We start from the raw sequence: 72,089 nt of genomic DNA, 5'->3' as shown, positions 1-72,089 counted from the left end.
TATTGAAGTTCCAGTTTTGTTCCATTATTTTGTAGTGCCCATTTGTTCCATTATATAGAAGTGCCAGTTTTGTTCCGCTTTATTGAAGTGCCAGTTTTGTCTCACTATATTGAAGTGCCAGTTTTGTCTCACTATATTGACGTGCCAGTTTTGTTCCATTATATTGAAGTGCCAGTTTTGTTCCATTATATTGAAGTGCCAGTTTTATTCCGCTGTATTGAAGTGCCACTGTTGTCCCGCTGTATTGCAGTGCCAGTTTTGTTCCATTATATTGACGTGCCAGTTTTGTTCCATTATATTGACGTGCCAGTTTTGTTCCATTATATTGACGTGCCAGTTTTGTTCCATTATATTGAAGTGCCAGTTTTGTCCCATCATATTGAGGTGCCAATTTTGACCCATTATATTGCACTGCCAGTTTTGTCCCACTATATTGATTGCACTGCCAGTTTTGTCCCATCATATTGAGGTGCCAATTTTGACCCATTATATTGCACTGCCAGTTTTGTTCCATTATATTGACGTGCCAGTTTTGTTCCATTATATTGACGTGCCAGTTTTGTTCCATTATATTGACGTGCCAGTTTTGTTCCATTATATTGAAGTGCCAGTTTTGTCCCATCATATTGAGGTGCCAATTTTGACCCATTATATTGCACTGCCAGTTTTGTCCCACTATATTGATTGCACTGCCAGTTTTGTTCCATTATATTGAAGTGCCAGTTTTATCCCGCTATATTGATGTGCCAGTTTTATTCCGCTATATTGATGTGCCAGTTTTGTTCCGTTATATTGAAGTGCCAGTTTTGTCCCACTGCATTGAAGTGCCAGTTTTGTCCCACTGCATTGCAGTGCCAGTCATATTCCATTATTTAGAAGTGCCAGTTTTGTTCCATTATATTGAAGTGCCAGTTTTGTTCTGTTATACAGAAGTGCCAGTTTTGTTTCGCTTTATTGAAGTGCCACTTCTGTCCCGCAGTATTGAAGTGCAAGTTTTGTTCCATTATATTGAAGTGCCAGTGTTGTTCCATTATATTGAAGTGTCAGTTTTTTTCCATTATATTGAAGTGCCAGTTTTGTCCCATTATATTGAAGTGCCAGTTTTGTCCCATTATATTGAAGTGCCAGTTTTGTTCCACTATATTGAAGTTCCAGTTTTGTACCATTATATTGAAGTGCCAGTTTTGTTTCATTATATTGAAGTGCCAGTTTTGTCCCATTATATTGAAGTGCCAGTTTTGTCCCATTATATTGAAGTGCCAGTTTTTTCCCACTATATTGAAGTGCCAGTTTTGTTCCACTATATTGAAGTTCCAGCTTTGTTCCATTATTTTGTAGTGCCCATTTGTTCCATTATATAGAAGTTCCAGTTTTGTACCATTATATTGAAGTGCCAGTTTTGTTTCACTATATTGAAGTGCCTGTTTTTTCCCACTATATTGAAGTGCCAGTTTTGTTCTGTTATATTGAAGTGCCAGTTTTGTTTCACTGTATTGAAGTTCCAGTTTTGTTCCATTATTTTGTAGTGCCCATTTGTTCCATGATATAGAAGTTCCAGTTTTGTACCATTATATTGAAGTGCCAGTTTTGTTTCACTATATTGAAGTGCCTGTTTTTTCCCACTATATTGAAGTGCCAGTTTTGTTCCACTATATTGAAGTGCCAGTTTTGTCCCATTATATTGAAGTGCCAGTTTTGTCCCATTGTACTGAAGTGCCAGTTTTGTCCCATTATACTGAAGTGCCAGTTTTGTCCCATTATATTGAAGTGCCTGTTTTTTCCCACTGTATTGAAGTGCCAGTTTTGTCCCATTATATTGAAGTGCCAGTTTTGTCCCATTATACTGAAGTGCCAGTTTTGTCCCATTATATTGAAGTGCCTGTTTTTTCCCACTATATTGAAGTGCCAGTTTTGTTTCACTATATTGAAGTGCCAGTTTTGTCCCATTATATTGAAGTTCCAGTTTTGTACCATTATATTGAAGTGCCAGTTTTGTTTCACTATATTGAAGTGCCAGTTTTGTCCCATTATATTGAAGTGCCAGTTTTGTTTCACTATATTGAAGTTCCAGTTTTGTACCATTATATTGAAGTGCCAGTTTTGTTTCACTATATTGAAGTGCCTGTTTTTTCCCACTATATTGAAGTTCCAGCTTTGTTCCATTATTTTGTAGTGCCAGTTTTGTTCTGTTATATTGAAGTGCCAGTTTTGTTTCACTGTATTGAAGTTCCAGTTTTGTTCCATTATTTTGTAGTGCCCATTTGTTCCATTATATAGAAGTGCCAGTTTTGTTCCGTTTTATTGAAGTGCCAGTTTTGTCTCACTATATTGAAGTGCCAGTTTTGTCTCACTATATTGAAGTGCCAGTTTTGTCTCACTATATTGAAGTGCCAGTTTTGTCTCACTGTATTGAAGTGCCAATTTTGTTCCATAATATTGAAGTGCCAGTTTTGTCCCGTTATATTGAAGTGCCAGTTTTGTCCCGTTATATTGAAGTGCCAGTTTTGTTCCATTATATTGAAGTGCCAGTTTTGTTCCATTATATTCAATTGCCAGTTTTGTCTCACTATATTGAAGTGCCAGTTTTGTTCCATTATATTCAATTGCCAGTTTGGTCCCACTATATTGAAGTGCCAGTTTTATCCCGTTACTTTGATGTGCCAATTTTGTCCCACTATATTGAAGTGCCAGTTTTATCCTGTTACATTGATGTGCCAGTCTTGTCCCACTATATTGAAGTGACAGTTTGGTCCAACTACACTGAACTGCCAATTCTGTGCCTGTTTATTGAAGTGCCAGTTTTGTCCCACTTTATTGCAGTGCCAGTTTTGAACCATTATATTGAAGTGCCAATTTTGTTCTAATATATTGAAGTGCCATTTTTGTCCCATTATATTGAAGTGCATTTTTGTCCCATTATATTGAAGTGCATTTTTGTCCCATTATATTGAAGTGCATTTTTGTCCCAATGAATTGAAATGCCAGTTTTGTTCCATTATATTTAAATGCCAGTTTTGTTCCATTATATTGAAGTGCCAGTTTTGTCCCACAATATTGAAGTGCCCTTTAAGTCCCACTACGTTGATCTGCCAGTTTTATCCTATTATATTGAAGTGCCCGTCTTGTCCCAATTTATTGTAGTGACAGTTTTGTCCCACTACATTGAAGTGCCAGTTTTGTTCCATTATATTGAACTGCCAGTTGTGTTCCACTACATTGCAGTGCAATTTTTTCCCATTATATTGAAGTGCCAATTCTGTCCCTGTTTATTGAAGTGCCAGTATTATCCCACGATATTGAACTGCCAGTTTGATCCCACTATATGGCAGTGCCAGTTTTGTCCCCCTATATGGCAGTGCCATATAGGGGGACAGTTTTGTTCCATTTTATTGAAGTGCATTTTTGTCCCAATGAATTGAAATGCCAGTTTTGTTCCATTATATTTAAATGCCAGTTTTGTTCCATTATATTGAAGTGCCAGTTTTGTCCCACAATATTGAAGTGCCCTTTAAGTCCCACTACGTTGATCTGCCAGTTTTATCCTATTATATTGAAGTGCCCGTCTTGTCCCAATTTATTGTAGTGACAGTTTTGTCCCACTACATTGAAGTGCCAGTTTTGTTCCATTATATTGAACTGCCAGTTGTGTTCCACTACATTGCAGTGCAATTTTTTCCCATTATATTGAAGTGCCAATTCTGTCCCTGTTTATTGAAGTGCCAGTATTATCCCATGATATTGAACTGCCAGTTTGATCCCACTATATGGCAGTGCCAGTTTTGTCCCCCTATATGGCAGTGCCAGTTTTGTTCCATTTTATTGCAGTGCCAGTTTTGTTCCATTTTATTGCAGTGCCAGTTTTGTTCCATTTTATTGCAGTGCCAGTTTTGTTCCATTTTATTGCAGTACCAGTTTTGTTCCACTGTATTGAAGTGCCTGTTTTGTCCCACTACATTGCAGTGCCAGTTTTGTTTCACTATATTGAAGTGCCAGTTTTGTCCCAATTCATGGAAGTGCCAGTTTTGTTCCACTATATTGAAGTGCCTTTATTGTTCCATTATATTGAAGGGCCAGTTTTGTCCCTCTGTATTGAAGAGCCAATCTTGTCGCACTATATTGAAGTGACAGTTTGGTCCAACTACACTGAAGTGCCAATTCTGTCCCTGCTTATTGCAGTGCTAATTTTGTCCCACTTCATTGAAGTGCCAGTTTTGTTCCATTATATTGAAGTTCCAGTTTTGTCCCACGATATTGAAGTTCCAGTTTTGTCCCACGGTTTTGAAGTTCCAGTTTTGTCCCACGATATTGAAGTGCCAGTTTTGTCCCACGATATTGAAGTGCCAGTTTTGTCCCACGATATTGAAGTGCCAGTTTTGTCCCACGATATTGAAGTGCCAGTTTTGTCCCACGATATTGAAGTGCCAGTTTTGTCCCACGATATTGAAGTGCCAGTTTTGTCCCACTACATTGAAGTGCCAGTTTTGTTCCATTATATTGCAGTGCCCGTTTTGTCCCACTACATTGAAGTGCCAGTTTTCTCCTACTATAGTGAAGTGCCAGTTTTGTCCCACGATAGTGAAGTGCCATTTTGTCCCACTGGATTGAAGTGCCAGTTTTGTCCCAATTTATTGAAGTGCCAATTTTGTTCCATTATAATGAATTTCCAGTTTTGTTCCATTATATTGAATTTCCAGTTTTGTTCCATTATATTGAAGTGCCATTTTGTTCCATTATATTGAAGTGCCAATTCTGTCCCTGTTTATTGAAGTGCCAGTATTGTCCCACCATATTGAAGTGCCAGTTTTGTTCCATTATATTGAAGTGCCAGTTTTGTTCCATTATATTGAAGTGCCAGTTTTGTTCCATTATATTGAAGTGCCAGTTTTGTCCCACTATAGTGAAGTCCCAATTTTTGCCACTAAATTGAAGTGCCAGTTTAATCCCACTAAATTGAAGTGCCAGTTTTGTCCCTCTGCATTGAAGTGTTAGTTTTGTTCCACTGCATTGAAGTCCCAGTTTTGTCCCATTACATTGAAGTGCCAGTTTTGTCCCATTACATTGAAGTGCCAGTTTTGTCCCTCTGCATTGAAGTGTTAGTTTTGTTCCACTGCATTGAAGTGCCAGTTTTGTCCCATTACATTGAAGTGCCAGTTTTGTCCCATTACATTGAAGTGCCAGTTTTGTCCCATTACATTGAAGTGCCAGTTTTGTCCCATTACATTGAAGTGCCAGTTTTGTCCCATTACATTGAAGTGCCAGTTTTGTCCCATTACATTGAAGTGCCAGTTTTGTCCCATTACATTGAAGTGCAAGTTTTGTCCCATTACATTGAAGTGCCAGTTTTGTCCCATTACATTGAAGTGCCAGTTTTGTCCCATTACATTGAAGTGCCAGTTTTGTCCCATTACATTGAAGTGCCAGTTTTGTCCCATTACATTGAAGTGCCAGTTTTGTCCCATTACATTGAAGTGCCAGTTTTGTCCCATTACATTGAAGTGCAAGTTTTGTCCCATTACATTGAAGTGCCAGTTTTGTTCCATTACATTGAAGTGCCAGTTTTGTTCCATTACATTGAAGTGCCAGTTTTGTCCCATTACATTGAAGTGCCAGTTTTGTCCCATTACATTGAAGTGCCAGTTTTGTCCCATTACATTGAAGTGCCAGTTTTGTCCCATTACATTGAAGTGCCAGTTTTGTCCCATTACATTGAAGTGCCAGTTTTGTCCCATTACATTGAAGTGCCTGTTTTGTCCCATTACATTGAAGTGCAAGTTTTGTCCCATTATATTGAAGTGCCAGTTTTGTCTCACTATATTGAAGTGCCAGTTTTTCCCACTATATTGAAGTTCCAGTTTTATTCCATTATTTTGTAGTGCCAGTTTTGTTCTATTATATTGAAGTGCCAGTTTTGTTTCACTGTATTGAAGTTCCAGTTTTGTTCCATTATTTTGTAGTGCCCATTTGTTCCACTATATTGAAGTGCCAGTTTTATCTCGCTATATTGAAGTGCCAGTTTTGTTTCACTGTATTGAAGTTCCAGTTTTGTTCCATTATTTTGTAGTGCCCATTTGTTTCACTATATTGAAGTGCCAGTTTTGTCTCACTATATTGAAGTGCCAGTTTTGTCTCACTATATTGAAGTGCCAGTTTTGTCTCACTATATTGAAGTGCCAGTTTTGTCTCACTATATTGAAGTGCCAGTTTTGTTCCATTATATTCAATTGCCAGTTTTGTCTCACTATTCTGAAGTGCCAGTTTTATCCCGTTACATTGATGTGCCAGTTTTGTTCCACTATATTGATGTGCCAGTCTTATCCCACTATATTGAAGTGACAGTTTGGTCCAACTGCACTGAACTGCCAGTTTTGTTCCATTATATTTAAATGCCAGTTTTGCTCCATTATATTGAAGTGCCAGTTTTGTCCCACAATACTGAAGTGACAGTTTGGTCCCATTATTATGAAGTGGCAGTTTTGTCCCACAATATTGAAGTGCCCGTTAAGTCCCACTACGTTGATCTGCCAGTTTTATCCTATTATATTGAAGTGCCAGTTTTGTCCCAATTTATTGTAGTGACAGTTTGGTCCCACTACATTGAAGTGCCAGTTTTGTTCCATTATATTGAACTGCCAGTTGTGTTCCACTACATTGCAGTGCAATTTTCCCCCCATTATATTGAAGTGCCAATTCTGTCCCTGTTTATTGAAGTGCCAGTATTATCCCACGATATTGAACTGCCAGTTTGATCCCACTATATGGCAGTGCCAGTTTTGTCCCACTATATGGCAGTGCCAGTTTTGTCCCACTATATGGCAGTGCCAGTTTTGTTCCATTTTATTGCAGTGCCAGTTTTGTTCCATTTTATTGCAGTGCCATTTTTGTTCCATTATATTGCAGTGCCAGTTTTGTCCCACTATAGTGAAGTGCCGATATTTGTCCCACTGTATTGAAGTGCCTGTTTTGTCCCACTACATTGCAGTGCCAGTTTTGTCCCAATTTATCGAAGTGCCAGTTTTGTTCCATTATATTGAAGTGCCAGATTTGTTCCATTATTTGGAAGTGCCTTTTTTGTTCCATTATATTGAAGTGCCAGATTTGTTCCATTATTTGGAAGTGCCTTTTTTGTTCCATTATATTGAAGTGCCAGTTTTGTCCCTCTGTATTGAAGTGACAGTTTGGTCCAACTACACTGAAGTGCCAATTCTGTCGCTGTTTATTGCAGTGCCAATGTTGTCCCACTTCATTGAAATGCCAGTTTTGTTCCATTATATTGAAGTTCCAGTTTTGTCCCACGATATTGAAGTGCCAGTTTTGTCCCACGATATTGAAGTGCCCTTTAAGTCCCACTACGTTGATCTGCCAGTTTTATCCTATTATATTGAAGTGCCCGTCTTGTCCCAATTTATTGTAGTGACAGTTTTGTCCCACTACATTGAAGTGCCAGTTTTGTTCCATTATATTGAACTGCCAGTTGTGTTCCACTACATTGCAGTGCAATTTTTTCCCATTATATTGAAGTGCCAATTCTGTCCCTGTTTATTGAAGTGCCAGTATTATCCCATGATATTGAACTGCCAGTTTGATCCCACTATATGGCAGTGCCAGTTTTGTCCCCCAATATGGCAGTGCCAGTTTTGTTCCATTTTATTGCAGTGCCAGTTTTGTTCCATTTTATTGCAGTGCCAGTTTTGTTCCATTTTATTGCAGTACCAGTTTTGTTCCACTGTATTGAAGTGCCTGTTTTGTCCCACTACATTGCAGTGCCAGTTTTGTTTCACTATATTGAAGTGCCAGTTTTGTCCCAATTCATGGAAGTGCCAGTTTTGTTCCACTATATTGAAGTGCCTTTATTGTTCCATTATATTGAAGGGCCAGTTTTGTCCCTCTGTATTGAAGAGCCAATCTTGTCGCACTATATTGAAGTGACAGTTTGGTCCAACTACACTGAAGTGCCAATTCTGTCCCTGCTCATTGCAGTGCTAATTTTGTCCCACTTCATTGAAGTGCCAGTTTTGTCCCAATGAATTGAAATGCCAGTTTTGTTCCATTATATTGAAGTTCCAGTTTTGTCCCACGATATTGAAGTTCCAGTTTTGTCCCACGGTATTGAAGTTCCAGTTTTGTCCCACGATATTGAAGTGCCAGTTTTGTCCCGCGATATTGAAGTGCCAGTTTTGTCCCGCGATATTGAAGTGCCAGTTTTGTCCCACGATATTGAAGTGCCAGTTTTGTCCCACGATATTGAAGTGCCAGTTTTGTCCCACGATATTGAAGTGCCAGTTTTGTCCCACGATATTGAAGTGCCAGTTTTGTCCCACTACATTGAAGTGCCAGTTTTGTTCCATTATATTGCAGTGCCAGTTTTGTCCCACTACATTGAAGTGCCAGTTTTCTCCTACTATAGTGAAGTGCCAGTTTTGTCCCACGATAGTGAAGTGCCATTTTGTCCCACTGGATTGAAGTGCCAGTTTTGTCCCAATTTATTGAAGTGCCAATTTTGTTCCATTATAATGAATTTCTAGTTTTGTTCCATTATATTGAATTTCCAGTTTTGTTCCATTATATTGAAGTGCCATTTTGTTCCATTATATTGAAGTGCCAATTCTGTCCCTGTTTATTGAAGTGCCAGTATTGTCCCACCATATTGAAGTGCCAGTTTTGTTCCATTATATTGAAGTGCCAGTTTTGTTCCATTATATTGAAGTGCCAGTTTTGTTCCATTATATTGCACTGACAGGTTTGTTCCACTATATTGAAGTGCCAGTTTTGTCCCACTATAGTGAAGTCCCAATTTTTGCCACTAAATTGAAGTGCCAGTTTAATCCCACTAAATTGAAGTGCCAGTTTTGTCCCTCTGCATTGAAGTGTTAGTTTTGTTCCACTGCATTGAAGTGCCAGTTTTGTCCCATTACATTGAAGTGCCAGTTTTGTCCCATTCCATTGAAGTGCCAGTTTTGTCCCATTACATTGAAGTGCCAGTTTTGTCCCATTACATTGAAGTGCCAGTTTTGTCCCATTACATTGAAGTCCCAGTTTTGTCCCATTACATTGAAGTGCCAGTTTTGTCCCATTACATTGAAGTGCCAGTTTTGTCCCTCTGCATTGAAGTGTTAGTTTTGTTCCACTGCATTGAAGTGCCAGTTTTGTCCCATTACATTGAAGTGCCAGTTTTGTCCCATTACATTGAAGTGCCAGTTTTGTCCCATTACATTGAAGTGCCAGTTTTGTCCCATTACATTGAAGTGCCAGTTTTGTCCCATTACATTGAAGTGCAAGTTTTGTCCCATTACATTGAAGTGCCAGTTTTGTTCCATTACATTGAAGTGCCAGTTTTGTTCCATTACATTGAAGTGCCAGTTTTGTCCCATTACATTGAAGTGCCAGTTTTGTCCCATTACATTGAAGTGCCAGTTTTGTCCCATTACATTGAAGTGCCAGTTTTGTCCCATTACATTGAAGTGCCAGTTTTGTCCCATTACATTGAAGTGCCAGTTTTGTCCCATTACATTGAAGTGCCAGTTTTGTCCCATTACATTGAAGTGCCTGTTTTGTCCCATTACATTGAAGTGCAAGTTTTGTCCCATTATATTGAAGTGCCAGTTTTGTCTCACTATATTGAAGTGCCAGTTTTTCCCACTATATTGAAGTTCCAGTTTTATTCCATTATTTTGTAGTGCCAGTTTTGTTCTATTATATTGAAGTGCCAGTTTTGTTTCACTGTATTGAAGTTCCAGTTTTGTTCCATTATTTTGTAGTGCCCATTTGTTCCACTATATTGAAGTGCCAGTTTTATCTCGCTATATTGAAATGCCAGTTTTGTTTCACTGTATTGAAGTTCCAGTTTTGTTCCATTATTTTGTAGTGCCCATTTGTTTCACTATATTGAAGTGCCAGTTTTGTCTCACTATATTGAAGTGCCAGTTTTGTCTCACTATATTGAAGTGCCAGTTTTGTCTCACTATATTGAAGTGCCAGTTTTGTTCCATTATATTCAATTGCCAGTTTTGTCTCACTATACTGAAGTGCCAGTTTTATCCCGTTACATTGATGTGCCAGTTTTGTTCCACTATATTGATGTGCCAGTCTTATCCCACTATATTGAAGTGACAGTTTGGTCCAACTGCACTGAACTGCCAATTCTGTCCCACTTTATTGCAGTGCCAGTTTTGAACCATTATATTGAAGTGCCATTTTTGTCACATTATATTGAAGTGCATTTTTCTCCCAATGAATTGATATGCCAGTTTTGTTCCATTATATTTAAATGCCAGTTTTGCTCCATTATATTGAAGTGCCAGTTTTGTCCCACAATACTGAAGTGACAGTTTGGTCCCATTATTATGAAGTGGCAGTTTTGTCCCACAATATTGAAGTGCCTGTTAAGTCCCACTACGTTGATCTGCCAGTTTTATCCTATTATATTGAAGTGCCAGTTTTGTCCCAATTTATTGTAGTGACAGTTTGGTCCCACTACATTGAAGTGCCAGTTTTGTTCCATTATATTGAACTGCCAGTTGTGTTCCACTACATTGCAGTGCAATTTTCCCCCCATTATATTGAAGTGCCAATTCTGTCCCTGTTTATTGAAGTGCCAGTATTATCCCACGATATTGAACTGCCAGTTTGATCCCACTATATGGCAGTGCCAGTTTTGTCCCACTATATGGCAGTGCCAGTTTTGTCCCACTATATGGCAGTGCCAGTTTTGTTCCATTTTATTGCAGTGCCAGTTTTGTTCCATTTTATTGCAGTGCCATTTTTGTTCCATTATATTGCAGTGCCAGTTTTGTCCCACTATAGTGAAGTGCCGATATTTGTCCCACTGTATTGAAGTGCCTGTTTTGTCCCACTACATTGCAGTGCCAGTTTTGTCCCAATTTATCGAAGTGCCAGTTTTGTTCCATTATATTGAAGTGCCAGATTTGTTCCATTATTTGGAAGTGCCTTTTTTGTTCCATTATATTGAAGTGCCAGTTTTGTCCCTCTGTATTGAAGTGACAGTTTGGTCCAACTACACTGAAGTGCCAATTCTGTCGCTGTTTATTGCAGTGCCAATGTTGTCCCACTTCATTGAAATGCCAGTTTTGTTCCATTATATTGAAGTTCCAGTTTTGTCCCACGATATTGAAGTGCCAGTTTTGTCCCACGATATTGAAGTTCCAGTTTTGTCCCACTATATTGAAGTGCCAGTTTTGTTCCACTATATTGAAGTGCCAGTTTTGTTCCATTATATTGCAGTGCCCGTTTTGTCCCATGATATTGAAGTTCCAGTTTTGTCCCACTATATTGAAGTGCCAGTTTTGTCACTGCATTGAAGTGCCAGTTTTGTCCCACTATATTGAAGTGCCAGTTTTGTTCCATTATATTGCAGTGCCCGTTTTGTCCCACGATATTGAAGTTCCAGTTTTGTCCCACTATATTGAACTGCCAGTTTTGTCACACTATATTGTCGTGCCAGTTTTGTCCCATTATATTGAAGTGCCAGTTTTGTCCCACTATATTGAAGTGCCAGTTTTGTCCCACTATATTGAAGTGCCAATTTTGTTCCATTATATTGAATTTCCAGTTTTGTTCCATTATATTGAAGTGCCAATTCTGTCCCTGTTTATTGAAGTGCCAGTATTGTCCCACCATATTGAAGTGTCAGTTCGATCCCACTATATTGAAGTGCCAGTTTTATTCCATTTTATTGCACTGCCAGTTTTGTCCCATTATACTGAAGCGCTAGTCTGTTTCCATTGTATTAAAGTGCCAGTTTTGTTCCACTATATTGCAGTGCCAGCTTTATCCCACTATATTGAAGTGCCAGCTTTATCCCACGATATTGAAGTGCCAGTTTTGTCCCACTATAGTGAAGTCCCAATTTTTCCCATTATATTGAAGTGCCAGTTTAATCCCACTAAATTGAAGTGCCAGTTTTGTCCCACTGCATTGATGTGCCAGTTTTGTCCCATTACATTGAAGTGCCAGTTTTGTCCCATTACATTGAAGTGCCAGTTTTGTTCCATTATATTGAAGTGCCAGTTTTGTCCCATTACATTGAAGTGCTAGTTTTGTCCCATTACATTGAAGTGCTAGTTTTGTCCCATTATATTGAAGTGCCAGTTTTGTCCCACTGTATTGAAGTGCCAGTTTTGTCCCATTATATTGAAGTGCCAGTTTTGTCCCACTGTATTGAAGTGCCAGTTTTGTCTGATTATATTGAAGAGCCAGTTTTGTCCCATTACATTGAAGTGCCAGTTTTGTCCCATTATATTGAAGTGCCAGTTTTGTCCCACTGTATTGAAGTGCCAGTTTTGTCTGATTATATTGAAGTGCCAGTTTTGTCCCATTGTATTGAAGTGCTAGTTTTGTCCCATTATATTGAAGTGCCAGTTTTGTCCCACTGTATTGAAGTGCCAGTTTTGTCTGATTATATTGAAGAGCCAGTTTTGTCCCATTACATTGAAGTGCCAGTTTTGTCCCATTACATTGAAGTGCTAGTTTTGTCCCATTATATTGAAGTGCCAGTTTTGTCCCATTACATTGAAGTGCTAGTTTTGTCCCATTATATTGAAGTGCCAGTTTTGTCCCACTGTATTGAAGTGCCAGTTTTGTCTGATTATATTGAAGAGCCAGTTTTGTCCCACTGTATTGAAGTGCCAGTTTTGTCTGATTATATTGAAGAGCCAGTTTTGTCCCATTACATTGAAGTGCTAGTTTTGTCCCATTATATTGAAGTGCCAGTTTTGTCCCATTACATTGAAGTGTCAATTTTGCCCCACTGTATTGAAGTGCCAGTTTTGTCTGATTATATTGAAGAGCCAGTTTTGTTCCATTATATTGGAGTGCCGGTTTTATTCCACTATATTGAATTGCCAGTTTCATCCCATTGTCTTGATGTGCCAGTTTTGTCCGATTACATTGAAGTTCCAGTTTTATTCCATTATAATGAAGTTCCAGTTTTATTCCACTACATTGAAGTGCCAGTTTTTTCCCACTGCATTGAAGTTCCAGTTTTGTCCCATTATATTGATGTGCCAGTTTTGTCCCACTATATTGAAGTGCCAGTTTTGTATCACTATATTGCAGTGCCAGTTTTGTTCCATTTTATTGCACTGCCAGTTTTGTCCCATTATACTGAAGCGCTAGTCTTTTTCCATTGTATTGAAGTGCCAGCTTTATCCCACTATATTGAAGTGCCAGTTTTGTCCTACTATATTGCACTGACAGGTTTGTTCCACGATATTGAAATGCCAGTTTTGTTCCACAACAGTGAAGTCTCAGTTTTTTCCCATTATATTGAAGTGTCAGTTTTGTCCCACTATAGTGAAGTGCCAGTTTTGTTCCACTATATTGAATTTCCAGTTTCATCCCATTGTCTTGATGTGCCAGTTTTGTCCGATTACATTGAAATTCCAGTTTTATCCCATTATATTGAAGTGCCAGTTTTGTCCCACTAAATTGAAGTGCTAGGTTTGTCCCACTGTATTGAAGTGCCAGTTTTGTCCCACTGTATTGAAGTGCCAGTTTTGTTCCATTACATTGAAGTGCCAGTTTTGTCCGATCATATTGAAGTGCCAGTTTTTTCCCACTATATTGAAGTGCCAGTTTTGGCCCATTATATTGAAGTGTCAATTTTGTTCCATTATATTGAAGTGCCAATTCTGTCCCTGTTTATTGAAGTGCCAGTATTGTCCCACCATATTGAAGTGCCAGTTTTGTTCCATTATATTGAAGTGCCAGTTTTGTTCCATTATATTGAAGTGCCAGTTTTGTTCCATTATATTGAAGTGCCAGGTTTGTTCCACTATATTGAAGTGCCAGTTTTGTCCCACTATAGTGAAGTCCCAATTTTTGCCACTAAATTGAAGTGCCAGTTTAATCCCACTAAATTGAAGTGCCAGTTTTGTCCCTCTGCATTGAAGTGTTAGTTTTGTTCCACTGCATTGAAGTCCCAGTTTTGTCCCATTACATTGAAGTGCCAGTTTTGTCCCATTACATTGAAGTGCCAGTTTTGTCCCTCTGCATTGAAGTGTTAGTTTTGTTCCACTGCATTGAAGTGCCAGTTTTGTCCCATTACATTGAAGTGCCAGTTTTGTCCCATTACATTGAAGTGCCAGTTTTGTCCCATTACATTGAAGTGCCAGTTTTGTCCCATTACATTGAAGTGCCAGTTTTGTCCCATTACATTGAAGTGCCAGTTTTGTCCCATTACATTGAAGTGCAAGTTTTGTCCCATTACATTGAAGTGCCAGTTTTGTCCCATTACATTGAAGTGCCAGTTTTGTCCCATTACATTGAAGTGCCAGTTTTGTCCCATTACATTGAAGTGCCAGTTTTGTCCCATTACATTGAAGTGCCAGTTTTGTCCCATTACATTGAAGTGCAAGTTTTGTCCCATTACATTGAAGTGCCAGTTTTGTTCCATTACATTGAAGTGCCAGTTTTGTTCCATTACATTGAAGTGCCAGTTTTGTCCCATTACATTGAAGTGCCAGTTTTGTCCCATTACATTGAAGTGCCAGTTTTGTCCCATTACATTGAAGTGCCAGTTTTGTCCCATTACATTGAAGTGCCAGTTTTGTCCCATTACATTGAAGTGCCAGTTTTGTCCCATTACATTGAAGTGCCTGTTTTGTCCCATTACATTGAAGTGCAAGTTTTGTCCCATTATATTGAAGTGCCAGTTTTGTCTCACTATATTGAAGTGCCAGTTTTTCCCACTATATTGAAGTTCCAGTTTTATTCCATTATTTTGTAGTGCCAGTTTTGTTCTATTATATTGAAGTGCCAGTTTTGTTTCACTGTATTGAAGTTCCAGTTTTGTTCCATTATTTTGTAGTGCCCATTTGTTTCACTATATTGAAGTGCCAGTTTTGTCTCACTATATTGAAGTGCCAGTTTTGTCTCACTATATTGAAGTGCCAGTTTTGTCTCACTATATTGAAGTGCCAGTTTTGTTCCATTATATTCAATTGCCAGTTTTGTCTCACTATACTGAAGTGCCAGTTTTATCCCATTACATTGATGTGCCAGTTTTGTTCCACTATATTGATGTGCCAGTCTTATCCCACTATATTGAAGTGACAGTTTGGTCCAACTGCACTGAACTGCCAATTCTGTCCCACTTTATTGCAGTGCCAGTTTTGAACCATTATATTGAAGTGCCATTTTTGTCACATTATATTGAAGTGCATTTTTCTCCCAATGAATTGATATGCCAGTTTTGTTCCATTATATTTAAATGCCAGTTTTGCTCCATTATATTGAAGTGCCAGTTTTGTCCCACAATACTGAAGTGACAGTTTGGTCCCATTATTATGAAGTGGCAGTTTTGTCCCACAATATTGAAGTGCCTGTTAAGTCCCACTACGTTGATCTGCCAGTTTTATCCTATTATATTGAAGTGCCAGTTTTGTCCCAATTTATTGTAGTGACAGTTTGGTCCCACTACATTGAAGTGCCAGTTTTGTTCCATTATATTGAACTGCCAGTTGTGTTCCACTACATTGCAGTGCAATTTTTCCCCCATTATATTGAAGTGCCAATTCTGTCCCTGTTTATTGAAGTGCCAGTATTATCCCACGATATTGAACTGCCAGTTTGATCCCACTATATGGCAGTGCCAGTTTTGTCCCACTATATGGCAGTGCCAGTTTTGTCCCACTATATGGCAGTGCCAGTTTTGTTCCATTTTATTGCAGTGCCAGTTTTGTTCCATTTTATTGCAGTGCCATTTTTGTTCCATTATATTGCAGTGCCAGTTTTGTCCCACTATAGTGAAGTGCCGATATTTGTCCCACTGTATTGAAGTGCCTGTTTTGTCCCACTACATTGCAGTGCCAGTTTTGTCCCAATTTATCGAAGTGCCAGTTTTGTTCCATTATATTGAAGTGCCAGATTTGTTCCATTATTTGGAAGTGCCTTTTTTGTTCCATTATATTGAAGTGCCAGTTTTGTCCCTCTGTATTGAAGTGACAGTTTGGTCCAACTACACTGAAGTGCCAATTCTGTCGCTGTTTATTGCAGTGCCAATGTTGTCCCACTTCATTGAAATGCCAGTTTTGTTCCATTATATTGAAGTTCCAGTTTTGTCCCACGATATTGAAGTGCCAGTTTTGTCCCACGATATTGAAGTTCCAGTTTTGTCCCACTATATTGAAGTGCCAGTTTTGTTCCACTATATTGAAGTGCCAGTTTTGTTCCATTATATTGCAGTGCCCGTTTTGTCCCATGATATTGAAGTTCCAGTTTTGTCCCACTATATTGAAGTGCCAGTTTTGTCACTGCATTGAAGTGCCAGTTTTGTCCCACTATATTGAAGTGCCAGTTTTGTTCCATTATATTGCAGTGCCCGTTTTGTCCCACGATATTGAAGTTCCAGTTTTGTCCCACTATATTGAACTGCCAGTTTTGTCACACTATATTGTCGTGCCAGTTTTGTCCCATTATATTGAAGTGCCAGTTTTGTCCCACTATATTGAAGTGCCAGTTTTGTCCCACTATATTGAAGTGCCAATTTTGTTCCATTATATTGAATTTCCAGTTTTGTTCCATTATATTGAAGTGCCAATTCTGTCCCTGTTTATTGAAGTGCCAGTATTGTCCCACCATATTGAAGTGTCAGTTCGATCCCACTATATTGAAGTGCCAGTTTTATTCCATTTTATTGCACTGCCAGTTTTGTCCCATTATACTGAAGCGCTAGTCTGTTTCCATTGTATTAAAGTGCCAGTTTTGTTCCACTATATTGCAGTGCCAGCTTTATCCCACTATATTGAAGTGCCAGCTTTATCCCACGATATTGAAGTGCCAGTTTTGTCCCACTATAGTGAAGTCCCAATTTTTCCCATTATATTGAAGTGCCAGTTTAATCCCACTAAATTGAAGTGCCAGTTTTGTCCCACTGCATTGATGTGCCAGTTTTGTCCCATTACATTGAAGTGCCAGTTTTGTCCCATTACATTGAAGTGCCAGTTTTGTTCCATTATATTGAAGTGCCAGTTTTGTCCCATTACATTGAAGTGCTAGTTTTGTCCCATTACATTGAAGTGCTAGTTTTGTCCCATTATATTGAAGTGCCAGTTTTGTCCCACTGTATTGAAGTGCCAGTTTTGTCCCATTATATTGAAGTGCCAGTTTTGTCCCACTGTATTGAAGTGCCAGTTTTGTCTGATTATATTGAAGAGCCAGTTTTGTCCCATTACATTGAAGTGCCAGTTTTGTCCCATTATATTGAAGTGCCAGTTTTGTCCCACTGTATTGAAGTGCCAGTTTTGTCTGATTATATTGAAGTGCCAGTTTTGTCCCATTGTATTGAAGTGCTAGTTTTGTCCCATTATATTGAAGTGCCAGTTTTGTCCCACTGTATTGAAGTGCCAGTTTTGTCTGATTATATTGAAGAGCCAGTTTTGTCCCATTACATTGAAGTGCCAGTTTTGTCCCATTACATTGAAGTGCTAGTTTTGTCCCATTATATTGAAGTGCCAGTTTTGTCCCATTACATTGAAGTGCTAGTTTTGTCCCATTATATTGAAGTGCCAGTTTTGTCCCACTGTATTGAAGTGCCAGTTTTGTCTGATTATATTGAAGAGCCAGTTTTGTCCCACTGTATTGAAGTGCCAGTTTTGTCTGATTATATTGAAGAGCCAGTTTTGTCCCATTACATTGAAGTGCTAGTTTTGTCCCATTATATTGAAGTGCCAGTTTTGTCCCATTACATTGAAGTGTCAATTTTGCCCCACTGTATTGAAGTGCCAGTTTTGTCTGATTATATTGAAGAGCCAGTTTTGTTCCATTATATTGGAGTGCCGGTTTTATTCCACTATATTGAATTGCCAGTTTCATCCCATTGTCTTGATGTGCCAGTTTTGTCCGATTACATTGAAGTTCCAGTTTTATTCCATTATAATGAAGTTCCAGTTTTATTCCACTACATTGAAGTGCCAGTTTTTTCCCACTGCATTGAAGTTCCAGTTTTGTCCCATTATATTGATGTGCCAGTTTTGTCCCACTATATTGAAGTGCCAGTTTTGTATCACTATATTGCAGTGCCAGTTTTGTTCCATTTTATTGCACTGCCAGTTTTGTCCCATTATACTGAAGCGCTAGTCTTTTTCCATTGTATTGAAGTGCCAGCTTTATCCCACTATATTGAAGTGCCAGTTTTGTCCTACTATATTGCACTGACAGGTTTGTTCCACGATATTGAAGTGCCAGTTTTGTTCCACAACAGTGAAGTCTCAGTTTTTTCCCATTATATTGAAGTGTCAGTTTTGTCCCACTATAGTGAAGTGCCAGTTTTGTTCCACTATATTGAATTTCCAGTTTCATCCCATTGTCTTGATGTGCCAGTTTTGTCCGATTACATTGAAATTCCAGTTTTATCCCATTATATTGAAGTGCCAGTTTTGTCCCACTAAATTGAAGTGCTAGGTTTGTCCCACTGTATTGAAGTGCCAGTTTTGTCCCACTGTATTGAAGTGCCAGTTTTGTTCCATTACATTGAAGTGCCAGTTTTGTCCGATCATATTGAAGTGCCAGTTTTTTCCCACTATATTGAAGTGCCAGTTTTGGCCCATTATATTGAAGTGTCAATTTTGTCCCATTACATTGAAGTGGCAGTTTTGTCCCATTACATTGAAGTACCAGTTTTGTCCCATTACATTGAAGTGCCAGGTTTTGTCCCATTATATTGCACTGCCAGGTTTGTCCCACTATATTGAAGTGCCAGTTTTGTCCCATTACATTGAAGTGCCAGTTTTGTCCCATTACATTGAAGTGCCAGTTTTGTCCCATTACATTGAAGTGCCAGTTTTGTCCCATTACATTGAAGTGCCAGTTTTGTCCCATTACATTGAAGTGCCAGTTTTGTCCCATTACATTGAAGTGCCAGTTTTGTCCCATTACATTGAAGTGCCAGTTTTGTCCCATTACATTGAAGTGCCAGGTTTTGTCCCATTAAATTGCACTGCCAGGTTTGTCCCACTATATTGAAGTTCCAGTTTTGTCCCATTATATTGAAGTGCCAGTTTTGTCCAATTATATTGAAGTGCCAGTTTTGTCCCACCGCATTGAAGTGCCAGTTTTGTCCGATTTCTTGGAACTGCCTGTTTCGTTCCTTTATATTGGAAGTCGCAGGTTTCTCCCATTGTCCTTAAAGTGGCAGTTTTATCCCTTTATATTTAAAATCGTGCTTATTGGTGAATGAGAGCCTTGACCAACATTTCTCCCCCAAAAATATTTTTATTATTGCATTATTACATTTCCTAAGGAGCAAACCATCTTATGCAACATTAGCCAGTTTATTAGAGAAAAGTTAAGTAAGTCAGGATAGTGATAAATTAGTTGGAATTCCAAAAAATGAGCAGAGTATTTGGAGTTCCCCAAAAGGTTCAAAAAGGTTTAACTTTTGCTGTGTGAAGTTTCAGTTTGGGTGTTCAATTTTGATTAATTCTGACTTCTGCATTTCATGCTTACAATTTTTTGGTGTCCTGCACCATTCACCAGCAGATATTATGGACAGGGATCATTTTCCGACCTCTGTCAATGCTACCCCTGATATGACTGGCATGAAGTGAGGGGAATAACTTGCTGTCTTATTTTTCCCCCCTCTTGAGGGGAAGTGTTTTGGCGTGTTTAGTCTCCCAGGTGGTATAGTTGAGATAAGAAAGTTGTTATGTAGATGGGATCACCATTCGACCTCTCCACCTCTCCACACCCAATGCTTTGGGGCACTAGGTACATTAGCTGAAATCTATAGGTTTTGCTTTATTTAAATAAATTGTCTTTTTGTTATGAAACAAAATTCTGTGGAAAACTGAGTTCAAAACTATAGACTTCACCTTGCTAACGTACCACTAGATGGAGAATAAGTTTTTGCCCCCCAGGTGTAATATTACAAGCAAGAATAACGCAGCAGCGAGCAGTTCAGAGTATTTGGCAGGAATCTTATTTGTCAGTAAAATATTGAAATTAAACATTTTTTTTAAGTTTGATTTTTCCTCTATGAACACTTCATACTTTTAATTTGTACTTCGAATTTTTTTTTAAATTACAGGCAACATCTATAACTTCGTGTCTCTAAAATCTTTTTTGTGTTCTTAAAATGAATACATGTAGCCAGAGAAGCAACTCATTGTTAGAAATGGAAAAGTGTATTTGATTAATATTTGATTCATTTGTTAAATGGCATCATCGCCCTGGTAAACAACTGTTTTATCTTACGTTTTATTTTATCAGATTTCTGTAAACGGAAGTGCACAGAAATGCATTTGATAATGCAATGATGTCACATGTCTGTAATTTAAAAACATATGTCAGATGCTATTTGACATGTTTATAGGTCCTGTGAAAATCTTATCACAGTATCTCACACAGCAGTAGATTTCACATCTGTCGAAGCCTGAATTTTCCTTGTGACCAATATGGCAACAGCTAATGTAGGAATTGAGCTTGCCTGAAATCCACCAAGAAGAGCATTAGAATCATAGAATCATAGAAAGGTTGCAGCATGGAAGGAGGCCATTCAGCCCATTGAGTCCATGCTGGCTCTATGCAAGAACAATCCAGCGAGTCCCGCTCCCACACCCTATCCCCATAGCCCTGCAGATTTTTTCCTTTCAAGTACTTATCCAGTTCCCTTTTGGAAGCCACAATTGAATCTGCCTCAACCACACCCACTGGCAGTGCATTCCCGAGCCTTCATGATTTTAAATACCTCTGTCAAATCTCCTCTCAATCTTCTCTATTACAAGGAGAACAACCCCAGCTTCTCCAGTCTATCCATGTAACTGAAGTCCCTCATCCCTGGAATCATTCTAGTAAATCTCTTCTGCACTATCTCTAAAGCCTTCACATCTTTTCTAAAGTGCGGTGCCCAGAACTGGACACAATACTCCAGTTGTGGTCAAACCAGTGTTTTATAAAGGTTTATCATGACTTCCTTGCTTTTCTACTCTCTGCCTCTATTTATAAATGATGTGGAGATGCCGGTGATGGACTGGGGTTGACAATTGTAAACAATTTTACAACACCAAGTTATAGTCCAACAATTTTATTTGAAATTCACAACCTTTCGGAGGCTTCCTCCTTCCTCAGGTGAATGTTGTGGAGTCTATTTATAAAGCCTAGGATGCCGTATGGTTTCTTAACTGCTTTCTCAACCTGCCCTGCCACCTTCAAAGATTTGTGCACATATACCTCCAGATCTCTCTGTTCCTGTACCCCTTTTAAAATTGTGCCTCTCCTCGTTCTTCCTACCAAAATGTATCACTTCGCATTTTTCTGCGTTAAACACATGCACAGCAAACCTATTTTAGATTTTCCTGTACTCTCTCTTAGTCTGGTCCCATCTACTACTGTACTATTTCTTGCTCTAGTGCTATCTTTCTCTCCCAATCCTTTGTGCCCCTTGTTTCTCCTTTCCAATGCTACATCCTGGTTCCCATCCCCAGCCAAATTAGTTTAACCCCCCCCACAGCACTAGCGAAACTCCCTGTGAGGACATTGGTCCCAGCTCCGTTGAGGTGCAACGCATCCGGCCTGTACAGGTCCCACCTCCCCCAGAACTGGTCTCAATGCCCCAGGAATCTAAAGCCCTCCCTCCTGCACCATTTCTCCAGCCACACATCCATCTGCTTTAACCTCCTATTTCTATACTCGCTAGCGCGTTGCATCGGGAGAAATCCGGAGATTACTATCTTTGAGGTCCTGCTTCTAAATCACCTTCCTAAGTCCTTAAAATCTGCCTGCAGGATTTCATCCCTCTTTCTACCTATGTCATTGGTACAAGTATGGACCACAACCTCTGGCTGTTCACCCTCCCCCCCCCTGCCGAATGTTCTGCAGCTGCTCAGTGACATCCTTGACCCTGGCACCAGGGAGGCAACATACCATCCTGGAATCACGTCTGCGGCCGCGGAAACGCCTGCCTATTCCCCTAACTATAGAATCCCCTACCACTATTGCTCTCCTGACCTTTCTCCTCTCCCCCGCACAGCTGAGCCACCCAAAGTGCTACGGTCTTGGCTCTGGCTGCACTCCCCAGAGGAATCCTCTCCCTCACCAGTATTCAGAACTGGTTAGACCGCAACTGGAGCACTGTGAGCAGTTCTGGGCACCGCACCTTCGGAAGGACATATTGGCCTTGGAGGGAGTGCAGCGTAGGTTTACTAGAATGATACCCGGACTTCAAGGGTTAAGTTAAGAGGAGAGATTACGCAAATTGGGGTTGTATTCTCTGGAGTTTCGAAGGCTATGGGGTGATCTGATCGAAGTTTATAAGATATTAATGGGAACAGATAGGGTGGATAGAGAGAAGCTATTTCCGCTGGTTGGGGATTCTAGGAGTATGGGGCACAGTCTAAAATTTAGAGCCAGACCTTTCAGGAGCGAGATTAGAAAACATATCTACACACAAAGGGTGGTAGAAGTTTGGAACTCTCTTCCGCAAACAACAATTGATACTAGCTCAATTGCTAAATTTAAATCTGAGATAGATAGCTTTTTGGCAACCAAAGGTATTAAGGGATATGGACCAAAGGCAGGTATATGGAGTTAGATCACAGATCAGCCATGATCTTATCAAATGGCGGAGCAGGCACGAGGGGCTGAATGGCCTACTCCTGTTCCTATGTTCCTATGAGATGCCCTCAGGGGTCTCCTGCATTACCTACCTGCTCCTCCTTGTCTGTTTAGCGGTCACCCAGTCCCTCTCTGCCTGAACTTTCTTAAACTGTGGGGTGACCACCTCGAGAAACGTGCTATCCATGTAGCTCTCAGCCTCGCGGATGTGCTGCAGTGACGCCAGCTGCTGTTCAAGCTTCAAAACCCAGAGCTCAAGCTCCTCCAGCTGACGACAATTCCTGCACACGTGGTTGTCCAGGACACGGGAAGCGACCTGGAGTTCCCACATGGCACAGGATGTGTATTCGTCGGGACTGAGGTGCCCCACCATGCCTCGATTTATTATATTATTAACTAAACTTAACAAAAATAAACTTAAAAACTTAAAATAAAAAAGCACTCACCAGAAAAAGACCCTCACCAGCTACTCACCAATCAGCTCCTTCCCTTGTGCTGACGTCACTTTAGGTGTTTTTTCACCTCTTGCCCTGACACTCGCACTGCTCCCGCTCTCGGGCTTCCCTCCTGCTCTCGGGGTCTCCGTTTACACTGCACTCACCTCTCACCCTGACGCTCGCACTCCTCCCGCTCTCGGGCTGCCCTCCTCCCGCTCTCGGGCTGCCCTCCTCCCGCTCTCGGGCTGCCCTCCTCCGCACTCGGGCTGCCCTCCCGCTCTCGGGCTGCCCTCCTCCCGCTCTCGGGCTGCCCTCCCGCTCTCGGGCTGCCCTCCTCCCGCTCTCGGGCTGCCCTCCTCCCGCTCTCGGGCTGCCCTCCTCCCGCTCTCGGGCTGCCCTCCTCCCGCTCTCGGGCTGCCCTCCCGCTCTCGGGGTCTCCGTTTACACTGCACTCACCTCTTGGACTCTCCTCCCACTCTCGGGGTCTCCTTTTACACTGCACTCACCTCTCGGACTCTCCTCCCACTCTCGGACTCTCCTTTTACACTGTGCTTACCTCTCGGACTCTCCTCCCTCTCTCTGGACCTCCAGATGATTGGTACAACTGAGTAGAATGTCAGGTTTGGCTCACTGGTGGATTCCTGGTGTCTGCCCGCAGTGTGGGAGGGGGCAGGGTATGAGCCCCACAGCACTGGGTGGGGGTGGTGGTATCCCGTGTGTAGCGACACTGATTTGTAACTTACTAAATATTTTTCTGTAATTCTCTGTAAATATTGAATTTGGTGTTTTGTGATTGGTGCCAGGATATATATCTCTGTGTCTAGCTGACTTTATCTCTTTCTCTCCCTCAAGCATGCCCGCATGCGTACTTGCACACAGACTTACACACACACACACACACACACACACACACACACAAAAAAATGCATGTGAATGACTTAGATGAAGGGACCGAGTGTAATGTATCCAAATTTGCTGATGATACAAAGCTAGGTGGGAAAGTAAGCTGTGAGGAGGACACAAAGAGTCTAAAAAGGGATATAGACAGGTAAGGTGAGTGGGCAAGAAGGTGGCAGATGGAGTTTAATGTGGGGAAATGTGAAGTTATTCACTTTGGTTGGAATATTTTTTAAATGGTGAGAAACTATTAAATGTTGGTGTTCAGAGAGAATTGGGTGTACTCGTACAAGAAACACAAAAAGTTAGCAAGCAGGTACAGCAAGCAATTAAGAAGGCAAATGACATGTTGGCCTTTGTTGCAATAAGGTTGGAGTACAAGAGTAAGGAAGTCTTACTACAATTGTACAGGGTTTTGGTGAGACTTTACCTGGAGTACTGTGTACAGTTTTGGTCTCCTTATCTAAGAAAGGATATACTTGCCTTAGAGGCCGTGCAACGAAGGTTCACTAGATTGATTCCTGGGATGAGAGGGTTGTCTCATGAGGAGAGATTGAACAGAATGGGCCTATACTGTCTAGAGTTTAGAAGAATAAGAGGTGATCTCATTGAAACATACAAGATTCTGAGCGGGCTTGACAGGGTAGATGCTGAGAGGCTGTTTTTCCTGGCTGGAGAGTCGAGAACTAGGGGGTATAATCTCAGGATAAGGGGTCGGCCATTTAAGAATGAGATGAGGAGGAATTTCCTCACTCAGAGGGTTGTGAATTTTTGGAATTCTCTATCCCACAGAGCTGTGGATGCTGAGTCGTTCAATATGTTCAAGGCTGAGATAGGTAGATTTTTTAACTAGGTCAATCAAGGGATATGGGGATCGGGCAGGAAAGTGGAGTTGAGGTTGAAGATCAGCCATGATCTTATTGAATGGCTGAGCAGGCTCGAGGGGCTGTATGGCCTACTCCTGCTCCTATTTCTTATGTTCTTTAACATAATTACCAACTATTAACAAAATACAGGTGGTTTTTAGAGCTTTCAGAATTGAGAATTGTTTTTATTTGAACAAACAAATTAAAATAAGGAAAATATAGCGGGGATTTTAACTGTCAGGCAGAAAGTAGGGGAGAGGCATCAGACTTCCTGCCCAGGAGTTACTGTAACAGGCCCAATTGTTTCAATGGCCGGGTCTCATTAACATTTCACCAGCCAGCTGCCTGTCTGAAACAGGTGCAACCCTGCAATGGCAATCAGGTAATTCACGGAGGGGTTCAGGAGAGTTTCATGGTTGGGAAAGGGGGGTGGGTGCCTGTGGCAACAGAGGCCCAAACATTCCTTGTGGGCTCTGGAGAAGAATTCTTCCTCTGCCAGACCCCACAAAGGTAAGTTTTGTACTGACCTTTTGGCATCTACACTTCTGCTCCATCAGGTTTTACTGATTGGTGCGTCCATGGCCATTGGGCCCAGGATCCTATCTGACTGATGGGACTCTGATTTGCATATATTTATGAGGCATCCATCTGAGTCAGGTGGACCCCTCAACCGCCTGGCGGTACTGCAGCGGGGCAGTATCTGAGCAGCAAAAATACTGCACAGTTCTAACTCCCATTCCACTCAGTCTCCGCCAGGCAGAGGGCGTTAAAATACTGTGTGTGTGTGTGTGTGTGTGTGTGTGTGTGTGTATCTGTCTGTCTGACAGCTATTAGTAATTAGAATGTTCACATTTTCTGACTGCAACATAATACAGGTGATAATCAGACTGTTTCAACGGTCAACACAAGACAGGTATTAATCAGGTGAGATAATTAGAAGCTGTTTACTTCAAGATTCCACTATTTTTTTGAATGTTGAACTTAACGACAATGAGGAATTGTAGTGCCTTAGCTTAGTGTGCTTTCTGAGGTTTATAGAACACAAGAGGTACAAAGAAAGGAAGAAAGACTTGCATTTATATTGCACTTTTCACGAACTCAGGACGTCCCTTTACAGCCAATAAAGTATTTTTGAAGTGTAGTCACAGTTGTAATGTAGGAAATGTGGCAGCCAATTTGCATATAGCAAGCTCTCGCAAACATCAATGTGACAATGATCAGATAATCTGTTTTTAGTGATGTTGGTTGAGGGATAAATATTGGCCAGGACACTGGGTATAACTCCCCTGTTCTTCCTCAAAATAGTGCCATGGGATCTTTTACGTCTACCTGAGAGGGCAGACGGGGCCTTGGTTTAACGTCCCATCTGAAAGATGGCACCTCCAACAATGAAGCACTCCCTCAGTACTGCACTGGAGTGTCAGCCTAGATTTTGTGCTTAAGTCTCTGGAGTGGGACTTAAACTCATGACCTTCTGACTCAGAGGCAAGAGTTTTACCAACTGAGCCACAGCTAACATGTACAACAGGTATGTTATCAGTCATCTGTCTTCCTTCTCTCACTCTCATTCACTCACAGAAAAACACTGTTCAAAAAAAACATTCAATGTAAATTTCTCATAAAAAAAGATTTTGAAACCTGACCTAAAGCATTTCTTCAAATAATTTTGAAAAACTTTTGGGCAAAAACTGCTAGAGTCTTAAGAAAAATATTCCATCAGCATGCTCAGACTGCACTATTTAAATTCAGTTCACAGAGTCACAGCTGTGGGCAAAATTATCAAATCCAAGCCCTGGCTTTTGGGACAGGCTAGCGCCTTCAAATTAAAACATTAATAAAGGCATTAAAAGACACAAAAAAATTCAATTGATTAATTTAGTCATGTTACTATGAAATATATATTTTTTATTTTGTTCAAACCCTTTATTTGGATATTAGAAATTTAAGTTGCTGAGGAAAAATCAGTGCATGAAAAACATTTCAGAAAACGTTTTGAATGATTTGTGGGAACCTGGTGGCCAGATTGCACAATGATGATGTCGAGTTTATACAGATAAACTGATTATAAATGTGGGCATAAGAAATTATAATGGAAAAAGTTCACACAAAAAGATGACAAAAGCATGACAACTGGAAGACAAGTTGTGCAGAGATGAAGTGCGCACCAGCATAATATTTTTAATATATTATGGACGGATTTCGAGTACAATCACATTGCCTAGAGTGCAATGCCATGCTGATGCTCATTAAACACCTCTTGAAGTTTTCCTCCCTGATTGTATTGGGAGGGTGGCAGTATTGATCAAAGAATCTATTATAGCGCTGGAAAGGGATGATGTAGTTGAAGGATCAAAGACAGAATCTATTTGGTTAGGATTAAGGAACAATCGAGGAGCTATTACGCTACTGGGTATATATAGCCACCAAATAGTGGGAAGGATATGGAGGAGTAAATTTGCAGGCAAATTACAAAATGATGTAAGAACTATAGAATAGTGATAATGGGGGACTTCAATTATTCCGACATAAACTGGGATAATAACAGTGTAAAGGGCAAAGAGGGGGAGGAATTCCTGAAATGTATACAAGAGAACTTTCTTGATCAGTGTATTTCCAGCCCAACGAGGAAGGAAGCAGTGCTGGATCTGGTTCTGGGGAATGCACATAAGAAATAGGAGCAGGAGTAGGCCACATGGCCCCTCAAGCCTTTTCCGCCATTCAATCAGATGATGGCTGATCTTCAACCTCAAACGCAATTTCCTGCCCGATCCCCAAATCCCTTGATTCCCCTGGAGTCCAGAAACCTGTCTATCTCAGCCTTGAATATATTCAACGACTCAGCATCCATAGCCCTCTGGGGTAGAGAATTCCAAAAATTCACAACCCTCTGAGTGAATAAATTCCTCCTCATCTCAATCTTAAATGGCTAACCCCTTATCCTGCGACCATGCCCCTTAGTTCTAGACTCACCAGCCATGGGAAACAATCTCTCAGCATCTACCCTGCCAAACCCCCTCATAATCTTATATGTTTCAATGAGATCACCTCTCATTCTTCTAAACTCCAGAGGGTATTCAAACTCCAGAGGCCCATTGCCTCCTAGGACAACCCTCTCATCCCAGGAATCAATCTAATGAACCTTTGTTGCACCCCCTCTAAAGCAAGTATATCCTTCCTTAGATAAGGAGACCAAAACTGTACATAGTACTCCAGGTGAGATCTCACCAAAGCCCTATAAATTGTAGTAATACTTCCTTACTTTTATACTCCGACCCCCTTGCAATTAAGGCTAACATGCCATTTGCTTTCTTAATTGCTTGCTTTACTTGCATGCTAACTTTTTGTGTTTCTTGTACGTGTACACCCAAGTCTCTCTGAACACCAACATTTAATAGTTTCTCACCATTTAAAAATATTTTGTTTTTCTATTCTTCCTACCAAAGTGAATAACCTCACATTTCCCCACATTATACTCCATCTGCCACCTTCTTGCCCATTCACTTAACCTGTCTATATCGCTTTGTAGATTCTTTGTGCACTCCTCACAGCTTACTTTCCCACCTAGCTTTGTATCGTCAGCAAACTTGGATACATTACACTCATTCTCTTCATCTAAGTAATTAATGTAGATTGTAAATATACGACATCCACTGGTTCCCCTTTATCTACCCTGCTAGTTACATCCTCAAAAAACTCTAATAGATTTGTCGTTCACGATTTCCCTTTCATAAAACCATGTTGACTCTGTCTAATCATATTATGATTTTCTAAGTGCTCTGTTACCACTTCCTTAATAATGGATTCCAGCATTTTCCCGATGACTGATGTCAGGTTAACTGGCCTGTAGTTCTCTGTTTTCTCTCTGCCTCCTTGTTTGAATAGCGGGGTCACATTTGCTACCTTCCAATCCGCTGGGACCATTCTAAATTCTAGGGAATTTTCGAAGATCAAAACTAATGCATCCACTATCTCTGCAGCCACCTCTTTTGGAACCCTCAGATGTAGGCCATCAGGTCCAGGGGATTTATCAGCTTTTCGTCCCATTAGTTTCTCAAGTACTTGTTCTCTACTGATATTAATTACTTTAAGTTCCTCACTTTCATTAGACCCTTGGATCCTCACTATTTCTGGTATGTTTTTTGTGTCTTTTACTGTGTAGACAGATACAAAAGATTGGTTTATCGCATCTGCCATTTCCTGATTCTCTATTATAATTTCTCCTGTCTCAGCCTCTAATCTTTACTTTTCCTACTCTCTTCCTTTTTACATAATTGTAGAAGCTCTTACAATCTGTTTTTATATTTCTTGCTAGTTTACTTTCATATTCTATTTTCTCTCTTTTTATCAATTTTTTGGTCATCCAAACTCTCCCAGGAATGAAGTGGGGCAAGTGCAGCATGTTTTAATGGGGGAGCATTTGGGGAACAGTGATCATAATATCTTTAGGTTTAGAATAGTTATGGAAAAGGACAAGCAACAATCAAGTGTAAAAATACTTAACCAGTGGAAGTCTAATTTCAGTGAGTTAATAAGGGATCTTGTCCTGGTGGATTGAAATCAAAAATTGGTCGGCAAAACACTAATTGAACAATGGGAGGCACTCAATTAGGAGATCGTTCAGATACAGAGTTGACACATTCCCACGAGAGGGAATGGAAGGACAGCCAAAGCTAGAGCTCTCTGGATGACTAAACATATAGAGATTAAACTGAAACAGAGAAAGGAGGCTTATGACAAATGTGAGGTTCATAATACAGTTGAGAATCAAGCTAATTCTTGGAGAACAACTCCAGCTTCTCCAGTCTCTCCACATAACTGAAGTCCCTCATCCCTGGTACCATCCTGATAAATCTCTTCTGCACCCTCTTTAAGGCCTTGATATCCTTCCTAAAGTGTGATGCCCCCATTTGAACACAATACTCCAGCTGAGGCATAAGCAGTGTTTTATAAAGGTTCTGCATTACTTCCTTGCTTTTGTACTCTATGCCTCTATTTATAAAGCCCAGGATCCCATATGCTTTTTAACAGCCTTCTCTTGTCCTGCCACCTTCAAGGATTTGTATACATATACCCCCAGGTCTCTCTGTTCCTGTACCCCCTTTAAAATTGTACCATTTCGTTTATATTGCCTCTTCACATTCTCCCCACCAAATGTATCACTTCACACTTCTTTGCATTAAATTTCATCTGCTATGTGTCTGTCCATTTCACCAGTCTGTCTACGTCCTTGCGTAGTCTGTTACTATCCTCCACATTGTTTACTACATTCCCGAGTTTCATGCCATCTGCACACTTTGAAAATATACCCTATATACCCAAGTCCAGATCATTAATATATATCAAAAAGAGCAATGGTCCTAATACCGACTCCTGGGGAACACCACTGTATATTTCCCTCCAGTCTGAAAAACAACCGCTCACCACTACTCTCTGCTTTCTGTCCCTTAGCCAATTCTGTATCCACGCTGCCACTGTCCCTTTAATACAGTGGGCTTCAATTTTGCTAACAAGTCTGTTATGTGGCATTTTATCAAATGTATTTTGAAAGTCCATATACACAACATCAACTGCTCTACTTTCATCAACCCTCTCCATTACTTCATCAAAGAACTCAAACAAGTTAGCCAATTACGATTTTCCTTTAACAAATCCGTGCTGACTTTCATTTATTAACCCATACTTTTCCAAGTGCCAATTAATTTTGTCCCGGATTATTGTCTCTAAAAGTTTCCCCACCACCGACGTTAGGCTGACTGGCCTGTAATTGCCAGGTTTATCCCTCTCCCCTTTTTTGAACAGGAGTGTAACATTTGCAATCCTCCAGTCCTCTGGCTCCACCCCCATATCTAAGGAGGATTGGAAGATTGTGGCCAGAGCCTCCGCAATTTCTATCCTTATTACCCTCAGTAACCTGGGATGCATCCCATCTGGACTGGGTGACTTTTCTACTTTGAGTACTGCGAACCTTTTAATCCATTTTTATCCTCTTTATCCATTTTTATCCTATCTAATATCGCCACTACGTCCTCCTTTACTGCTACATTGGCAGCATCCTCTTCTCTAGTGAAGACCGATGCAAAGTATTCATTTAGTACCTCAGCCATACCCTCTGCCTTCACAAGAAGATCTCTTTTTTTGCCCCTAATCAGCCCCTTTGACTACCCTTTTACTATTTGGTGTTGTTATTCGATAATAACTTTCAAAATGGAATTGGATAAATACTTGAGGGGAAAAAAAATACAGGGCTATGGGGAAAGAGCAGGGGAGTGGCACTAATTTGGTGGCCGAATGACGACCTCCTGTGCTGTAACATACTATGATACTTCTAAAACCCATCCACAGTTTAAATCTAATTTTCAACTTCCTTTCAGGTCTACCGTTATATTACAAAACAGAAACAATTTACCTTTGACTTGTGTGTAAGAGATTATTTGAGATGGGAAGAACTAGTCTCCTATTAATGGAAGTTCTCAGTTAAAGGGGCATTTGCTGGATCAGCAGCAAAAACCCTGGGTGAATTTTCATCTCCCTGCTGAGGTCAATTGCAGCTCATCAGCCACTGCCCTAGCTGACATTAGGTAGTGAAGGACGGACCAGGAATGTGCTAGTCAATGACTATCAGGTGAGAATGGTGTCAGACTCAGTTGTAGTTCATCTACAGTTAAATAGCCTGCTAACATTTGAACCGCCTCGTTACTTATTTTAACAACAACACTCAGGAGTTTGTCTGCAGCATTTATTGATCTTTATTCCAAAACATCAGCTCCTATCCCAGAGCACATGGTGTTTTTATAATAATTCCGTCCCTGATCGCTAGATAACTCTATTGAACTTTAAACCTATCATTACATTTCTATTTATTTCCAAAAAATATGTATTTAAACTCAAAATTCAAATAAACTCTAAACTGTACAAGGGGCTTGTTACTGTATTATATTTTATCATACCAGTGCACTGCAGTCCTGATTTTGCAAGGCCCTAAGCCACTGCCACAAGCTGAGCTTTGCACGCAGCCACTAGGGTTTCTAAAATTACTCATTTTTGCAATCATAATGTTGGGCAGTTTTGAGATGCCACATAACTGGCATACAGAAACTTCATCTTAATATTTAAATTATGCCACTCAGGTCTCCTGTCTGAATTTTATGAGTTTGAGTGAGGCTATTAGATGGATAATTCAACTTTATACATATTATTACAATAGGCTCATCCTCAGGTGAAGCCTGCATGTGTGGAACTGCACCATCAGCAAGAGTCAGTGCCTTCAGGGAGGAGGGTTAGGAGTACTCAAATATCAATTAATTTGTCTTCCATTCTTAAATATTGGATCAACAGGAAGTTGTCTGCTGTTGGGGGAGGCAGATATCTCCACGAAAATGTATTTATGTTTGTCAGTGAAGTATTAACGTGAAAAATATTATTTTTTTTTGCAAGTACTAAAATTTCACAAAAAGTATCTTTCACTTGAATATAGCTTCTTCCACTAGAATTTTCATGACAAATCATTGACTGTACATTCTGCCCAGCTATTTGGCACTCAGTTCAATGTGCCTGACCGCAGCTGAGCTGAACTATCACATATTACATTACATTCAGGCACGCATACAATCATTCATCTTCACACCAAAACCTGACATTCATGCATATATGTATATATATATATATATATAATACAAATATAAATGGAATCTCAGTCCTTTACACTTTCACAAGGATCCATTTGTTAAATGCGGGAAAACTTGGAGAACGGAGCTCTGCCAGTGGGTTAACACGCTATCCTTTCATCTCTGAAACTTGAGTCTCATCCCTGTCCACACTGGCAGGATGAAACTTTTCTCTCTCAACATTTGTAGGAGTCCACATAAAGGGCTCGATTTTAGGGTCGGGTTACCTGCGGGTTTCCAGCGGGGGGGCCCCGAAAATCCCGATCTCCGATCACGTGACCGGATTCGGACGAAATCCCGGCCACTTCCGGGTACCGCGCTGACGTGCGGGGCTGCGCGCGAAAGCCCCGCTGGTGGGAATCCCGCAGGCAATTAAAGCCAGCGGGGTTCCACTTGAGAGCACTTAACTTGCTCGTTGTGGTCAGTTAATGAGCTGAAGCAGCTGTCAAAAGAGGAAGTGTGGGATTTTAGGTTCAAGGCAGTCAGTTTCCCACACTGGGGGAAACAGGACCCTTCAAACCAGGCGTGTTGCAGCCAGCAGCCTGTGGCAGGTGCCAAGGTGCGCTCCACGGGGGAGAGCCCACACCCACGCAGGAGGCCACCGCGTCACATAGGGCAACCCCTGCCCCCCACCACCCCTCGGCCAAGCCAGAGGACAGACCGACACGAAACCGCAGCCCCAGTCCGAGGACCCACACACCTACCCTGCACAACCCCTCAGACCAACACCTGCCAGTTGGGTGGTGTGTGGACACCCTCGGAGGACAAAGAGCATGACCAGCACCAGCAGCCTCGCAGTCCACGCCGTCCGCCGCAGAGACGTGGATCCCCCCAACACGGTGTGGTTGCACGCCCACCTGCACAGCAGGAGGGAGGGCTACCACAGAGAGAGACGCGTCGCAGAGGGCACTACCCTCGCCACAGGGTCCACAGACCGAGGCGCAGCTCCCCGGACCTCTCCGAGCAGCAGTGCACAGGGAGGCGCAGATTCGCTCGACATGTAGTCGTGGAGATCTGCAGCCTCTTTCATGCCGAGCTGCTCCTGGCTGGCCCCAGCACCAACTGCTTACCTGTCGCTGGCAAAGTCACCACTGTCCTCCACACCTTCTCATCCTTCCAGGGTGCAGCCGGCTACACCGCCGATGTCTCTCAGTCGTCTGCGCGGACGAGCCCTGCAAATACACCTGCACCTACTCTGCAGTAACACGATGGGTGGCATCAGTGGTGGGTCCTCATAGTGATACCCAGGAGCGGGCATTATTGGACACAATGGACAGGATTCGCGGAGACATGGCAGTGGTGGTGTCAATATAATGTGTGCTGTTTGTGGCTCTAAAATTCAATATGGGTAACACCCATGACAAACCCTCAGACACCCTTGTGCACCCCCTTCATGCTGACGAGACGTTTGCCTTACCCTGCCTACTGCACATATGTGATGCATGCCCTGTGGCTGCAGCACAGGTGGTGGCAGGTTGAGTGAGGCTGGCCGTGAGGGAGATGCACGAGAGGGTGAGTATGGGATGGAGCCATGAGATTGTATGAGGATTGGGTCGCGTGTTAGTGGCAGGATGAGTACTGGCGAGGTGAGTAGGTGGAGGTAAGATGAGGATGGGGTGTGAGTGGGCATGAAGGGTGATGTGACAGAATAGTGTTGGCGGTGCCGAAGGAGATTTGGGGTGGGGGCAGTGTTGTGGCAGACGGAGTGTAGGGGAAAGACTTTGTGTTCTCACTGTGGCTGACCTACTGCGGTCATTGCAGCGCCTCCTGCACTGTATGCAGGTGGGCCATATGTTGGTGGCGCAGGTGACCCCCTCTGCCACCTCGAGCCAGGCCTTCTTGGTGGCAGAGGCAGGCCGCTTCCTCCCGCCCGCCGGGGGGAAGATCTGTGTCCTCCCCCTCCTCCTCACCCCATCTGATGATACCTGGGGGTGAGGCATCATTAAACTGGGAGCAGCCTTCCCCCTGGGCTGCTCCATGCTGCAATTTGTCCCATTGGTTGCAGCATCTGTCAGTGGAGGACTGCCCCTTTAACTAGAGAGCCTCCAACTGACAGATCGTACTGCGCATGCGCAGCCCGACCGACGCGCAGGCCAGCGCCGTGGACCCCGGAGGAGCAGGTAATTGGATCCTATTAGTGGATTGCCTGCTACGATCGCGTGGGCAACCCACTAATTTCGCCGTTCGCGTTTTCGACGCTCCCGGAGGACCACCCGCTGGGAACCCGCAGGCCTACTAAATTCGAGCCCAAAATGTCTGAATCCAGTTCCTAGTGGGAGTGGGCCTACAGTGCTAATTGATACTAAATTGGCAATCTCACTCAGTGACTGGAAGGATGGCTGGTGAGGAAATAGTCAACAGTCACATTAGTACAGGAAGGGATGATCTTCTGAAGTTGAGGACTAAAGCACATTTTGGGGGAAGAGTGGGAGAAACTTTACCTCAAGCTAGCGCTATATTTAACCTAGTAGTGTGTGATACTCACAAAGTGGAAAATGTTTCATTCTCTAGCCCTGATATCTATGACTTTGATGAATACAGCATTTCATCAGAAACATAAATAAATTGGAAAAAAATGTAAGGAAACTGGATATAGTTCAATGTTACAAAAGGCATCGAACTCACAGCATGCCTAAAAATGTAACCTACATCATGGCTAAAACTTGAATTTATGCACAAGTTGCCAGTTATGCTTGTGAAATTTTGGATTGAGGTGAGCCACTATAGCCCTGAGATTGTGAGACCCTGCTTGTGTGGTGGAGTCTTGCTTGAATGGAGCACAGATCAAAGAATGGGCATGGAGGTCAGTGCACCCAATTTGTGACAATTCCAACTGTCTGACCACTAAAATTAAAGGCCAGAAAATTGAGCACACCATGAACTGAGCCCACTAACCACGTGCCCAATTCTCTAATCTGCACTCCTGTTGAGTGAGGCACCGTAGCAGGAGCAGAGTCTCGTCACTTCAGGGTTTATAAATTATCTATTTATCTTTCTACGCATTCTGCAAATTTTAAAATACATGTATTACATACTCGCGTGCTAGTCCTAGTTTTAGTGCACTGATGAATGCTTTGGCATTAAATTCCTGTCTCTGCTATCTTAAAGAAAGAACATGCATTTATATAGCACCTTTCATACCTTCAGAAGGTCCCAAGGTGCTTTACAACCAATGAAGTACTTTTGAAGTGTAGGAAAACACGGCAGCCAATTTACACACAACAAGGTTCCACAAACAGCAATAAGATTAATGACCAGCTTGTCTGTTTTTGTGGTGCTGGTTGAGGGGTAAATGTTGGCCAGGACTTAATGCAGTCATTAACCCATTTAGAGTAACTTCATTTAAGTGACACAGACAGGAATTCAACATGATTGCATTACCCAATGCACAGATGCAATTAAACCTCCTGGATAAGAAAAAAACTTTCAATAAATCTGCAATGTCAGTTTAGTTCATTGCAAAAAGAAACTACATTAATGAAAGCTGCAGGGATAAGTTAAACCAAATGATTTGGAGAAAGTATACTGTAGAGAGTCTGTACAATGCTCTACACATACTGACTGCATAGCAGGCACTCCAACTTACTGAGAGCGGTAAAACTATTGACAAAGATTGGCATGTTCAACAGTTTATACAACACCGTCAAATCTAATTTTCAGCCCCTATAAATTAGGAAAGTACAGCTGATTAAAACCAAGTTGAGGCAGACTGTGCTAATTTCCAACAGGTACAACATTATCTAAATTAGCCCTCCTAAAATGTGGACAGACTTTATGTGCAGATTTCTGGCAAGCACTATCCTCAAAATTCTTGGCTAGCTTTGTGCTGTATGAATTCTTGGCGAGCTCTATATTGTTTCTAGTTGGCACTTTTAAAGCAGTTCAAAAGAGGATTGTTATCTAACAACTATAAATTTGCAGCAACTTTTCACAAGTTTTTGATAAGTTTCTAGATTTAATAGTCATTAAGAAGAATGTTTCTTTCAGTGCCATGGGGTGTCTTTCTTTAAAGTTAAGTTAAAAAGTTATAAAAGTTCTCCGTTCTTTTCACTTATACTCCAATCTCATTACCTTGTACAAACAACAGCATGCTGGAAAATGGATAATCACAGAATAAAATTATATAAGTTACAAGACTATGTACTTAAGTTCTCTTTTCTGGCTTGGCCTGGCAGACCCACTAGATTACATTATCCTTTCCAAGACTGAACTATAGCACCCCTGTCACAGTACTTGCTGGGTACTGAACCTGGCAAGAGCCGCAGTGCTGCTCCTCTCCCTCACGCCCTACCAAGTGAGCATTATAATGGCATGGAGTCTATTTGTGCTCCCTTGCCTATTTCAACTTGCTGTACATGTCTGAATCTTCAAAACATTCCATTGGTTTATTAGGTTGATTTCGTAAAGCTTTCTAATACTGTTTATGAGCTCAAAAGTAAATAGTCAGCACTGTTTTCCATTTAGTAAGCATTTGACACCTACTTCATGAATTGTTTATTAAGATCCGGACATTGTTTTTTTTAAAAGGATGGAATTTTGCCAGTCGGATGTCAGAGATCAATTTTCCAAAGCGTTGTGACTTCATATCTAATTCTTACTTTACTGCAATTGCTAGTTAAGGGTGAATTGCAACTGCACACATTTTCAGTTGGGATTGTGGAAATTTCCAAGAAAAAATATTAAGGCACAGCTATTTTTCCCACAGATCTGGTGCTATTTCTTTGTGAGCACTTTGCTGTATCGAATTGCTTACCATTGAAGGCAGTCTCAAATATCCTCCATAAATCAGTCAGCTACATAATCTGTATTATGGCCACTTCTTTCAGCCACTTAGTATTGTACTTTCCTATATTTTATCTTTTATATTACGGTCAGCACCCAGAGAGGCAATGTAGCCTAAGTGCTGGAGCCCAGTCAGGGATTTAAACTCCCACTGCCAGACAAGTTGATATCTTTAGGCATAATTCTGAACACACTTTATAACAGTAGAAATACTTGTAATACTCCCGCTCAGTAACTGAAGTTGATCTGTCTTGTACGTCACCACAAAGTTCAGGGAAAGTTGCCTCGTAAGTAACCATGGGACTCCCTGCTAGCACAGAAGTTTGAATTGTTTGCTTATTTAAATGTAGCACAGTGCTGCTGAAGAATCCCACTCTCTTCTCCCAAACTTTGTGGTTCCAGTTTTCCGTTTTAATTATGAATTGCCTTCTTGGTTTTGTAGTTTACACACCATGTTATATCAAATGTTTTTTTCCTGCAAAGGAAATAAAGATGCAAAAAAAGTTGGATGAGTTAAATGACATAGATTCAGACATCTGATCAGATTCAGAAACCCAGTTCCCCCCAACACAATTAGGAATGAACGTCAAACCAAACCCAAAACCCAAACCTATCAGGACTTTTTCTTGGGATGGACTAGTTCGTCAGTCTGAGCCAATTAGCACCTTACTTTGATAAGGATTTATAAACCAGATTATTTTCCCCCCATTCATCTCTCCTGTTTGTATTGTGGTGACTTATACTGGTGTACAGTTCCTTGCATACTTCAGTATATTTTGTATGCTAGCCTGGACAATGAATACCAGCAGGCTTTTCATCTGTGGGGAGCATCACAACTGTAGCCGTTCCTGCCTTCACATGACATCAACACGTGCACTTTCCAACTGGAAGCAGCAGCTATTGATCAGCAGCAGGCTGATTCCCTGCTCCCCAGGACAGGCGCTGATGCTATTTGTAAAGACCCAGCTGCTGCACAGCTGAGTTCAGCACAAACTGAGAATCAGTCATGGGAGCTTTCTGGTTCATATGGCTAAGTGGTGCAGTGGGTGGTTCTTTTACTCACAGTGGAGTCAGTATATAAGTATTTAAGTGTAAAAGGAATATAACAGCACTTGCACATGGAGAGAGATTCATACAAATGAACAACAGTGCTCATGAACTTACATTTTCTAAACCTGAAAAAGTGCAGTTACCAACATAAGCTTTACAGTTGCACAGCTGTAGCATTTCTTTTACACAACATTTGTAAAATCATTCGGGGGAGAGATGGGGAAGCTCAAGGCAAGGGAGGCCTAAGGTTTCCGTTTGGGCCCAGAGAAACACTCCTGCTCAACCTAGCCCATAAGGAAACTTGAAGTGAAAATTTATAACTTACCTGCTTGGGCCTATTCCGGCCCACTATCCCCCTCCCAGCAGGTCTGGCCTGCCGGGGAAGCTGTCGCTGCTCCCCACCTCAGGCCCCCAATTAAAATAGTAGATCAGGTCCCGATGATATCATCAGGCTCCAATGTGCATATTTAACAAGTCCTGGCTGCCTTCATCCGGGGTCTTGCTCGCTTGCTAAGAAGAGCAAGTTAATATTTGGAAGAAGGCAGCAGGAGTAAGTGACTGCCCTCATTTTAACTGCTCGGTTTCCACCAGGTTGGGGGTGTTAAAATCAGGGCCTATACTATGAATGGGGACTTGTTTCCAATAGTCAGTGCTGACAAGTATGAAAATTAACATATGATCAAACATCTTGTTTCCCACAAATTTAATAACAATCCTTCAGTCTTCAAAGCATTCATTTGTCCTTAGATCCATCCAGCAGTCCACACTGACCCCATTGAGATCACACACACCCATTGCTAAATTGTCAGGAATACTTGTGGTTACCTTGCACTGACTTCAATGAATATTCTTGGCTGTTTCAGGTGGAAACCTACAGATACTGCTTTTGTATTGATGGTTTTTGTTCTCACTCTTTGATCTAAGGGCTGGAAAGGTTTAAGAAGCTGGACCTACACCAAATCACACTCAGGTCGATATGCTGTGGCTGGAAGTCAAATATGCAAACCGTACCTGCACTCTGCAAATAAAGTTTGCGGGGTAAATTTCCGTCTTCACCACACGGGCAGTAAAATGACAGAGAGGGCCACCCGCCCGTTATAGAACCTGTCTGATTTTCATTCTATCAACAGAATGAAAATTGGGCAGGTTCTATAATGGGCGTGCATTCCGCTCCACCAGATTACTGCTCAGGCAGTGACAACGAAAACTTACCCCGTGAGTTTTAAGCTTGGCCTGCAACATAGAAAGCAATACGTTTATAGTCGAACAGCTTTGAGCATTTTTTTTCTTGGTGATGTTGCAATGGTCTGAAATGTAATGCCTACTCAATTCTGGTAATGGACAAACACTGTTCAATTTCACCCATATTCATGATGTGTAAATCTGTTACTGCTCTTATTCAGTCCATCTAGATATTTTGTTTTACTATCCTTGTAAAATAATTGGTATCCTAACTAAAACTAACCTTAAATTTTTAATTATACCTAAGTCTTTATTTTATGTTAAGTTATGATTATAGCCCTAAAAGTGTAAATATGAAGTTGTGCATTTAGTACAAAGTGTAGATCTCTGTTTAGTAGGTTTTACTCACATCGCTACATTCTCCTAATGATTTGCTGTACCTTCACGTAAGACTGACTTTCACTATCTACGATGGCAAAGTCAATCCTCACATGATCTCATTGAATGGCGGAGCAGGCTCGAGGGGCCGAATGGCCTACTCCTGCTCCTATCTCTTATGGTCTTATGAATCAAAACACATAAGAAACAAGACTATGAGTTAAAGATTAAACAAAATGGTTTAAAACTTAGACAGGGATCCTGGTTGTGTAATCTATTGACCCCCTGAGTCACCTAACAAGCAAAGCAAGGAAGCATTAGATCAAAAATGAAAAGATGGACAGAGACAGATATGATAGAAATTAATGCCGACACTGCAGTTACATAAAGCCATATTGCAATCCAAGTCCTATACACGCGCCACAAAACCATGAGTAAAGCATACCAACAGAATTTCTGCACCGTGGTTTGATAGGGTAGCTGCACAGGTTGGCATTTCAGAGAGAGTTTGAGCTGGAAATTATACCTTGTGCCCATTTTGTGGGGGTAAAATGGGCACAATGAGGGCCAATTTCAAGAACCAATGTCCTTCAACCCAAGGAGGTCCCTGAAAGAAGTCCAGCTTGAAATTGGATCGAATGATTTTTCAGGCACGCTTGGCAGCCACTTAAAATATGCGTTAGGCCCCTTACATATGCAAATGAGAGGCCTAAAGTTTGTTTTAGGACCCCTCTGCCAAATTAGGCAGCATGGAGCAAAGCAGTCACCGGGTCTGCTCCGTGGAGCCTAAGCAGTGGCCGCCACCAAAAGGTCAGTTTAAAAAAACATAACTTAAAATAATATTCCTGTGGGGCTAGGAGTAGGAGTGCTCCTCTGACTCCACAGTATCCTGATCGCCTATGTTGTCGTTGCAACCCCCTCCCGGGATTTTTCCTCAGGCCGTTGCTGGCAAGGCAAGCAGCCCGAAATTCATCTGTTTAAAATGGGCGAGCTGCCTGTGGCAGCACAAAAAGTGCCAGCAGTTCTCCCAAATAATATTAATAAGGCCTGAGGTCCAATCTCAGGCCTACCTCGGTCCTCCCAGTTGGGGCACGTGTTACACATGCGGCACCCGTTTCATGCCCGAAAACGGCCTATAAGAATGTCACCCACTTTGATCCATTTTTCAACATTCTAGATCCTATTTCTGAACTGTTAACAATTCTAAGCCTAGAATTTCCAGTTCAGCTTGCAGGGGAGAACCAGAATTTAGAAGCATCATCTTGCCCAACCTTCATAGGTAGGGTTTGGGGGTGGGTGGTTGTCCAAAGTGGCCAAAGAAGATTATAATTTCAGTTGTGTGTTGTTCTTTTACTGTTTTTCTGCTTTCCTAATGGTAATCAAACTCAGTAAAACAGTATTGGGGGCCCCATTTACAGCACTTGTATAGCAAGTATGCTTGCATCATGAAGGCTTACTTTTCATTGACCATATGCTCGGCTGAACTGGCAGGATTTATGGGAGAGACCTTCCTGCCTCTAATTGGAAAATTGTGGGGGAGGGAGTGGAAGAAGTGCCCGTTCCCTCCTGTTGGAATTTTATAAAGTGTTGAGTAAGACTTACCTGAGAGGAGGGTGGATCTTTGGCAGCGTTCACTTCGTTCAAGGTGTCAGCCTTTGCTCAATGGTTACACTCTAATCTCAGAATCAGATGGTTGTGGGTTCATGCCCCATTCCAGAAATTTGAATATATAATCTGGGCTGACACTCCAGTGCAGCACTGAGGGAGTTCTGCAAAGCTGTCATCTTTTGGATGAGACGTTAAACCAAGGTCCTGAATGTAAACGTTTCCATGGCACTTTTCGAAGGAAAGCAGCAGAGTTTTCCTGATGTCCTGGCTAACATTTAACCCTCAACCACCATCACTGGAAAAAAAACATCTGGCATATTATCTCATTGCTATTTGTGGGACACAAATTGTTTGTTACATTTCCCTACATTACAACAGTGACTGCACTTCAAAAGTACTAAATTGGCTGTGAAGCACTTTGGGACCTCCTCAGGTTGTGAAAGGAGCGATACAAATAAATTCTTTCTTTTCTTTCTTTTTTTTCTTTTCTTTTGGAGTTACTCGATAGGTTGATGTTGGTTTAACTTTTCCAGGCTTAAGTTCCTGCCCTGAAACAACCATTGCTTTAACCTCTATCCATACTCAGTTTTTCTTGAATTGAGAATGACATTCACTTCAGCAGATGCTTAAGCCACTTTTCACCTCTGTCAAAGCTAGTCTGCCCTGCTGCTTTATTTTATTTATATAATTTTGTACAAATAATGGACCTGATGAGTCTGGTAGTGCTGTGGTAAATGGCCTTGTGCCACCCAGCAGCCACTTTGAATAGATGGGTGATGTCTGATAACAGACCAAGCTGTTTTGAGTGCTGATGACATGCAAATTACGTCATTTTAGTTGTCAGCCTTGACTCAGTGGTAGCACTTTCGCCTCTTGAGTCAGAAGATTGTGGGTTCATCCCACTCTAGGGAAAATGTTACACATTTATGGTGGGCCCATAGAAAGCCCTCAGACAACCGTACAGCTCTTTCATTGTTCACCATGCATGTCCATAGTTTGGTATTCAAGCAGCAGCATTAACCTGCTGCCCAGATGACCCTTTGGCTGAAATCAGTGATCCCCCTGTACTTTGGGAGATGTGATGAAATTGGGCAACCTGATGTTGGAGATGAATGTGTTGGCCATACTGACCATTGCATCAGTCACCTGTTCGATGCATCTTTCAGCAGCAAATTGTCGAATACTGCAGATGATCCCTATGCTAGCCTGGAAGGAGTCGAAAGCAGAAAAGTTGAGAGTGGTAGTTACCTTGATTTGCATTGGCAGTGTCACCCCTATTTTTGAGGTTACTTGCTGGCACAGCTCTGCAACTGCTTCCATGCTGACCCAGAAGCTGAGGAGGCAATTGGCCTCAGTCATTGCAGGTGGGTATGCCAGGGTCGGCAGATATTATTGGGACAACGGTGGGGGTGAGCAGTCTGATTCTGGTGCCATCTGATTTCCCTAGAATCCTTCTTTCATCTTCTACCACTTCAACCATTAAATACACAATGTAATTTTAAATTGATTTGCCAAACTGTACAAGACTCTATAGATTGCAGTCAAATGCCTTGTCAATCCCTGAGCTAGAGTAAAAGTTCGTATTTTAAGAGTCTCTTTACAGAGCACCATTTCAGATCCTCTCAAAGTTATTACAATTTGTTGAACTTTTGTAAGGGCTTTATTTACAGTTGACTTTCCAATGATGGTGAAGATATTTGGCCCCTTCAAGAGCTTCTTTGCACATGGGATTTCTCTTTACGTCCACTCATTGGGCTGAGTATAATGAGCATTCCCAACACAAAGGGAGAGAAATTGCACAAAGAGTATTTTAAATGTAATTTGAATGGAACTGAATTTGTTAACAAAGCCGCTGCACATTCTGTGCGAGAGCACTTTACACTAGCTAGTCCGGAGAATTTTACTGCCCGAATCTAGCAGGGATCTGGTGAAGCCAATCCCACCTGAGTTCCCAGCCCTCACACACCCATTCTACACCAGTAGGATCATTGCTGGTGACTGGAAAATCTGCCCCTACATCTGTGGAATAAAACCAGGAAGGAATCATTTTCACTGATCTCCATTTTAGTTTCATTTGACAGTTGCATTCAGTAGTATTTTTTGCTTTATGATTACATCAGAGTACTCATTGTATATTAGTAGATTTTGCAAAATGAAGGTCACTTAAAGCCTACCACAGTTAAGCGTTATTTCCCCCTAGATTTCTTTCTTTAGGACTTAGTGTTCCATTCATTTTTTTTTTATCTTCTCATTTTTTTCTGATTTATATGGATTAATTTGTGCAGTGCTTGCCACAATATTCTCTGTGAGGATCAGCAGTTTCTGTTCCCACAGGGTTCGTCTGACCATGTCACAGATGGTCGCTAGTTGTTGGCTTCATGCTCAAGGGATTTCAAGGATTCATTTTCCAGATTAAAAAGTGATGCACATTTAAAGAAAGCGTTATCACCACAGTGAGGAGTTTTCAAACTGGCGTAGTTCCTGGAACAACCTGTTCTGAAAATCCTGCTGCTACGCAGTTGTATTGGCCAACTCAAGGAGATCACACTGCAGTCATCTGCAGCAACGCAAACTTTTCTTGAGCTGTGTATGTTTCTTTTAATCAATTTTCATAAAAGCCTAAGTAGATGCAATCAACAAGGAAGCCCAGGTTCAAACAAGTGAAAGGCAAATTCAGAACTAATATCTTCACAAAGAAATTGATCAACACTTGGAATGGATTTCCGTGTCAAGCAGTGGAGACAAAATGCTGGAATCATTTAAGAAACGGCTGCATGCTGTGGTGGGAGAGTCTGTAAGATTTTTCAGGATGGATGAGCTAGGATGGGCCACATAAGCTTTCTCACCTGTATATCTCTTGTGATCTTATGTGATCTTATAAAATCACATTCCTGATTATGCCCTACTATTTTTCTGCCTTCCTCTCCTGAAGGCACTGAAACATATCGGGCAGGAATTTGCTCTGAGTGGCGAACGAACAGCGCCTGCCATTCATTAGATTTAAATTTGCCCACAAATGATCCACGGGCTTTAGTGCAGGAACTTCCTCTAATGGTGAGCTGTAAAAAGTGTAGCGTCCTCTCCTGGGCATCTGGGAGCTGTGTGAACAGGGAAAAGGATCTCTCTGTCCCCTCAACCAATCAGATTGAAGCCTCCTTGAAAAGCTTTTGACCGTGCTTGCATGCTCGCTGGAAGTTGCTTTTCCGTTTGCCCTTAAATAACGGTGCACCCTGTTCGGCTCGCTGTTATTTTTGGAGCAAATTTCGGGCCATCCTATTCTCACTTGGAATCCACATGCACCCACTTTCTAGAATGAGTCACTGGATAGCAATCAGAAGCAGTAACCTTAGCTAATTTTTCTCCTCCTTAGTCACTGAAGCTAATTTTTTGCATCCCAACTGCAACCCCAACTGAGCTCTGGTCAGCACAGAAAGATACTCTCCTATTTATAAACAAGGCAAACTGTCTTGTAAAACACTTTCAAGGGCTTTAAAAGGCAAAATGACATGATAAAATTAAATAGTCATTCTATGTATATTAACTGTTAGACTGCCAGAATGTCAAGGGAAACGTCTATCTCTTTGGGCCCGATATTAGGAGGGAGGCGGGTTGGCAGCGGGGGATAATGCATCATAGGCTGTCAGCTGGTGGAGCCCTATTTAAAGGGGCAGTCCCCCACTGACTGATGCTGCAGAAAATATGCAAAATTACAGCATGGAGCAGCCCAGGGGAAAGACTGCTCCCAGGTTTAATGATGCCTCACTCCAGGTCTTACTGGATGGGGTGAGGAGGAGGGGGAGGACAGAGATCTTCTCCCCGGCGGACGGGAGGAAGTGGCCTGCCTCTGCCACCATGGAGGCCTGGCTCGAGGTGGCAGAGGAGGTCACCAGCACCACCAACATATCGCCCACCTGCATACAGTGCAGGAGGCACTTCAATTACCTAAGTAGGTCAGCTGAAGTGAGTACACTTACTCATTCCCCAACACTCCGTCTGCCACATTACCGCCCCCACCCCACATCTCCTTCTGCCAACACAACTCTATCAAGTCACTCCTCACACCCACTCAAAGCTCATCCTCATCTTACCTGCACTTACACACCTCGCCAGTACTCATCCCACCACTACCACTCAACCCAATCCTCATACAATCTCATGGCTCTATCTCATACTCACCCTCTCATGCATCTCTTTCATGGTCAGCCTCACTCAGCCTGCCACTACCTGTGCTGCAGCCACAGGGCATGCATTACATATGTGCAGTCGGAAGCGTAAGGCAAACGTGTCGTGAGCATGAAGGGGATGCACAAGGGTGTTTGAGGGTTTGTCATGGTTTTTACTTAAATTTGATTTCTGATCAACTCACATTACATATTATATTGGCACCACTACTGTCATGTCTTTGCAAATCTTGTCTGGTTTGTGCAATAATGCCCTTTCCTGAGGATCACTATGAAGACCCACAACTGATGCCACCCATTACGTCACTGCAGAGTGGGTGTAGGTGTATTTGCAGGGCTCTTTTGTGCAGACGACTGAGAGGCGTCGGCGATGTCCCCGGTGGCACCCTGGAAGGATGCGAAGGAGAAGTTGTTGAGGGCAGTGGTGACTTTGACAGCGACAGGTAAGAAGATGGTGCTCGAGCCAGCCGGGAGCAGCTCGGCATGAAGGAGGCTGCAGATGTCCACGACGATATGTCGAGTGAATCTGAGCCTCCGTGTGCACTGCTGCTCAGAGAGGTCCAGGAAGCTGAGCCTCGGTCTGTGGACCCTGTGGTGAGGGTAGTGCCCTCTGCGACGCATCTCTCTCTGCGGTTGCCCTCACTCCTGCTATGCAGGTGGATGTGTCACAGCACTGTGTTGTGGAGCTCCACGTGTCAGAGGTGGATGGCGTGGCCGGCGAGGCTGGTGATGCTGTTTGTCCTCCGAGGAGGTCATGACTGCAGCTACGGCGGCCCCCATCCAGAAGATGTACGTTTGAGGGGGTCCGCAAGGTAGGTAAATGTGTCTGCACACCGGGGTAAGTGTGCAAGTTTGTGAATTTTATTGTGATAAGGAGGGTTGTGGAGGCCAAACTTTGCCCAAAGTGACAGAGTGGCCTCCTGCAATGAGTGAGGGTCTCCCGCCCCCCCGCCACACCTGTCAAATGGACCTTTGCGGCTGCCAAAGGCTGATGGCTGCAACATGTCCATTTGAACTGGGAGTGTTTCCCCCAGTATGGGAAACAGTCCCGGTGGAGTTGAAAATCCCACCCCTCCTAAAATATCATGTCAATCAGGTCTGCTAACGACCTGAAGTACCTACTTAATTAGTTTAAGTGGCACCCCGCCGGCCTTAATTGCCGGCGGGAGTCCCGCACGCAGGGGCTGCGCGCGCATGTAAGTGCATCACTGGGGAACCCAGAAGTGGGCGGGTTGGAGCCGGGCTCTGGACCTGCCCCGGGAATCCCCGATTTTCGGAGCCCCCCCGCCACGAATCCACCGGCTTGGACGTCCGAAAATCGAGCTCTTTGTCTCCCACACTGCAAAGCTTAAATAATACAGTTACAGAAATAAAACAACTCAAATGTTAGGACCTTTTTACAGCATCACAGCACTGTTTACTACTAAAGTTTATTGAAAATCCAACTTCAACTAAAAAAATTAAAACTTAACCTGTTTTTACCTTATTGCCCTTTCTCCTCCTATTCACCCTTCTTCCTTATACATTTTGCCCTATTTTTGCTTTTTTAAAAAAACTTAATAGTACTTTTTTTGAACCTACCCAATCTTTCTTCACCTATTTTCCCTAAAAAATAAATTCTTCTACATACACTGTTTCCTTTTTTTCCGATGGCTCCCACTCCCCGTTAGTTTTTTTTTATTTGTTCATGGGATATGGGCATCGCTGGCAAGGCCAGCATTTATTGCCCGTCCCTAATTGCCCTTGAGAAGGTGGTGGTGAGCTGCCTTCTTGAACTGCTGCAGTCCATCTGGTGAAGGTTCTCCCACAGTGCTGTTAGGAAGGGAGTTCCAAGATTTTGACCCAGCGACAATGAAGGAACGGCGATATATTTCCAAGTCGGGATGGTGTGTGACTTGGAGGGGAACGTGCAGGTGGTGTTGTTCCCATGTGCCTGTTGCCCTTGTCCTTCTAGGTGGTAGAGGTCGCGGGTCTGGGAGGTGCTGTCGAAGAAGTCTTGGCAAGTTGCTGCAGTACATCCAGTGGATGGTACACACTGCAGCCACGGTGCGCCGGTGGTGAAGGGAGTGAATGTTTAGGGTGGTGGATGGGGTGCTAATCAAGCGGGCTGCTTTGTCCTGGATGGTATTGAGCTTCTTGAGTGGTGTTGGAGATGCACTCATCCAGGCAAGTGGAGAGTATTCCATCACACTCCTGGCTTGTGCCTTGTAGATAGTGGAAAGGCTTTGGGGAGTCAAGAGGTGAGTCACTCGCCGCAGAATACCCAGCCTCTGACCTGCTCTTGTAGCCACAGTATTTATGTGGCTGGTCCAATTAAGTTTCTGGTCAATGGTGACCCCCAGGATGCTGATGGTGGGGGATTTGGTGATGGTATTGCTGGTGAATGTCAAGGGGAGGTAGTCAAATTCTCTCTTGTTAGAGATGGTCATTGCATGGCACTTGTCTGGCGCGAATGTTACTTGCCACTTATAAGCCCAACCTGGATGTTGTCCAGGTTTTGCTGCGGGCATGGACTGCTCATTATCTGAGGGGTTGCAAATGGAACTGAATACTGTGCAATCATCAGCGAAAATCCCCATTTCTGACCTTATGATGGAGGGAAGGTCATTGATGAAGCAGCTGAAGATGGTTGGGCCAAGGACACTGCCTTGAGGAACTCCTGCAGCAGTGTCCTGGGGCTGAGATGATTGGCCTCCAACAGCCGCTATCATCTTGCTTTGTGCCATGTATGGCTCCAGCCACTGGAGAGTTTTCCCCTTGATTCCCATTGACTTCAATTTTACTAGGGCTCCTTGGTGCCACACTCGGTCAAATGCTGCCTTGATGTCAAGTTAGTGAGGCAAGCTTGCAAATTCTGTGTTTTTAATGGCTAAAAAAACAGGCTTAAAGGTCTGTTTCCAGCTAATTAAAAGGCCAGGCTTGGAATATTAATATCGTTCAATCTTTCATGTTTTGTACCTGACAAAATCCAGAAGCATGTGAATAATTGGCCCCAGGAACCTGACAACACTAGATCTAATCTGTGGGTTAGGTATTTTAAGTATGTCGTTCTTTTTAAAAAGACTCTGGAACCTGACTGAGGTGTTGTGTAAAATTCTAGCCTTAGTGGGGCAAACATGTTGGGGGTGAAATTAGACTAGGGCAGTAGCGCAAAACGAGCGATAGTAGAACGGGCAGCCCGTTTTACACCCTGTCCAATTTTCTTTCCATTGACTTCAAATGCTTCCCAAGAGTCCAAGGCATTTAATGGAACCCATAAGGGTTCCACATGTCAACCCTGATGCATACATTAAGAGGAAGAGGTACCACTCCATAAATGTAAAAGTGGTTTCAAACCACAGAAGTGCGATCTTGTAGCATGATGCTTTTATTATGCAGCAGTCCAAGGTGCTTGCATTATTTGAAGGTCAATAACAACAGTTACTTGCATTTATATAATACCTTTAACATAGAAAAATGTCCCATGGTGTTTCACAAAAATGTAAGGGAAAACGGCTTCTGAAAGAAAGATTAGGAAGGCTGATCAAAAGCTTGGACAAAGGGGTAGATTTTAAGGAGGGTCTTAAGGCAGAGAGGAAGTTGAGAATCTGAGTGGTTAAGGAAGAGAATTCCAGAGTGTGGGGCCTAAGCACATAAAACTACTACTGCCAGTGTTGGAGCGAAGGGAGGGAGGTATGGACAAGCAGCCGGAGTCAGAAGAATGGAGAGTTTGTGAGGGTTTGTAAGGCTGGATGAGGTTGCAGATATAGAGAGGAGTGAGGACATGCACAAATTCAGCACAAGGTTGAGAATTTTAAATGAGACACTGTGAGACCGTGATCCAATGTAGGTCAGCGAAAACAGAGGTAGCGGGCAAGCAGAAATTGGTGCAGCAGAGCTTTGGATGAACTGAAGTTTATGGAAAGTAAAGGATAAAAGGCCGGTCAGGGACATATTGGAGTAATCAAGTCTGGAGGTGACAGAGACATGAATGCGGGTTTCAGCAGCAGATGGGTAAGTGTAGTGGTGGAGGCAGGTGATGTTATGGAGGTGGAAGTAAGGGGTTTTGTATTGGAAAGAATAAGGAGTCAGAAACTCAGCTCGGGGTTGAAACGGAAGCCAAAGTTACAAACGGTCTGGTTCATTCTGAGACAGTTGCCAAAGAGAAGGATGGAGTTGATGAGGGTACAAAGTTTGTGCCAGGGGCTGAAGACAATGGCTTTGATCGTCTCAATGTTTAGCTGGAGGAAATTACCTGTGTCCAAGACTGGATTTCAGGCAAGTATTCTGATGTCACGGAGGCAGTGGAGTGGTTGAAAAGTAGAGCTGGATGTCATCAGAGGCAGCTGAATGGATGATCTCCAGCTTGGTGACAAAGAAATCCATCAGCTCCTCGCACTTGTTAGAGGTGAGGGCAGGAGAGAGAGGGGTTTAAGGAGGCAGTGAGTAGTAGAGAAAAGGAGTCCAAGATTATCTTTACCCTTTAGGATGATGCTAGAGTAGCAGGTGCTTTTGGCAGAGCTTTTGAATTCTATTCCTCTGGAAATGAACCCCAGTGCTTTGTTTGCATTTTTATGGCTTTGATAACCTGCATTGCTACTTCTAATGATTTGTGTCTCTACCTCATTTAGACTCTTATTTTCCAAGGAATAAGTGGCTTCCTTATTCCTCCTACCAAAACCTCACTATTCCTCCTACCAAAACCTCCTTATTCCTCCTACCAAAACCTCACTATTCCTCCTACCAAAACCTCCTTATTCACCTACCAAAACCTCACTATTCCTCCTACCAAAACCTCCTTATTCACCTACCAAAACCTCACTATTCCTCCTACCAAAGCCTCCTTATTCCTCCTACCAAAACCTCACTATTTACGTACCAAAACCTCACTATTCCTCCTACCAAAACCTCCTTATTCACCTACCAAAACCTCACTATTCCTCCTACCAAAACCTCCTTATTCACCTACCAAAACCTCACTATTTACCTACCAAAGCCTCCTTATTCCTCCTACCAAAACCTCACTATTCCTCCTACCAAAACCTCCTTATTCCTCCTACCAAAACCTCCGTATTCCACCTACCAAAATCTATGTTAATGCATCTTGATCCCTGGCTTGGCCTATTAGCTTTGTCAGTTGCGTCTCCCCTGCTCCCCAGCCAGGCTGTCAGATACCACTGCATGAAAGTGTATTCCTGTGTAGAAGCACGAGGTGGAACTGTCTTCTCAGTACATGGATCAGCATGCCTTAGGTGAGGGTCCAATTGAAGAGAGTGATGTACTTTGTGTGGGGTAGGCTAATTCCTTGAATTTGTGAGGATAATTTCTTGCATTCTGTGAGCTCAGGATGAGCAGGTGAGACTGACAGCTCTGACCTCAGTGTGGTCTATGTTCCTAGCCCTCAATTTTGAGGACTAGAAACTGTCCCTCTGTTAGGACACAAGTTGTGTTTCCTCCTTTAATAATGGTCCCTCATTCACCTGTATACCTCTTTAATACTGTATAAATTGACTGTAATACTCTACGATGTCACTCTTTACTCCTTTTACTGTGGTTTTAAAAGTACATTTCGTACAATTTAAAAAGTGGCAATACCTAACAATCTCCCATTACTCAAAATTGGGAACTATCAGCCATGGACCTCGATATTGATTATTAAATAATAATTATAAATGTGATTCAATCTCTGGCCACTATGTTTTCAGTTTAAGCCTTTCAATCTTGTTATTGACCTTTTTTCCACAGTTTTATAATGGCCTTTATTAAAAATCATTGGGAACATGTGCTTTTGTTTGATGAAAAAGGAAAGCCAGAAGATCTCTGGATTATTTTCAATGATGGCATGTGATGTGATGTGATGATGCATTTCAACATAATTTACATTGTTATGTAGTGTGTTTAAAATACCTTTTTGTGTTGACTGTATCCTGTAAGTAATCTTAAACTGTCAGCCAGACCAATAGATGGAGTACTGCAAGGCCAAGGGAGGTGATACTGCCAAGATATACCTCACCCCACAAAAAGTGCAGTTCCTGACTACTAATCATGGAATAGCTATATATGCATCTTCAGCTCAGATTCTTCCACTCTCCTAATTAAGGTAGAAAGCACAATTGTGAAATACAGCATTTCAAATGCACAGGGTAAAAGGTGTATTACAAAGGTTTTATTGTGTAGGTCAAAGTTTGATGTTTACTTTGAGAGAAAAAAATGGACATAGTTTTTTCCCTAATTTGTTCCCCTACTCTCCTGAAGGCACTGACTCTTGTTGAATGTTGTCAGGCTTTTTGACCATGGAAGACATCACAGCTGACTCAATCTTATCTTCACCTAATATTTACACACACACACACACACACACACACACACACGGACGCATGGACACATGCACACACTTTCTAGCAGGAGTCACGTGATGAGGTGTGGCAACCCTACCTGAATTTTTGCCTCCCTAGCCCAGGGTACCCAAGACCAATTTCCTTATGATGTTACATTGAAAAGCTATTGTTGGAACTGGCTGTCAGTGGACCATAATCTGCTGATATAGAAGTAGGAGAGTCAGGGGGTGAAATCGGGCTGTGCAGCACCCATTTTTTAGGCACTATGCAGACAACTAAGCCTCGAAAATGGGGTCCGAGGTGCGCGCACACACTTCCAATGTGAAGTGTGCATGACGCCATCTTGGTAAAGGGGTTTGCATGCGCGTACCTAGCTACCTTCGACAACATGCAGAGTAGGGAGAATATGACGTGAATCAGTTTACAACGCTGATTTGAAGGCAATGCTACTATCTTGGAACTCCACACTCCATCCAACTTAACCTCGCACAGCTGAACATGTCTTAAACGGCATGAAGGACCCCTCCACCAGCACTATTTAAAGGGATGATGAAGTAGTTACAGGTTAGTTGCTACATTATTTCTTCAGTCTGCTGGTGCATTTGTACATGTCTTTGGAAGGCTTCCTAGACTTGGATAAAGTTTCAATACTCTACAGGGAATGGGCTGAGTAGCTGACAGGCAACAGCAAGGGCACTGACGGAGTGGCAGGGGTGGAAGCAGGAATGCTGTCATCCTGAGAGAGGACAGCAGGTTTGTGTTCTAGGGAATCACTGACACTTGCTGCCTGCAGTTGTGCACCACCTTCTCCTGTAAGAAAGAGGGAAGTGTGTCAGTGAGTGTCCTGCAAGATGTTTGGGTGAAGTGGCAGTCATGGTTGAATAGCTACTAGTGTTTCTGAACTGAGAGTTGTGGGTGTGAAGTTTGCAACAGTGCTAAGTGTGTGAGGGTGAGATAAAGTTTATGATGTGAATGGTTGAGTACTGATGGAAAGAGATTGTTGGTAGGTGGGTGATGGGGGTGTAGTGAATTGAGCAGTGGATGAGGCTAATGGTGCAGTTCGTACGATATGCCACTTGAAGCTTGAACTCACTCACCTTGACAACTCATATTAAATCATTGAACTTCTTCCTGCACTGCATCCATGTTCTTGGAGCAATGCTCCTGGTATTTATCTCCTCCCCTACTTCCTCCCACTGCTTCTTGAGCATTTGTCTGGAGGGCCTCCTACTCCCACCCACCCTACAGATACAGGATGCCCTTCCTTCTATCCATCTCTTCCATCAAGGCTTCCAGTGCATCATCAGAGAACCTTGGTGCACGCTCTCTCCCTGGCACAGCCATTCTTCAAAATATCACAGCACAGATTCAGTTTTGAAACGACTCCCACCACTTCTTGCAGCCACAGTGCACATCCCCTTTCAGGCTGCCTTTAAGAAGCGCAAGCCACTCGCGATATCGGGCCCCCTGCTGATGCGTACAGATAGCACTGGCTGCATGGAGCTATCATTTAAACGAGCGGGCAGCATGAATATAAAGCATGATCCCCATGCCCATTTTCAGGGGTTATCCAATCTACTTATGAATTGAAAGTCATGGGGCTCTTTTTTTAAAAAAAAAGTACAAAGTGAAACATGTTTTGCACAGAGTTTTCTGGCAATGAATCATACTTAAAAATTGTTTATTACAAGTCTATTAGCCTCTTCTGCCCTAATTAAGTTAAAGGAGTTGAACAAAAAATGTTGCATTTTTCAAAAGATCATTTGGACTCTCAGCTATCCGTCTGGAACCATTTTTGTTATGCCAATTTATGCAAGACAGAAAATCTCTTGTTTTGTTTGAAATGTTTTGAATCACCTCCAGTGATTCAATGGCAGGCCACAAAGATGTGATTGAAAATGAAACAGCAAAACACTTTCTTCCTAGGGAGCTGAGATCATAGAACATAAGAAATAGGAGCAGGAGTAGGCCATACGGCCCTCAAGCCTGCTCCGCCATTCAATAAGATCATGGCTGATCTTCTACCTCAACTCCACTTTCCTGCCTTATCCCCATATCCCTTGATTCACTTCGTGTCCAAATATCCATCGATCTCAGTCTTGAATATTTCTGAACGACTGAGCATCCACAGCCCTCTGGGGTAGAGAATTCCAAAGATTCACAACCCTCTGAGTGAAGAAATTTGACTCTGGCCCCTAGTTCTAGACTCTCCAGCCAGGGCAAACAACCTCTCAGCATCTATCCTGTCAAGCCCTCTAAGAAATTTTATAGATTTCAATGAGATCACCTCTCATTCTTCTAAACTCCAGAGAAAATAGGCACATTCCAATCAATCTCTCCTCATAGGACAACCCTCTCATCCCAGGAATCAATCCAGTGAACCTTTGTTGCACCCCCTCTAAAGCAAGTATATCCTTCCTTAGGTAAGGAAACCAAAACTGTACACAGTACTCCAGGTGTAAACTGACCAGAGCCCTATATAATTGCAGCAAGACCTCCTTACTCTTATACTCCAACCCCCTTGCAATAAAGACTAACATACCATTTGCCTTCCTAATTGCTTGCTGTACCTGCATGTTAACTTTCTGTGATTCATGTACAAGGACACCCAAATCCCTCTGAATACCAACATTTCTTAGTCTCTCATCTTTTAAAAAAAATTCTGCTTTTCTATTCTTCCTACCAGAGTGGATAATTTCATATTTCCCCAAATTAATCTCCATCTCACCCACTCACTTAACCTGTCTATATCCCTTTGCAGTCTCTTTGCATCCTCCTCACAGCTTACTTTCATACCTAGCTTTGTATCATCATCAAACTTGGATACGTTACACTCGGTCCTCTCATCTAAGTCATTGATATATATTGTAAACAGCTGTGACCCAAGCACTGATCCTTGCGCCACCCCACTAGTTACAACCTGCCAATCCGAAAATGACCCATTTATTCCTACTCTCTGTTTTCTGTCCATTAACCAATCCTCAATCCGCACTAATATATTACCCCCAATTCCATGAGACCTAATCTTGTGTAACAACCTCTTGTGTGGCACCTTATCGAATGCCTTTTGAAAATCCAAATATACTACATCCACTGGCTCCCCATTATCTACCCTACTAGTTACACCCTCAAAAAACACTAATCAAGGCACCTGTAATTTTCCATTCAAATTTTGGGAAAAAGCAACAAAAAAATGTTAAATTAAAATTTTTAAAAATGGCCACAATGAAATGCTTAATTAAACTTACATGAAAGAAAGAAAGAACTTGCCTTTTTATAGTGCTTTTCATGTCTTCAAGACATCCCAAAGTGCTTCACAGCTGATGAAATACATCTGCAGTGTAGTCACTGTTGTAACATAGACAAACGTGGCAGCCAATATGCGGACAGTAAGGTCCCACAAACATCAATGAGATGACTGGCCAGATAATCTGTTTTACTGATGTTGGTTGAGGAATAAATGTTGGCCAGGACACTGGGAGAACTTCTTTGCTCTTCTTCAAATAGTGCCATGGGATTTTTTATATCCACCTGAGAGGGCAGACTTGGTTTAACGTCTCATTTGAAAAACAGCACCTCCAACTTTGCGGGACTCCCTCAGTACTCCACTGAAGTGTCAGCCTAGGTAATGTGCTTAAGTTTCTGGAGTGGGATTTGAAACCACAAACTTCTGACAGAGGCAAGAGTGCTATCACTGAGCCAAGGGTGACACCTGACAAATGCATGGAAATATCATCAGGAAAGCACCAAAATTAACAGAAAAGCAAATCAAAAGTGTACTTGCTGCTAATATTCTCCAGTGCTGCAAATTTGCATAAATTATATAATCACAGCACAAAGACCACAAAGATGAGTGCAGATGAGGGAGGCCATTCAGTCCATCTAGTTCATCCTTCTTGGAAACCTACAATTCCCTGTCTCAGCATTCAACTACTTTCTGAGTGATTCCAGAGTTTTTTGCCCCAATATCCTATCTGGAGGATCATTCAGGTACTAACCATAGGAAATAGGAGCAGGAATAGGCCATACAGCCCCTTAAGCCATTCAATAAGATCATAGCTGATCTTCTACATCAACTCCACATTCTCACCCTATCCCCATATCCTTTGATTCCCTTAGTGTCCAAATATCTATCAATCTCAGTTTTGAATATACTCAACAATTGAGCATCCACAGCCCTCTGGGGTAGAGAATGCCAAAGATTCACGACCGTCTGAGTGAATAAATTTTTCCTCATTTCAGTCCTAAATGGCCAACCCATTATCCTGAAACTATGACCCCTAGATCTAGATTCTCCAGCCAGTGGAAACAGCCTCTCAGCATTTACAATGTCAAGCCCTCTAAGAATGTTATACTTTTCAATGAGGTCACCTCTCATTCTTTTAAACTCCAGAGAATATAGGCCCATTCTACTCAATCTCTCCTCATAGGACAACCCTCTCATCCCAGGAATCAATCTAGTGAACCTTCGTTACACCCCCACTAAGGCAGGTATATGCTTCCTTAGGTAAGGTGACCAAAACTATACACAGTACTCCAGGTGTGGTCTCACCAGAGCCCTATATAATTGCAGCAAGACCTCCTTACTCTTATACTCCAACCCCCTCGCAATAAAGACTAACATACCATTTGCCTTCCTAATTGCTTGCTGTACCTGCATGTTAACTTTCTGTGATTCATGTACAAGGACACCCAAATCCCTCTGAATACCAACATTTCTTAGTCTCTCACCTTTTAAAAATATTCTGCTTTTCTATTGTTCCTTCCAAAGTTGATAATTTCACATTTCCCCACATTATACTCCATCAGTCTTCGTATGAGAAAGTGCTTTCCAACATCAGTCCTGAACTTGCTGTTTACCAGTTTGTGCTTATGTCTTCTTGATCTGCAGTCATTGTTTAGCTTGAAGTAATGCTCAGGATTAACTTTTTCTATTGCACTTTACATCTTTTATACTTCTATAAAGTCCTCTCTCCATTGGCTCCTTTCAAGGCTGAAGAGTTCAAGTTTTCCTAATCTCTCCTTTTAATTCAATCCTCTGACACAGCCTCTTCACCCCTTCTGCACCACTGCCAGGACTTTGATGTTTACCTTATGCCATAGTGACCAGTGCACTTTACAGCTTCAGCAGAATGGTGCCTGAGTTAACCCGTACTGATTTGATGATATAGCTTAGAATTTTGTTTACTTTGTTAATCACTGCTCTGCAATGATTGGACACAGTCACTGTATGGTCTACTATTATTCCTAGATCACTTTTCCTATCTAGTTCACACCATTCCTTAAGTGTGTTCCCTATTTTTCTTCCAGTGTGTAAGACCTTGGAATTATCTACATTGAATTTCACCTGTCATAGTTCTAACTGTTTATAAATATAGTCTAGGTTATTCTCTAGTTCCTCAACTGCTTCATCAAATTATATGCCACATCACCCATTTAGTATTATCGAGGAATTTAACCAATTTATATTTAACTTCTGAATCCAGGTCACCTGCAAAATAAAAGTGCCAATAGAGATAGGTGTCTATTTATCATTAAAAAAGGTTGCCGAAATACAATGGAAGGCCCAATTTTACAGTGGGGAAAGTGCCTTCTCCCCAGTATGAAACTGGCAAAATAGGTGTGAAGACCGAGAGGTGGGAGCTGATGCTTAGCATCACAGAGTAGAGTGATCATTGATTCCATGGGGACTGAAGGATGAGTGAAACTGATGCTTAGTGCCAAAAGTAGGGCCATCATTGATTCAATTCACACTTCACTTAGTTCCTGATTTAAACCATGCTGCACGGCGACTGCATATCGCCCTCAGGTGACAGGGAAAATTGCTTCAACAATATATAGTCTCCCGGAAGCTGGTCACAAGAGGCTTTGGCAGCAATTTGGGAGCATGCCACGTGCCTGGCCTCTTTGCAATAGAGGAATAAAAACCAGCAAGCTGAGGAATAAGTGGATAATTCTAGTAAACCTAATATCTTAGTTGCAAAGATGTAACCTTTACTTTTACTGTAGGCAGCCTTGTGGAAAGCCATTAATTATACCAGTCTGTATTTCACACCCACAACTTTCCAGATGACGAATAGCTTACATGAAAGTCAGACTTTTGCGCTAAGTGACTAATAATCTAGTGCACATCTGCTCTGAAGTCAGCAGCAGAATGACATTTTATGAGAGCAATGTGTTCTGCTGATGTAATTGACAAGTTTTGCCAGCATCTGTCAAGAATAGAGTTAAGCAAAATTTTCATTCCTGTTGTAACTCACGGCTTATCATTCATTAGTACTGACCAAGTTTTGCTGACCAACTACAAAATTATTCAGGATTGTTGGCCAATTATGAAATGGGCATGAAGATTCTATGAACCACACAGCACATCCACCACCACCCTCAGCCACCCCCCCCCCCCCCACCCTCCCCACCTTCCTGGGTGAAGGACAATGCAGTGGGTGGAATAAGAACCATTCAAAGAGAGCAAAATTAATTTTAAAATAATAAAGATTTAATGGAAAGCAGAACATTCTTCAGCCATTAATTTCTATTGATCAAACATTAAAGGGACGACTTTTTATAAGGCTTCTTGTTGGCTAGGAGTGTGGGTCATAAAATCAGGTCTACAGACTTATGGTGGGCTGCAATCTGCGGCAAATAAAAAGCTAGCACTTTTGAGGCTGCACTGATGGCCAGCACATTATAGTTTCAAATTGTATGTAAACACGTCCCTCACTGGGTCTTGTCGCCTTGTGGCCAGTGCTGCTCATCATCTGAGAAGGGCACAGCAGTGTATGGAACATCTGACCTTAAGGAATAGGCTCCATAAAGGTAAGTATCACTTTTTAAGTTTTGATTGGCAAATTAGTTTCATTTTTACTTATTATGTATTGGCCTATCTGAATTCTTATTGAGCCTGATTTTATTTGCAATTCAAATGCAACCATTTTGTGTCATAGAGGGGATGAGGCACTTTGAGTACAATATGGCCTGTTCTAATGGATAACCTGTGTTGTTTTTAGCAGTCATTACCTTCTTTCCTTTATGTTTGTGTATGTGGACTTTCTCTCTCCCCCTTTCTCATCTCTCTCCTCTCCACTCCATCAATTAGGCACAGCCAACTGTGATTAAAAACAACTGAAGTAATTTTATTGAGTTTTTCACACTACAAGAATCAAACTAAAAGTTTCATAGAAAATAGGCATTTTCTCAACAAACCAAAAGTCACATAATATATAATGTGTTATTTCCACGGTTCCTAGATATTTAGCGAAATAAAATATAATGTTCTGAACAAAATTAATACAAATTATAATACATTCTAGAACATAACAATCGAACTCAAAATTTTCTACACGAATCAAACAAAAAGACTTATCCATCAGGCTAGAGAGTGGGTTTTTAAACATCAAATGTATGACCAAAATTCAAGAAAATATTTAACTAATGGTTTTCCTTTTATGCTAACATTTCTGCGATGGGGATAATTGGTATTAAAAAGCTCCATTTTGTGTATTATATCTAAATGTAGGACTTTTTAATACAGACCTCCCCTTCTTTCTTGAATGATGATACAGTCCTTCCAAGATTTCCCTCCTTTCAGTTATCTCCTTATCGTCTGTTCTTGTTTTTGTGTTCTCTCAGATACACACTGATACACATGAATTCAAGAGATTTTGAATGCAGAGTTTCACTTGTCACACTTGCTTCCAGCTGCTATCTCACTTGAAGAGCAACGGGCTAAGAAGTTGTTAAAGGCGATTCCTTTGCGGGTTCCAATGGCGTTCCTAGATTTGGAAGAGGAAGAGAAGTTCCTAAGGGGACAGGGTTGATGTAGCTGCATCTGTACCTCACACATTATGTTCATCTTACCCAAGATCCACATTTATCAGCCCAGATAGTCCTTCACAAAAGAGACCTTCACAGAGAAGACCTGTCCTTGACCTCTGCTGCACAAAGGGCCTGCCACATAGCTAGGCCATTTATTGGAGACCAACCACAACCTACAGACAAATTATACCATAGGGATGGCTGTTCCTATGAATGTACTTTAAACTGTTATGCCGCTGGATCGTTCCAAACCCACCATTGGTGACATATGCTAGATCAGTCAGTTGGCTGTCCTCAAATGCATCACGCAGGTGACAGAGGCTTATTTTCAAGGGGTAACATGTTCATCAATTTCTATGAGCAAAGAAGGCATTAGCTCAACAAGGCACACTATATGTCCCAGGTACCCAAGAGTACAGAGCTTAGTACAAGGCATGCATGTATTGTACTGTCCTCTGGGGAGTGCCCTGAAGTACTTAGCAGGGCAACCCTCCTTCCACCCAGCTCATGCAGCAGCATATCCACTTTGCCAGCCTTAAACAAGAGATAAGGTATTGCCCTGCTCCTTCACTTGCCCATAGAGTCTGTTTCATTTCTCAATGTTGGTTTTCCTTTCACTTCATTTTTGCTTGGCACTTTGTTCCCCTCCCCTCGGCCCTGACAATATTTTGAAACTTTATAAAGACTGAGACAATATTTGCCAGCATATGCAACCACTTAATTTTAAGTGTGTACATGCCCTTAAATTGAGCCACTGACCAGATTTTGTGCAACCACCTTTCTCCCCCCTCAACTAGTCTCACTGCTGGTGCAAGGCCAAAGCTGTACAGGGAGTTTATGGTAATAATTCAAATGAACTGATGCTGCAAAATTGGACATAGCCATCCCAGTACACGATGGGCTACCTTGGGCCAGGCAGCTAGCCATTCCACGCCCAAGTTCTGCCACTGGGGCTTAAGTATGCATGTCTTAATGTCAATAATCAATAACGTTTTGGAAATGCTGACTGACTAAAGATTTTTAAGCATCTCTCACAATAGATTTGTACCAGGTGGTGAGAGAATGCAAGATGTCTCATCAGTCTGGTGAATGCCATTTAATGTAACGGGTAGTTCCACATGCATTGCATTGATCCCCAATACAACAACAACTTGCATTTATATAGCACCTTTGACGTAGTAAAATGTCCCAAGGCGCTTCATAGAAACGTTATCGAACAAAATTTGACACCGAGCCACATAAGGAGGTATTAGGACAGGTGACCAAAAGCTTGGTCAAAGAGGTAGATTTTAAGGAGTGTCTTAAAGGAGGAGAGAGAGGTAGAGAGGCGGAGAGGTTTAGAGAGAGAATTTCAGAGCTTAGGGCCTGGGCAGCTGAAGGCACAGCCGATAATGGTGGAGCGATTAAAATCAGGGATGTGCAAGAGGCAAGAATTGGAGGAGCACAGAGATCTCAAAGTGTTGTACGGCTGGAGGAAATTACAGAGATAGGGATGGGTGAGGCCATGAAGGGATTTGAAAACAAGGATGAGAATTTTAAAATCGAGGCATTCCTGGAGCCAACGTCGGTCAGCGAGACAGGGATGATGGGAAAGTGAGACTTGGTGCGAGTTAGGATATGGGCAGCAGAGTTTTGGATGAGCTCAAGTTTATGGAGGGTGGAAAATGGGAGGCCAGCCACGAGAGCATTAGAATAGTCAGTCTGGAGGTAACAAAGGCATGGATGAGGGTTTCAGCAGCAGATGAGCTGAGGCACGGGCGGAGACGGGCAATGTTACAGAGATGGAAGTAGGCGGTCTTGGTGATGGAGGGGATATGTGGTTGGAAGCTCATCTCAGGGTCAAATAGGACACCAAGGTTGTGAATAGTCTGGTTCAGCCTCGGACAGTGGTCAGGAAGAGGGATGGAGTCGATAGCTAGGGAATGGAGTTTGTGGCGGGGACCAAAGACAATGGCTTCGGTCTTCCCAATATTTAGTTGGAGGAAATTTTTGCTCATCCAGTACTTGATGTCGGACAAGCAATGTGACAAATCAGAGACAGTGAAGTGTTTGTGAGGTAGAACTGGGTGTCATCAGTGTACATGTGGAATCTGATGTTGTATTTTCGAATGATGTCGCCGAGGGGCAGCAGGTAGATGAGAAATAGGAGGGGGCCAAGGATAGATCCTTGGGGGACCCCAGAGGTAACAGTACGGGAGCGGGAAGGAAAGCCATTGCAGGTGATTCTCTGGCTATGACTGGATAGATAAGAATGGAACCAGGCGAGCGCAGTCCCACCCAGCTGGACGATGGAGGAGAGGCGTTGAATGAGGATGGTGTGGTCGACCGTGTCAAAGGCTGCAGGCAAGTGAAGAAGGATGTGGAGGGACAGTTTACCGTCGTTGCAGTCACATAGGATGTCATTTGTGACTTTGATAAGGGCCGTTTCAGTACTGTGGCAGGGGAAGAAACCTGATTGGATGGATTCAAACATGGAGTTGGAAGTAGGCGGTCTTGGTGATGGAGAGGATATGTGGTCGGAAGCTCATCTCAGGGTCAAATAGGACGCCAAGTTGCAAACAGCCTCAGACAGTGGCCAGGGAGATTCCTATATTTAACTGATTCTCTGATATTTGCACTTTTAGCCTACCGATCACTAAGAACACCACATAATTACAACACTTACATATACATAAATTACATATTGCTTAATCTGATATCAGCTTTACCTTAGTTCAAGGCAGAGAGTAATAATAACTTACTTCTATACATGTGACAAAAGGAATTACAGTAGCTGTAGTCCTGCTAGGCATACATGCAACTGAAAATAGATATATCCTCTTCTTGGGATTGTCGCGTTTTGTCAAGTCCAAAAGTGGACTTTGGCAGAGATCCTTTGGCATTGTTTAGCTTCCCTTAACGGCACACTTCAAAAAGACCACTGGGATGATGTAAATGAAATAAAGTCTATGAATTTCAAATCTTCAGCAATCAAACAAAAGCTGCATAAATATCAGTGTCAGAAGATTGGGAGAAGTTTAATTATCTCCTACATGTCAACCTATCACCAAGATGATTTGGGGTCACAGACACGATGGGGAAGATTCCTCTGTGCACTGTGTAAAGAAATCTTAAACCATCTATAAAGAACTCTATACAATTTCATGTAGCCAAATGAAACGGGTACAAAACAATATTTCCAGCTTTTTCAGCAAAATCATCAACAGATTCCACAGAAGCATAAAGGAAAATTAACTTCTATTTTAAAAAAACTAGACTTCTTTTCAATTTTTATCACCCAATGTCTGGTGGTTCCAGGGCAAGTGGACTGAAAAATGGGTTGGTGAGATAGTACACCACATCCCCGCCCCAAACACTATGATTTGTGATTTTCTGCCAGAAGTGAGGTCAGTAGCAGGATTGCGCACCCAAATATTGATTCCTATATTTAATTGATTTCCTGATGTTTGCACTTCTAGCCTACCCATCACTAAGAACAATGATATTTCAGAGACATTCAGCATTGTTAGATGGCTGCCAACAGATGGTAGTTGATTTAAAGCTATTCTCTGGAACTTTCAATTGCTGTGACCTTGCTCTTGAAGAAACTTGCTACAATGTTGACCTTTGTGTGTTGTGCTCTGAGGGTCCCATTTTTTGCTCTCACACATTCTACTAAGGAGTCAATGGTTTTACTATTAGGAATACCCCCCTATCTTCGTTAGTTGGAGGAAGACAATAAGGATGAGGAGCAGGAATGGAGGGAAGACATGCTCATCAGATAGCAAAAGAGGTATTTGACCTCCACCAGAGTTGCCATCTCTATTTGGATGTATTGCAGGAGGTTTCATCACATGACCTGCTGCCTGCAACCCCCAGCTCCCACGCTCCTGCCATTGGTCACCCAACACATCTATCCTTCCAGCGCACCACCTTCCCATGCCAATAGGAAAGCAAACAGACTCTTCGGAGGTACTTTTAACTTAAAACGTCCTGCGGGAAACTCATGGGATCGGATCGGCCGCCTATTTTTAACCCTGCCCGATTTTAATTACCCTTGACTTCGATGGAAAATAAAATCAGGTGGCATATTGCCACTGGCAGCCAATCCGATCCTATCACTTTCCTACTGGGTGGGTTAGGTTAAAATTATCCCCTTTGTTACCCAATTGTATGATTCTTGACTGTCAGTTAAACAGCCTTATTCCCACCTCTGATATTTTACTTATGTCCCTATTATTTTTCTCCCAGGTTGCTCACAGCAGTGTCCAGCAGATTAATCTTTAATTCTTGGAGGCTCCAGGAAAATCTGGGTAGGTTGGCAACCTTAGACCTCACCCACAGATACTTAGAAACTCACACCAAATCCTGTTCACCCATCACCTCTGTGCTCGCTGAGCTACATTGACTCCCGGTCCACCAATACCTCAAATTTAAAATTCTCATCCTTGTGTTCAAATTCCTCCATGGCCTCGCTCCTCCCTATCTCTATAACCTCCTCCAGCCCTACAAACCTCCGAGAACTCTGCGTTCCTCCAATTCTGGTCGCATGTACATTCCCAGCTTCCTTCGCCCCAGTGTTGGCAGCCATGCCTTCAGCTGGCTAAGCCATAAGCTCTGGCATTCCCTCCCTAAATCTGCCCACCTCTCTACCTCTCCTCCTTTAAGACACTCCTTAAAATCCACCTCTTTGATCAAGCTTTTGGTCACCTGTCCTAATGTCTCCTTTCTTAGTTTGGTGTCAATTTATTTGTCTGATAACACTCTTCTGAAGTGCCTTGGGATGTTTTACTACATTAAAGGTGCTATATAAATGCAAGTTGTTATTGTTGTTGTTTTGCACCTACATATATTTGACCAAGGCAGTGCTATGTCTATTTGAGTAACGAACAATGCTTGCTGAGATTTAACTTCATTCGTGAAGCTTCATATGAACTATGCCACATGCTGGCTCCAGACCTAAAGACTACTTCCATCAAAGCACTGCACTGCCAATATCTGTAAAGGTCACTGCCACCCTCAATCTTTGCTACAGGGTCATTTCAGATTGGCTCTGAGGACATTTGCACATTAGCCAATTGGCTATGTGCCAGTGCATCAAGCAAGTAACAGATGCATTCTTTGCTACAGCTGGCCAGTTCTCTATGGACATTCATCATCAGTGTGACAGGGCCCTGCACTTTTATTGCATGGCACGAAGTGCAAGGTGTGACAGATTGTATCCATGTAGCCATACATGCCCCTTTCCACAGTATGATCAACTACCCAAACAAGAAAAGGTTCCACTCAATGAATGTGTCTCCTCATCTTCTACCTCTGGCTCCTCCTGCATCACCTCTGCGCTCCCATCGGGATCACCATCTACCCCACTCCCTGGGTGGGTGTTTCTGCACTAGTGCTTGGGAGGGAGATGGTGATTGGAGAAATGTGTGAAGAGGTGCTGGGTGGCACTGAAGCATAGGGATGAGGTTCCTCTTGCTGCTTCTCTTCTGCATGTTGCTTTGGTGTACCTAAGAAGGCACAAAAAGTAAAGAGGTGAGCGTGGGTAGCTGATCAGCACAATAGCCATTGCACTTTCAGTTCAAGGTATGACGTAAGGCATTCATAGCGTATATTGATGCATTATATGCATGTTGCAGGAATTAAAAAGACATGGAAAAGACGAATTGTATAACCAAAATGCATCTGCGTTGTCCCCTCCTACTTTGCCATTTCCCACAGTTTCTCCTGTATGCCTGCCCAAGAGTTCCAGGTCTTTCTCTTCATATGTGGTGAGAAACTGGAGGTTGGGAGCTCCACCATCTGTGGCTGCACTTCGTGTTGGTTATGGACCACTTTTTCCTTCAAGAAGAAAGTAGCCATTGTACAGAATCTAACCCATGTCAGCAAGCATTTCTTAATGTGGGCAATTATTGGTGTAGGACAAGGAGCAATATCAGATGGGTTTTTTACTATTTCCCTTCATCTTTGGCTGTATTAGGAACATAGGAACAGGAGTAGGCCATTCAGCCCCTCGAGCCCGCTCCGCCATTTGATAAGGTTAGCAAAAAGCTATCTATCACAGATTTAAAATTAGCAATTGAGCTAGCATCAATTGCCGTTTGCGGAAGAGAGTTCCAAACTTCTACCACCCTTTGTGTGTAGAAATGTTTTCTAATCTCGCTCCTGAAAGGTCAGGCTCTAATTTTTAGACTGTGCCTCCTAGTCCTAGAATCCCCAACCAGTGGAAATAGTTTCTCTCTATCCACCCTATCTATTCCCCTTAATATCTTATAAACTTCGATCAGATAACACCATAACCTTCTAAACTCCAGAGAATACAACCCCAATTTGTGCAATCTCTCCTCGTAACTTAATCCTTGAAGTCCAGGTATCATTCTAGTAAACCTACGCTGCACTCCCTCCAAGGCCAATATGTCCTTCCGAAGGTGCAGTGCCCAGAACTGCTCACGGTACTCCAGGTGCGGTCTAACCAGGGTTTTGTATAGCTGCAGCATAACTTCTGCCCCCTTGTACTCTAATCCTCTAGATATAAAGGCCAGCATTCCATTTAAAACAATTGTAAACAATTTTACAACACCAAGTTATAGTCCAGCAATTTTATTTTAAATTCACAAGCTTTCGGAGGCTACCTCCTTCCTCAGGTGAACGATGTGGAAATCTCAATTAAATTCACACTTGCAGGGGAAGGAAGGGGGTGTAAAGAGAATTGTGGTACCTCATGTACATTGCTTTTAAGTTGTAGATCTAGTGAGGGAAAAATGGGTGAGAATGGGAAACTTGCTTATTACAACTTGCATCGTTACAAGGTCTTACTTCCTCCTCTTACCTTGGCTGCCTTGTTGAGTTATTGAACATCTTCTTTCCGGGTGAGGGTTATTAGAGGTGGCAACCTTCATGCACTTTGCCTGCACCATTCCTTTAGTTAGTATTCTTCCCTCTCTCCTGTTTATTTGATGCTCCCTTTCCTTTTTAATAACATCTGTCCAGTGTAAGTAATACTGTGAATACAGGGGATCTGTGCCATGCTGCATCACTTCCCAGCTTCCCAAACGCTGGCCTGCCCCTTTAATCCGCTGTAAGTGGTTAAATACTGCAGCAGCTCCCAATAAAGAGTGCTAATCTCACTGCCCACTCCCATTATTGTAATGATCCCAGCCCTACAACATTCAACAGGGTCATGACAACAGGCAGAAGTCCACCCTGTTCCACTTACAGAAGGAACGCCACCAAATAAAAAAATCTCGCCTTTGGTGGCCAGTTTACAGTTTATTCCAAAATTAGAAGGAAAATCTTTTATCCTTAGATACACATAGCTAAATCTGGGATATTATTACACCACCAATTCAGGTACACTGCTTTTCCCCTAACAGAAAGCACAATGGACCTGAAATTACACAGCCCTTTTGGCACTGTCTCACCACAACTCCAGCTGGAGTCCAGTGGAAAGGCCCAGAATTTGGCCAGGACACAGATATGCCAGGCCCTGGCCTAAGCTGGGAGCACCTGATAGCCATTGTAAAGGATGGAACCTCCACCAGCCCCTAATAAGGCAAGCAAAGCCAAAGGTAAGGGCCAATTTGAGAGTATGGGGAGGGGAACTCACTAAATCCAGGCCGACACCTCTGAAGGTGACAAGCCGTAGAACTGCTGGGGGAGAAGAGTTGAAGCCACTCGGAAAACATGAATGTTCACCTTCTGGGGATATGTCACCCCAACCCCCCAGGCCAGCCAGGTGTTCCCGGGATCTTTGGCGGTGGCGTGAGGACACTTCCAATCCGCCCCCATAACACTGAAGGCCTACTCATGCAGGCTCTGCCATCTGACCCCACCAAAGTTGAGTGTTGTGTAAAAATCACAACATGATAGAAATATATTGTCCTAGAAAATCCATGGGAGCACGATCCCATAATTGCTAGGATTGCGCTTCCACAGATTTTCCAGATCAATGTATTTCTACCACATTGTGATTTATACACACCAAAAAAGGCCACAGAAATAGGGCTGGCTATTCAATGCTGAGCATGAATGCACAACCTATCTTGATCAATCTTCTGGGATCTGACCTGTTATTATTTTAGATATATAGTCCCACATTCTCAGTGCAAAGGACCACTTCTGTAAGTGATCCCTCAAACCAAAATGTGGCATTTGCGCAATATCCGTTAATTTAGCATTGCAGATAATCGAACAGATTGTACTTGTTAATGTAATTTACTGACTAAAGATGACACAAATAGTCTTATGTCCTCCTAATCTTTGGATAATCACCTGTTGAACCTTGTGGCTTAGGCTATAATCCATGATTCAAGTTTATTAAAATGTAAAAATAAAACTGCAGCAAGAAAGATTAGCACAGCAGCTTCTACTCAATTGCAACATTTAACTTACAACTCCCCATTTCGCAAAATACTAACAGCCACATTGCTTCACTAATTCTCCTAATAGCACTGAACCTGGACCATTGTCCATAATACAAAACTTATAGATGAGGATGAGTCCACCCAAGGGGCCGTCACTTGTTCACTTCCATATCGATAGAACAATAAGAACTGCTCAACTGGCCAAAGGTTGCAAAACATGCAGGGTTGAGAATCTGCAGGGGAGGCTACCCACCTGGAAACTCTGCCGCTGACCCTGTTAGAGTACACAGATTCAGGGGAGGTCCCTTAATTACAATCCCAGTGGCAAGCATCGTGCCACTAGGTATATATCTAGGGCACCTGCCTTGCCCCAGAGGTCGCACACAGTGGAGCAAGTTGCCGGTGCAGGGGGTTCGGGAGAGGGAGTGGATGGTGTCTGTTACTGGCACATAGTACATGATGCACCAGGAGTGCTACGTAGCTTGGCGGACAGAATATTGAGTGCCAGCAGCCAACTGTATGAGCAGCTTTACATTAACCAGCTAGAAGCTTCCTTCACTGTTGTGGTGTTGAGGTGCAGATCAGCTATGATCTAATTGAATGGTGGAATAGGCTCGAGGGGCTGAATGGCCTACTCTTGTTCTCATGTTGCTATGTTAGGCACATTAATCAAGGCACAACATAAGTACTGTTGATTAAAATTAATGTTTCATGGTTTAGCACATCTGTCAGAAATCAGCATATCTTCTGACTTACCATGAGCAAAGCCACAAGAAATCCACCAGTATAAGTACAGTTTTGAGACTTGGTTGTCATACGTCAGATGTCACACATTCAAACCTATATGTCACGCCTATAAAAATATAAAACAAGAAAGAAAGAGTCTTTCCTGCTGATTTCTTCTGACCTTAGGGAGGAGCTTGGGAATTACAAGCATATGCCAATCTATAAAGAAACTTCTCCAGCAACAGAAAATACCCTTTGGTTGACCTCGGAATCTACCTGAGGCTTCCAATTGACCTTAAGTTTTGGCTGTTTCAAGTGATTAATACCTTGTGGCTTTAAAAGGACACAGCAGTTATATACAGCTCCCCCTTAGCAGTAAAATAATACCTTTGGGTGATTTAATTCCCTGAAACCGGTGCAGACAGGGCATAATGAAGCATAAATTTGAGCCAACTGATCTCCGTTCATTTGGCATGCTGTTCGTGTTTCCATTGGGGATTGGGGGCGAGTGGTGAAAGCTCCCATTTATTTCAGGTGGGCCTGAAATGTGGGATTGGGAGCAGAGATGTACAGCATGCAATCTCCCGACATTCAGGTGCACAGACATCCAGTGTAAGTAATGGAAACTGGGGGGGCAATTTTCATCTTACCATCCTGATTCGGGGTGCTAATGGGGCGGTAGAAATTGGGAAATCCATTGGAAATCAGTTCTGCTGGTTTTGGGCCCATTCTATTTTCCAATTTGACCTAGGGCAGGCGTCTGAAGCTCCTATCTGAAGCATGCGGGAGCTTCATTTGCATATGTAAAAGGGGTCAAGTAAGGGTGTTGTGCCATTTCCCGGCCCATGAGCATGTTAGATGGCAAGGTTCCAGCAGGCTAATGAGAACTTGTCAGGAAGAAGGCCTAGGACAGGCCTGCAGGCAAGAAAGCCTTTAAAAGGCCCACATTTCTTAAAGTTAAGTGCATTAGGCCTTTAAAGGCTTTTTTTGGGCAGTTATTTTTCCATTTGGCACTTAGGCTTTCATGTACATGCCAAGATGCCACCAACCACATTCAAAGACCCTGGAGACCTTTTTAGCAGAACTGTTTTTACAGGGTCTAGGTCATTAGAAAGCCAGAAGCAGAGCTGTGAAATCTGCTGCAAGAACAACTGCAGCTACCATGCAACATAGAACTGACACATCCAATGACATAAATTGTCTGCTGTGGCCTAAAACTAGGTTTGATTCCTTCTGGCATGCTGCAATGCTGACCTATGGGGATGGTGCCATGGAGTGGCACAGAGGGCCAATCATCTCGCAACCATCTTATGAAGCAGAATCTTTGCCCCAGCAGTCATTGAACTGGGTTACTCTGTTGCAAGCAGATTCATGTCAGTACTTTGGGTTTCTATTACCTTTATTTTTGTCTGCTACTGTCCTTCAGCCTTGGGACACTCCCGTTCAATTGTCCCCTTCCCTTCATATTTCACTATATGCAGTCTGCACTTGGACCTGTGAATGATTATGCAAATAATCTTACCCCCAAAATTTGAGTGCAATTAGCACATTACCATTCTAGTGAGATTTGCATTTAGAATTGATTTACTCTGGTGAATGCGTTGTGTGCTAAATGATAAAATACTCCTCTCCTTATAAAACAGTGTGTCCTCAGACTTACTCTGACCAATACCACAGGCAATCCCCTGGTACTTAAATAAATATGGATTGGCGCATCATCACACTAAATGCTTCAAATAAGTTCATCACCATATTCTTTAGAATCTAGGTCAGATGTTCCCCACATTTGCTCCAACAAGACCAAAAACTCCTTGCAGTGAGTTATTCTGTTGCCTACATCAGGACACATCTATCAAATAAAGCTGGACCACCATCCGTGCTCAAAAAGCCTCTTTAATTTTATCTTGGCCATCCTCCAGGCAGTATTAAATCATTTCCACCAGTCATTCTCTTGTGATCTGGGAGGTTTCATTCATTTTCTTAGCAATTTCCTCTCCCATACAGGGTTTGGCCCAGTTTGTAATACTAAAGATACATTTATTTTATTCTTCACTGTTTGATAACGTCCTCCATTGAGAATTGCTCATTGTACAAGCTTCTGGTCTTCGTTATACTGTTTTCTGCCATTTAAAATTACCTGAGGGGCACTGGGATCAGTGGGGCACTTCAACTGTGTCATCAATCGCATATGGATGTGATTATCCTGGGACTTACTTCATGTTCTAATTGATGAGCATAAAGTTGCATTCATACAGTTTCAGCTTTAACCCAAATAAAAGAATGGCTTTGGACTACAGTGCATATCAAGCATAATTTTGCCCAACTCTGTGTTGGCACAAAATGAAAGCAGGACCATCATTACTGTTATTAATATTATTATTTTTAATCAAACTGCCACAAAGCACTTCTTCATCTAGCTAAATTTGTCAGACTTGAAGGTATTTTAAGTAAATATAATATACAAGGTTCATTGGACTTCTCAGTAATCATTTTTGTACTCTTCAATAAACTTGTAGTAATGATGTAATAAATCATTAATCCTTCAGGATGAATGATACCATGCATCAGTGACACTGAGTGCATTAGCTGTCAGCATCATTACTGAAAGCCACTATTGGCCAAAAAAACACATCTCAATAAAATTCACCATATTAAATTATAAAATAACACACATCTCTGAATGATTTCAAGGCTGCAAACTGATCCAGGTTTTCAAATAACTATTGAATCATCAATCTTCCAGTCTATGATGTCATCTAAAGTCCAGTAATTTCAGGATGTTTCAACATATTGGCAGTACTAAAAGTAAATAAACATTTTTTAATAGATGTAGTATATTTTAATTATATATTTGTTTCTTTGGACATTGCACAGTCCAGTTCAGAGTTATAAAATCCAGCAGAATTTAATGCAAAACAGTATATATTTTCTTGACGTTGTATATGTGCTTGACTTTATGTATTTAATTTTAAAGTTGCATCACCTTCATGAACAAAAAGCTTTGGTAAACCTTACATTTATTTATAAATGCGCAACAGAATGATGTAAAACGCATTGAATCACATCTTTGTGTTTCTTGTGCATAAAGTCACCATGACAAATATGGTGCAGGCTGTTCTGATTCTTCTAACTCATCAAAAAAAGTTTGCTGGGCACTTGACCTTCATGAAGATAATGCCGTTTTAATCGGGAGGTGTAGTTAATACAAAGGAGGAATGCAACAAAAATACAGGAAGACATTAATAAACTTGTAGAATGGGTGTGTAATTGGCAAATTA

Source organism: Heptranchias perlo, chromosome 8 (assembly GCF_035084215.1).
Source record: "Heptranchias perlo isolate sHepPer1 chromosome 8, sHepPer1.hap1, whole genome shotgun sequence".
Classification (NCBI taxonomy): Eukaryota; Metazoa; Chordata; class Chondrichthyes; order Hexanchiformes; family Hexanchidae; genus Heptranchias; species Heptranchias perlo.
The sequence above is the reverse complement of the archived record's forward strand: the minus strand, read 5'-3'. Positions refer to the sequence as shown.